The 72089-nt window shown below is 35.8% G+C and overlaps 2 non-coding genes across 2 annotated transcripts; both read right to left on the reverse strand.

Moving 5' to 3' along the window:
• Window positions 1-5394: 5394 nt before the first annotated feature.
• LOC121219705 (small nucleolar RNA R71) lies at window positions 5395-5501 on the reverse strand. Its single transcript, XR_005916596.1, has one exon. It is a non-coding gene; the product is annotated as a small nucleolar RNA R71 (small nucleolar RNA).
• Window positions 5502-26980: 21479 nt separating this feature from the next.
• On the reverse strand, window positions 26981-27087 carry LOC121219622 (small nucleolar RNA R71). Its single transcript, XR_005916512.1, has one exon. It is a non-coding gene; the product is annotated as a small nucleolar RNA R71 (small nucleolar RNA).
• Between the last annotated feature and the right edge of the window lie 45002 nt (window positions 27088-72089).

Consider the following 72089-nt stretch of genomic DNA (forward strand, 5'->3'; position numbering starts at 1 on the left):
AATGTCATTAAAAGCATGTAGCTTATCAATTTCAACATCAATATAATTAAGCACAACAAATGCCTTTGTTCATGAGTCTTAAACCAATCATAGCACATACATGAAGTGCTCAAAAGCCAATTGCAATAATACTCTTGTAAAATAAAAATATTTTTGCAAATCCAATACAATAACATGCGATTAAGTCATTAAAAACACTATTTAAAACTTCAATTTAACACAACCAGAAAAATTTACCAATAGCCTTAAAAATAACTCACCTCTACAAATTATTTTTTCAAACAAAAGTGTGTTCAAGTAAGTAAGTTTAAGCCTCAAATCCGATTAGCATCATCGTCATCTCAGTGAGAAGCTTTAATAGAGACAAAATATGCATTATAAACTAACAATAACATCAAGAAATTCAAAATTTCATAAACTATATAGATCAAAATCATTTCTCTAATCTACCTTACCGAAATTACACAATTAAGTCGAAACATAAAATTCATCAACTAAACGACCTTCTCAGATCCACAAACCACTTCTAAACTTCATTTCTAGTCTATTAACATGAAACCTAAGTGTTAATTTCATCTATTAAATCATTTTAAAATTTTCCAGAAAATCAACTCATCTTCTTGATTAAAAACGAATTTATCAAAATTGATCAACCAAACGAGTTTGATCTCTTGTTTAATAATTAAAAACCTCTTAATAAACATATTTTGAGCTTAGACATCCATTTAAACTTGGATTATAACTCAAAATCATGGATTCACCATTATTGAGTTCCATGTTCAAGAAAGAAGAAATCAAAACTTGAAAATCCATTTTAATCAATTTAAATAGCAAATAATGACAGAAAACAACTTAAAAATGAATTTAGAGTTGAGAATTACCTTCAATTGATCTCAAACCATCAATTTAGAAGATTGAATCAAGATCTTTGAAGAAATTTTGGATGACTTTTGATCAACTTTGGAAAACTCTTATGGAGATTTTGGAGAGAATTTTGAGAGAGTAAAAGTTTAAATCTATTCTTTGATATGTGGTATATGAAATTGAGTAAAAAAATGAGAGAAAAGCTCTTAATTCAGGTGAAAATGGTATGCAAAGTGAGGTAGTTGCAGTGTTTTTAAAATTGAAAACTCCTACCAGATTTTTAAAAATTAGGGAAATTGTCATCAAGCCACTCCCACATTTCCCTTGTTTTACAAAATACTCCTTTTCCTCCAAAATTTCTAAAATAAGGATAATTTGCTATAAAACCACTCTTATATTTCCCTTGTTTTGCAAAATGGTCCTATTTAGTAATTATATTTTAAGTTCTCTCAATTAAACCCAAAATATTTCTTTTACCCAAAAATTATTTAAAACCATAAAATTAATTTTTCTAAAAATATTTTTATTTTTGAAATACTATTTATCGATTTTTAAATGAAATTAAGGTAACTAAATTTAAAAAATCACTAATAAACTTGATTAACTCCTAATTTTCACTTGCAACCCGGTAAACTTACCCAAAACTACTAGATCTATTTTCAGGGCCTTACAATGCACCCCCTCTTAAAAGAAAATTTCATCCTCAAAATTTACCTAAATCGAACAAATATAGATACTGACGCCTCATGATATCTTCCAACTCTTCAGTGGCTTCCTCAATCTTGTGGTTGCGCCACAAAACTCTCACCAATGGAACCGTCTTGTTGTGTAGCACCTTAACCTCATGGTCTAAGATCGCAACCAGTTACTCCTCAAGGGAAAGATCAGATCGAACTTCAATCTCCTCAAAAGGAACAGATGAGAAAGATTTGATCTATACTTCTGAAGCATGGAAACATGGAAGACATTGTAAATGTTCTCAAGCTCAGACAATAAAAAAAGACGATAAGCAACCGGCCCAATCCGTTCAATCAAACTGTAAGGCCCAATAAACCTCGAACTAAGCTTACTCTACCGCCTGAACCTCAAAACCTTCTTTCAAGGTGGGACCTTCAAAAACGCATTATCACCAATATGATATTCAATATCTCGACATCTCAAGTTAACATAAGATTTCTGCCTATCTGAAGCAGCCTTCAACCGCTCACAAATAATTTTTTCCTTGTCCTCGATTTCACGAACCAAATTCAAACCAAAATTCCTCTTCTCCTCCATGTTAGACCAATATAGTGGAGTCCTACACTTTCTACCATAAAGTGCCTCAAACGGAGCCTTCTGAATACTCCTCTTGTAATTGTTGTTGTACGTGAACTCAACCAACAGCAAATGTTGATCCCAATTGCCACCAAAATCAATATCACAACTCTGAAGCATATCCTCGAGAATTTGGACCACCCTCTAAGACTGACCATCTGACTGTGGATGATATATTGTACTGAAGTGAAGCTTCAAACCTAAAGCCACATGCAACGCCTTCTAGAACCTCGACATAAACCGTCAATCTCTATCTGATAAGATACAAACTAGAACTCCATGTAACCTAACAATCTCTTTAACATAAAGCTTGGCCAACTGCTAAAAATTGTAAGTTGTATGCACATGCAAGAAATGTGCACACTTCGTAAATCGATGCAGTAACACCCAAATTGAGTCATTCCCAGATGGATTGAACGACAAATTCGAAAGAAAATCCATCATGATCCTCTCTTATTTCCACTCTAGAATCCTAATTGGCTGAAGCAACCTAGACGGACGTTGGTGATCAGCTTTACCCTCTTGCAAACTAAACATCTACCAACAAAATCAACTACGCCCTTCTTCAACACAGGCCACCAATACAAAACCCAAAGATCGGACACATCTTGTTCCCACCAGGATTCATAGCATATGGACTACTATGAGCCTCGGTAAGTGTAAACTCAAAATTATATCGGGTTTTTCTATATATTTTTACCACCTTTTTACTGAATCATTCTGTTTACCTTAAGTAATTATTATTGTAATAGGATAATTTTACTTAATTAGTAATTTTAGACATGAATTTGGAAAGTATGTGAAATTATGCTTAATTACATGATTTTCATGCATATTTTGTATGAATTCAAGTTAATTTATTAATGTATGTATATTTCATTACGTATGTAGGCTATTGGAGACATGATTTAAATAAATAAAAGATGGCCATGCATAAATTATCCATATGGATGGCAAGACCATGCAATTTTGGGCATGGGTTGACTGCTTGACCCAATAAAGAAAGGTGATAAAAGATGGACATGTCTGCTAAGTTATTGGACTGAAAAAACCATCCAACAAGGAGAATTAAAAGCCCAATTTCGGCACTTAATGATGCCTGCCCAAAATATGTTTCAAGATATTTAATTAAAGGTTCCTAAAGTTGGAAAATAATCAAAATTTAGCCTAACAACTTCTCTGTTGAAACCGTCCACTACATAGCTATTTTTAACATGAAAATCAAATTCAAATTGAGAAGACTTGGTCCTCCCTTTTCCTTGAAGCATGGTCGGCCACTTGAGAGAGGGAAGGAAGGGAATTTAAACCTAATTTTAGTAAATTTAAACCCTTACCTTCACCTATAAATACCTTGTCATCCTTCACTTCTAAATCATCCATCATTTCTCAACATTACTCACTCACTCACTCTAGTTTTCTCTCAATCTCTTTTCCCTTTTTTCCCTTGCATAGTCGTCCATCCCCTCTCTAATCTTTAGCCTCGAAAGTTTTTTAAAAACCACTCCTTAGTCGGTTTCCCTTAAACACTTAGCAAAAGAAGCTTCAATCAGAACGGAGGAATGCTTTAGTAAGAATAGATTCGAAAGGCTGTTGAACTAAGCAAAGTTGAGCACATCAGGCAGAATAGATCCAAAAGGCTGCTAAAATGAGTCTAATATTTCCTCTTGATTATTTATTTTAACATGTTTGCTTTGAGTTTTATGTTTTGACATCAAATATGAAGTTTTAAATCCTATTTGCTAGGATAATTATATTAAATTGATGAGATTTATTTAATTCATGTTAACATATCTTGTGCCTCAGTTGATTATGTTTTCAATTAATATCATGATGCATTTCATTCATACATGATTGGGTGCACTCAGATTAGCTGAGCAATCCTACCTAGATAATGGCTAGTAGACGCATAATTGAAAACTGCACAGCTTAACTTAGGTTATTAAAACCAACTAAGTTAAGGTTCATAATATCTTTAGTTAGCTCTATTATTTTGCATGCTTTTTAGATTTATGTAATTAAACTATTGCAAACGTAAATGTCCTAGTGACCTTGCATAAATTCTAAGAAACTTTTAGCCTAATATGATCAGTAACATGCATACTTAAGTAAGTAAAAAATCCGAAAGGACTTAATTTGGTTTCCAAACCCATAAGAGATTGAGTTGCCATGGAAATAATTTTGAACATGTTAGCATGATGAAAGTAAGTTGATTTGATTAATATAATTAACCTAGCCCATTTAATGTTGATTTTTTTTGTTGCTAAAGCATTTATTCATACATTTAGGTAAATTTCATTTAGACTAAAAATTGCATTAGGGATCACTCTTGCATTTAATTAATCTAATCATTACTATCCAATTTTATTAAGTTTTTTACATCAAATTGATTATTATAATTTTGCAACTAATTATTTAAGCTTATACAGTCTCTGTGGAGACGAAACTCATTTTTACATACTTATTACTTGAACGACTACGTACACTTGCGTAAACATGTCACAAATCGTCACAAGTTTTTGGTGTCATTGCCGGGGATTATTACCTTAATCATTTTTTTGTGAAATTATTTTTACAATTTGGTTTTTATTGTTCTTTTATTTAATTTTTAACATTAATAAATTATTCTTTATTCTTTATTTTTTGTGATTTATTCTCAGGTGTTTTATGAGCATATATCGAATCGTTGATCTATTACCTGTGGACCCTGAAATTGGGTGGACATTTAGACAAAGAAAACGTGAGAGATCTACTCAAAGACAAGCTGAGATAGACCTAGGAAATCAGAATGAGGAACAAGGTAATGGAGTCAATCAAGTGCACAACCCAATCGTAATTGCTGATGATAGGGATTGTGCCATCAGACAATACGTTATGCCACTATTCAATGAGCTAAATCCATGAATCAGAGGGCCAGATATCGAGGCACCCCAATTTGAATTGAAACCAGTGATGTTTCAAATGCTCCAAATAGTGGGTTAGTTCAGTGGTCTGCTTATAGAAGATCAACACTTACACATTCGTTTGTTCATGGAGGTAAGTGATTCATTCAAGATAGTTGGTGTGACTGAAGATGCATTGAGGTTGACACTGTTTCCATACTCATTGCGAGATTGAGCACGAGCATGGCTGAATTCATTGCAACCATGTTCAATATCTACATGGCAAGAATTAGCAGAAAGGTTTTTGGTAAAATATTTTCCACCGAGTAAGAATGCAAAGTTGCGAAATGAGATAATAACTTTCCAATAATTGGATGATGAATCTTTATATGAAGCGTGCGAAAGACTCAAGGAATTACATCGTAAGTGTCTGCATCATGTGATTCCGCATTGTATCCAATTGGAGATGTTTTATAATGGTATTAAAGCACACACAAGATTAATGGTAGATACTGCTACGAATGGTGCAATTTTGTGTAAGTCTTACAACGAGGCTTATGAGATCATTGAAAGGATCACAAGTAATAACTACCAATGGCCGATGAATCGAGCAATTTTAAGAAGACAGGTAGTCGGAGTGCATGAAGTTGACGTACTAAACTCACTCTCGGCTTAGGTGTTGATCGGTTGATAACATCACAGCAATAATGGGCAAGCGTACACTGTCGATGCAAGTATAGTAGACAGATGTGAGTCTGTCAGATATCGATCCCACAGGGATGGTTGTCTTTTGTCTATTAATGTCAGTGCAATAGCTAGATAGAAATGAGATCAAGTGTGAGGATAGTTTTCGGAGCAATATCATGAAAAAATGAAATAAAATATGATGATGATAAACTAGGATCCCCAACATGAATCTTTAGTAGAATACTAAGTGTTCACAAGGTATAAAAGATAGGTGACTATCGATGCAATAAAATTAATGTATATCGTACTAAATGCCACTCTTTGGTGTAATCTGAGACTTAACCATGCACATTAACCTCACCTTCCGATGATGGCAATGGGGCACTATTAAGAATAATTGGACTCAATTCCTTTAGTCCTTACTCAACTTTCACTAAAAAGCTTATTAGCTGAAACTGTCTCTGCACCTTCCAGTGCTAGTGACTACAATAACACTTCCGTGTTTAGAACATTCAAACCCCTAAGATTAAAAAACAACAATAAGATTTAATAAGATAACATTTAACAAAACATTCATTGTACTTCCATACAGTAGAAAACATATAGTAATCACCAGCGTTTTCAAGAAATGAGAAAGAATCAAACGGAGAATACTATTCCTAAGCTACTTGATTGAATCTATCCATTTCATATTGTTTTGCACTTAGATCCCCTCGTTAGGAGTAGATTTGCATCAGTGTTCACGTTGGCTCACCCAAGGTAGGCTCAAGCTTCCATAGCCGCAAGCTTCAAAATAGGGTAAGAGAATCATGGTCTACCAAAAATTCCTCCTCTCCTTATTCTTCTGACATTATCCTTTTATGTTTTCGTCAACAATACAGGTGTCATTCTCTCAAGATTCTTCTGTCCTTGTTCAAACGAGGTAGTTACACCAGACTCGACAGATCACTCATGGTTGGCTCTTATAAGGTAGCTGTCAACTACGGCGACAATTCTAAATGCCATCTTCAATTAACTCGTGTAACAACATTGCAGATAACTATCAACTGCAACGACAATTTCAGACACAATCTAGAATTAACTCATGTAGTGACATTAGTGCAGAAATATAGCAAAATTCAAGATAAAATAGGTTAGGATTCATTAAGTTATAAAATGCAATTTGCGAAACTGAACATGCGAAAATGTATGCTAAGGGTAACTAATATGGGAACAATTTAAACAATAAGTAGGGAGAAAACATATGTTCTTTCTACTACAATCAGGTATCTTCTATTTCTTCGATGTTAAAACAGATTACCATTAATGGTTTGCATAATTTTACAGCTCAATCACCAAGTCAATATGATGTAGTTTCCTGTGTATACTGTGGGGATGGTCATTCTTTCGAGAATTACCTATTGAATCCCGAATCAGTACACTATATAATGAACCAGTATCAAAATAGAAGTAGAGAAGGACCGCAGTCCATTCCTACAATCCATCATGGCAGGACCATCTGAAATTTTCCTAGAGTAACTAAGGAAATTGACCGAACAACAATCAAATGCAGCATAGAACCAACCAAGCCTAAGCATTTAACCAACAACCCCTAAAACCACCTCAAGATGAATCGTTAAATAGTTTGGAGAACTTGTCGAAGGTGTACATGGTGAAAAATGATGCCTTGATCCAAATTCAAGTAGCAACCTAAAAAATTTGGAGAACTAGATGGGTCAGTTAGCTACTAAGCTTCATAGTAGACCACAAGGAGCCCTGTCGAGTGACACAAAATTTGAGAAATTTGGGTAAGGAACATTGTAAAGTGGTAGAGTTACGAAGTGGTAAGATTTTGGAACCTAAAGAAGTTGTGGTTGAAGATGAGCCAACTAAAAAAGAGGAAAGTCAACCAATAGTTGAAGTTTGTACAATAGAAAAATGTGATGCTGAAAAATCTGATGAGGTAAACCCTAAACAAGTGAATTCTGAAAAACTAACACCCTTTTTTGCAGATTTACCTTTTCAAAAAAGTTATCCATATCAACCTAGAATTCCATATCCTTAAAGATATCAAGAGAACAAGCAGAAATAAGGGGTATAATTCAAGAATTTCTTAGATGTTTTAAAGCAATTACACATCAACATTCTATTGGTGGAGGCTTTAGAACAAATGCCTTATTACGTGAAGTTTATGAAGAATATCTTGTCCAAAAAGAAACGACTTAGTGAGTATGAGACTGTCGCTTTGACGAAGGAATGTAGTCCGTTCTTATAGAACAAACTACCTCTAAAACTAAAGGATCTTAGAAGCTTTACGATACCTTACACCATTGGTCAATCATATTGCGAATATGAGCCACTACTATTTTCAAGCTGTTGAGAATAGGTGAAGTAAGAGCCACTACTATAACCCTTCAACTTGCATATCAATCATTAGCATATCCTAAAGGAAAGATCGAGAATGTTTTCGTAAGAGTCGAGAAGAACGTTGATAGATGTACAAAAAGATCAAGGATGTTTTGGTAAAAATCAATCATTATTTTTTTATTTTGAAGTAGACAAGAAAGTTCCAATGATCCTAGGGAGACCTTTCCTAGCCACAAGAAGAACGTTGATAGATGTACAAAAAGATGAAAGCAGCATGCAAGTTCAAGATGATAAGGTAACATTTAACATTATGAAGGCAATGAAATTTCTCAATTCAATGGAAGAGTGTTTAGTAATGGAGGAATTAGAAACCTTAGTTTCTATGGGTAGCAATTCTGAAGAAGACCTGCTGAAAAACACCTTAGGGCCTGAACCATTCGAAGATGAAAAAGGTAATGAAGGTTTGGCTTTGACAAAATTCAATTCAAGGAGTTATATTCAACCACCGCGATTCTAATCGCTAGAGTTAGAATTTTGAGAATTTGTACAACCCAATTTATTAATCGAGGAACCGCCTAAACTCAAACTAAAGGTACTTTCATCTCAGTTAAAATATATTTATCTCAGTAATAGTTCTACTTTGCTTGTGATTACTTCAGCAGACTTGACAGAATATCAAGAGGAGCAATTGATTGTTGTTTTAAAGAAATTTAAAAAAGCATTTGCTTGGACAATAACTAGCATACGAGGTATAAGTCCTTCCTTTTGTATGCATAAAATTATTTTAGAGGAAGGTGAAAAAAGGTAAGATTGATGTGCAAAGGAGACTTAACCCTATCATGAAAGAAGTGGTTTGGAAGGATGTAATTAAGTGGTTAGATGGGAGAATTTTTTACCTTATTTTAGATAGTTCTTCGGTAATTTCGGTACAACATGTACCGAAGAAAAGTAGAGTCACGATTTTCAAAAATGAACGAAATGAGTTAATCCCGACAAGAACTGTCATGGGTTGGAGAATCTGTATTGACTACAGAAAGCTAAACAAAGCCACTCGTAAGGATCATTTTGCTTTACCTTTTATGGATCAAATGCTAGACGGACTGGTAGGTAATAAAATTTATTACTTTTTAGATGGATATTTGAGATGCAACAAAATAGTTATAGCCCCGGAAGACTAACATAAAACTACTTTTACTTGTCCTTATGGTACATTTGCTTTTAGGCAAATGCTTTTCGGCTTAGGTAATGCAGTTGCCACATTTCAACAATGTATGATGGCAATTTTCATTGATATGGTTGAAAATTTTGTTAAGGTTTTCATGGATGATTTCTTTGTCAATGGTAATACTTATGATGTTTTCTTGAATAATTTGACTAAGGTACTCAAAAGATGTGAGGAGACGAATCTTGTCCTTAACTGGGAGAAATGTCATTTTATGGTTAAGGAGGGAATTGTCTTAGGGCACAAAATTTCCAAGAAGGGGATCGAAAGGGATAGAGCAAAGTTGGATGTAATTGAAAGATTACCACCTCTAGATAGTGTGAAAGGAGTTAGAAGTTTCTTAGGCCATGCCAAATTTTATCGTAGATTTATTCAGGATTTTTCAAAAATTTCTAAACCTTTATGTATGCTTTTGTAAAAAGATATTGTTTTTTACTTTAAAAAAGCATGTTTGGAAGCTTTTGAGAAATTAAACTGCCGGTTAATCTCAACCCCTATAATTATTGCACCTGATTGAAACTCAAATGTTGAGTTGATGTGTGATGCAAGCGATTTCACTGTTGGAGCTGTGATGGGCCAGAAAAGGAATAAAGTGTTTCACCTTATCTACTATGCAACCAGAACTTTGACAGGAGCCCAGATCAATTATACGGTAATTGAAAAAGAACTCTTTGCTATAGTTTTTACTTTTGACAAATTCTGTTCATATCTTGTAGGTACCAAAGTTACACTATTTACCGATCATGCTATCATTAAGTACTTACTCGCGAAGAAAGATGCTAAACCAATGCTAATTCGATAGATACTTTTTCTCTAAGAATTTGACCTTGAGATCCAAGATAGAAGAGGTGTTGAAAATCAAGTAGTCGATCATCTGTCAATGTTGGAACAGAATGAGGTAACTTCTTCACTTGTTCCAATTAATGAAACTTTTCCTAATGAACATATGTTCAAGGTAAGACAAATATATGAAACACATTGGTTTGTTGATTTTTCCAATTACTTAGCATGTGGAATAATTCCTCGAGATATCATGTACCAACAAAGGAAAAAATTCCTTCATGATAGTCGGTACTAGTTCTAGGAGGACCTATTTTTGTTTAAATAATATGCAGATAACATAATCAGGAAATGCGAAGCTAGAAGTGAGATTGATGAGATTTTGTACCACTATCATTCATCTCCGAGTTGGGGGTAATTTCGTGGTTCACGAACAGCAGCAAAGATTTTACAAGCTGGATTCTTTTGGCCTACATTGTTTATGGATGCTTATGCATATGTGACGAACTGCGATAAGTGCCAAAGAACCGGAAACATATCAAGAAGGAACGAGATGCCCTTAACAAATATTTTGGAGATAGAACTTTTTAATGTATGGGGCGTTGATTTTCTAGGCCCATTTCCTTCTTCCTATGTTAACAAGTATATCTTGGTAGCTGTGGACTATGTGTCCAAGTGGGTTGAATTCGAGGCTTACCCAACTAATGATGCTAAGGTAGTCATACAATTCCTACATAAGCACGTGTTTACACGACTTGGGACTCTTAGAGCTATAATTAGCGATGAAGGATCTCACTTTGTAAATAAGTGGCTTAAGTGGTTGCTTGACAAGTATGATGTGAAACATAAGATTGCTACTGCCTATCACCCACAATCGAATGGGCAAGTTGAAAGGGTAAATCGTGAAATCAAAATATTCTTAAGAGGGTGGTGCACCCTAATAGAATAGATTGGTCTCAAAGGCTCGACAATGCAGTATGAGTCTATCGAACCGCTTTTAAAACACCATTAGGGATGACTCCCTATCAGTTAGTTTTTGGAGAGGCATGTCACTTCCCGCTCAAATTGGAGAGTAAAGCTCACTTGGCTTTAAAACAATTAAATTTTGATATTAAGCAAGCCGGTGAGAGAAGGATGTTACAACTCAATGAGTTGGAAGAGTTGAGGTTATTTTCATAAAAGAATGCCAAAACATGTAAGGAAAAATATAAGAGATGGCATGATAGTCAGATACAACCTCATGAGTTTAAAGAAGGTCAGAAAGTGTTGTTCTTTAATTCAAAGCTAAGGTTTTTTCCAGGAAAACTCAAATCCCAATGAAAAGGACCTTATACCATCTACAAAGTTTATACATATGGAGCTATAGAATTGTACGACAACCATAGAGGTATGTTTAAAGTTAATGGTCAATGTCTTAAGCACTATTGGGATGGTAAAGTTGAGTGAAGTAAAACCTCGTTGAAATTAAGATACCCTTAATCTTTCATAAACCTACTCTTTAATAAAAATTTAGAGATTATTTTCTTAATTTAGTACATTTAATTAATTCTGTCTAAGGAGATTGGAACTTAAGCAGGACCGTTGTGACCCCTCCAACATTTCTTGGGAATTAATTTAATGTAATCTTTTAAGAAGAAAATTTCTAATTCATTTTAATCTTTTCTTAGTTTTATTTTTATTTCTCATTTTTATCTTTGTCTTTTGTTTTGATTTAATTTTAATTTTAGTTTTAATCTTTAATCTTTAATTTTATTTATTTTAAGAAATGCGGTCAATTTGGCTTAAATACTAATAAGTTTATTTATTTTTAAGCAGTCAAATTTTTAATAAAATTTGGGCTCAAGGCCTTAAATAGCAAAGAGGAGAAGTTTAACCCATATTGTCATCCATAGGGTCCCCTAAAACCTTAATTTTTGCCACCATAACTTCCCTCCATCTTACTTACTGCCCAAGTAACTCAAAATTAGCTAAATTTTAGCTACAAGACTATCTTGCCGTCCAAGTCACTTAAATTAGCTAAATTTTAGCAACAAAATTGCCCTAATACATCACTATATAAACCCCTATTTACCTTCATAATTTTCACAACCCTTCAAGCTATTAGCGAAACCCTACATCACTCATTCTTTTTCCACTTAGCCGTTGGCCTAAATCCCAAAATTTCTCCTAAAAATTTCTTCCTTGTCGCAAGCCCCTAGTATTGATGTCGCACGACTTTTGCCGAAACAACCCCTTCGCCTTCGTAACCCCTGCACTGCCACATCCTATCGTTGTCACAACCTTAGTGCCACTACAAAACCATCGCTATCGTAAGTCAATCACTGCCACAACATCTTGCTCCCATAATTTGCCTACTTATTTTCTATCCTTTTGTCAAAATTTTGCTTACTTTTTGGTAAAAATGTCTACACCTCGTAAAAGGACTAGATCTTCCAAGACCTTTATCGGAAATCTCATTATGTTTCAAGATGAATAAGTGAAAGAAAGGTTTGATTCAATCTCCAAGAATCAACCTATGATGCCAAAAAAAGGTTCAACTTAGAGAGTAATGATAAGATGGTTTTGCCCTTACTGATTCGAAAGACAATTGATGCCCTCAATTGGAGGAGTTAGTTCGAGAGTTCTATGCTAATTTGACTAAGCTAGATGCAGCTGAAGTTCTTGTTTGCAAGAAGAAGTTACCCTTAATTTTTAAGTCCATTAATGATTTGTTTAACCTACCTGATATTGAAAAAGATAAATATTGTGCCATGATGACAAATATAAATTGAGATTTTCTTTAATAAGTGCTTAATGTTGTGACAGATTTGGGATCCCAATGGATTATAAGGAAGTATGGTAGTCATTCTTGCCGACGGGAATATCTAAAGCTATTGGCTAAGGTATTGTTTTACTTTGTTAGCATCTCGATGGAGCGAATACTTTTGTTGTATACAATTATGATAGACAGAACCATCAATGTTAGGAAGATTGTTTTTAAAAAGATTCATGATTGTGCCAGAAAAAAGACCAAAAATGCTTACTTTCCATTATTGATAACTTCACATTGCTTAAGGGTGCAAGTTAAGACAAAAGCGAACCTGAAGAGCCCATATATTCAAGGTTGCATTATATCCCATGATCTTGAAAGGTTAATGGAGAATGTCTACGAGCTAAACCTGTTTGAACTGAGTGAATCGATAGAACCAGAAACCGATGACTCATCGAACAAATCTAAAACTGAATCTAAGTCAGTTACTGAAATAGAAGAGGAAGAATTGGAGGAAGAACCGAATGAGCTTAAACTAAGAGAAAAATCGAATGCTGATGAGCCAGTTGAACCAAGTGTTGATCCTGAGTTGACTATTCCTAGGGCTACTTCTTCAAATATTATGAAGAAACCAGAATTGTCAATTATGATGGATATCATGAAATTTATGCATGACCAACCACAGGCTTATTGGAAATATGAAAAATTTAGATATGATTCTGTAAGAAATACTTTTAAAAATATCTTTGACAATTTCTTTCTTGAGTTCCCAGATTATATCTTTGAGCCATGGAAGGAATATGAGAATTCAAGCGAGGACGAAACATCAAAGAGGGAATACGAGGAGGATAAGCCAAATAAACAGAAAGGGGAATTCCTTCTCTTTAGTTTTTATTTCTTTTTACGTGTTTATTTTTATTTCTTTGTTAGAATTTTGCTTCCTCATAATAAAATAGCAAGCATGAACAAGATAAGCTCAATGCCTCTTCAATAGAAAGAAAATAAAATGATGTGCTAATGGGAATGAACATGTCTAGGATTGGATTGTTGAGAAACACTTGGTATTTAAGCAGTCTTTATGACTCACCTCTCTTTTCTTACAACCCTACTTGGTGTTTAGTTTTCATTCATTACTTTGTTTTTTTAATGAGAACATTACTTCTTTTTAAAGGGGGTAAGGCATTTTGCATGAATTTTTAATAAGGCATTGATAACTCTTGAAAGAGTTATATTTTAGGCCTCTAGAGGGAATTAATTGTTTGAAATTAAGTAAAAAAATTTACATTTTTAGGATAATTTTAGAACATTTCATAACAAAGCTTGGATTGCGCTACATTGGCCATTATTTGTTACTTTTATCACTTGGGGAGGAAAGGTGTGGTTCTGTGTGAACACAAGTGCAGGTAGAAGACGAGGATGAAGAGGATAAAAAAATAAGGGAAGAGAAACATTGTCGTGGCAATTGGTAAGATTGATTATCAACAGAATTGCCATTGCAATTCAGGGAAGATGACTCAGCTCTCTATCCACGTCACTCTCAACCAGCTAGACGTGTACCAGAAAAACCAACCTTGAAAGAGGAATGAAAAATGTGTGTTGAGGTGGGATGGATCTGCCTAATAAAAGAATGAGAGAGAAGAAGAATAAAATGAGAGAAGAATCATCGTGAGAAAGAGACTGGTGATAGCAATCCTCTCTCTCACTCTGCGTAAAGAAGAACTCCATTGGAGAATTCAATAGAAAGAAAGGGTAGCAGCTTAGAAGAGAGCAAAATACAGACGTGAGGAAGGGGAAGAGAAATCAATCCTAGATTCATGTACAACCAGAAGATAAAAGATAAGCTAGAGTGTGGAATTAACTTCCAGCAATTCTTTCTTTATTTTTCTAAATTAATTTTTATGTGATTCGAAATTAATTGAGAAATGTTTATGAATGATTCTACTTTGATGTTTACTTTTCTACCCATGAACTAAATCTTTTATGGGTTGGAGTTGTTTGGGTAAATATTTTATCATCTTTAATGCCTAGGATTTGATATTGTCTATATCATTGTTACATTCAATTCATGATTATTTTAAATACATGCATGAAAGCTTTAGACATAGTTGACTATATGTTGTGTTCTTAGGTGTTCTTAATTTTGAAAAGGTTAAAAATATTGGATCTTCAGTTGTTTGATGCAACCAAATACTTAATAGAATATTCGTAGCGCTCTAGACATAGATGTTGCAAGTTGTACAAAGAGCACGTTAATTGCAGTTATTAATCCTGTAGATGTACATGAACTTAGATTTTTAGCTTAAGATCTAGCTATCAAAAGAGGCAAGTCACCGTAGCAAATCTCTGAGCAATAGATTAGACAATATTTTGCCATGACATTATCTTGATATGAACATTTCTCCTAAATAATTCCAACCCTATTCATTCAACAACAGATATACTCTTGACAATTTTTGTGAATTGCCACATCATTTTATTTGCCATATCAATTATTTGTTCTTTATTATTTAATTTTAGTAATTTATTATTCTGGTTTCTTATTCACTTGGAGATTATTTCCTGATATTTTGGTATAATTAATAGTATTATAATAACATACTCAATTTCCTTAGAATTTCTGATCCCTATGGGGACGATACGTACTTATCACTTTATTAGTTCAATAATGTGTACACTTTCACAATTGCATTAGTTATTTAACACACAACAAGTTTTTGACGCCTTTGTCGGGGATCGAAAGCATTGGTGAAAAGTTGATTTGTTATTATTCTTGTTACAGTAGTTAATTAGTATTTTACTTGATTTTTTAGGTTTGTATTAGTGCGTGAGAAGAAGTATTCAAGAGGATACAAAACATTGTTTTGATTTTGAAATTGAAAGGACATTAAGGCGAAGAAGAAAAGAGTTAAGAGAAATGGAGAGAATTAAAAATGATCTAATCATAAAAGATTAGGTACTCTAGAATGAAAGGAATGTTGATATTTCTCAAATTATAGATGACAGAGATAGACCCATCAGTGAACATGTAGTGCCTATTTTGGATGACCTAAATCCAGGAATTGTTAGGCCACATATTCAAGCTCAACACTTAGAATTAAAACCAATAATGTTTCAGATGTTGCAGATGGTAGGGCAGTTTGGTGGTCTACCTACTGAAGATCCTAGATTGTACTTGAGGCTTTTTCTTAAAGTCTGTGATTCATTCCGACAGTAGGGTGTACCTGAAGATGCTATTAGATTAAAATCGTTCCCTTATTTATTATGAGATCGTGCCAGATCATGGTTGAATACATTATCATCAAGTATGATGGCATCTTGGAATAATCTTTGTCAGAGATTTCTGCTTAGGTACAATCCTCCCAACATGAATGCCAAGCTAAAGAATGACATTTCATCGTTTAGGCAATTTGAATATAAGACATTATATGAAACTTGGGAACGTTTCAATGAAATAATTGGAAAATGCCTGATAGATGGTTTGTAGCATTGGACACAGATGGAAATGTTCTACAATTGATTAAATGCTAGTACGCGAATAGTGGTGGATGCATCTACTAAAGGGACATTGCTTGACAAATCCTACAATGAAACATATCAAATTTTGGAACGAATAGCAAATAATGATTATCAATACCCCACAATTAGAGTTGGTACTGGTAGAAGAGTTGCTGGAACAATGGAACTTGATGTGTTCACATCGTTAACAGCTCAGGTATCATCTTTAACAAATATGATTAAAACTCTGAAAAGACCCTCTATATTGCAGGAGACGAAGGTTAAAGAACTATCATGCGTATACTGTGGAGAAGATCATGTTTTTGATGAATACCCATCCAATCCTGCCTCTGCGTATTACATGGGGAATTTTAATCGTTGCAACAACAATCCCTACTCCAACACATACAATCCAGGGTGGAAACAACATCCAAATTTCAACTGGAGTAATCAAGGAATGAGAAATGCCAGCAATGTTAATCGACAGAATGTGGCTAGTGTACCACTTAGATACAGTCAACCAATATCGTGACAAAATGTGCAACAAAGCTCGCCATCTTTAACATCAACTATGAAAGCTCTATTAAAGGAGTATATGGCTAAGAATGATGCAATTATTTAGAGCCAGGCAACTTCCTTAAGAGCTCTTGAAAGTAAAGTGGGACAAATTGCCACTACATTAAGTTCCAAACAACAAGGAGCATTGCCTAGTGACATAGAAAGTTCTCGATCTCAAGGTAAGGAAAAATGCAAGGCCATAACACTCCAGAGTGGCACTCAGCTAGTAGGAGTTGTGACTAATGCCTTAATTGAGGAGGAAAGTTCAAAATTTCCCGAAAGCACAACTTTCAAGGTAGTAGTGGAACAAACAAAGAAGATGGGAGTAAACAGAAGCATACAGAAGCAAATTCATCTTGCAAAGCCAATACAAATACCATAACAAAGCTACCTCAACAAATGGAAGGAAGGCCACTGCCACCTTTTCCCCAGCATTTCCAAAAGATGAAACAATATGATCAATTCAAGAAATTTCTGGAGGTCTTAAAGCAATTGCACATCGACATACCTTTGGTGGAAGTATTAGAACAAATGCCTAACTATGTGAAATTCATAAAAGATATCCTATCCAAGAAGAGAAGGTTAGGGGAGTTCAAAATCATTACACTTACTGAAGGGTGCATAGCAATGTTGAAGAACAGACGACAACAAAACCTAAAAGATCCAGGGAGTTTCACTATACCTTGCTCGATTGGAAATCATTATGTAACAACTTGTTTTCAGTGATATTAGAATAGTGGTTTCAAGACCACAATTCTAAAAATTAAATTATTATTTTATTATTTATTTAGTGTCTATGAGATTTTATTAAGGTCATATTAAAATTTCTTAAGAAAATTTAATGTTTAAATGGTTAATTAAATGAAAAGGACTAAATCATAAAAGGTGAACAAGTTGAGTTCTATTAGTTAAAAGGGCTAAATGGCTTTGGAAAGGGAAGTAAATGGACTTGAATGGTAATTATACCATTCATAAGGTTAGTGGAAAATTATGGACATGATTTAAGTGATTTTTAAAGTTAATAACTAAGGCTAAAATGGTAAATTAATAAATTAACTTAAAATTAAAACAAGTAAAAGTGTGGTATCATCTTCTCTAAAAGTTTATCCACCAAAATTAAGAAAGGAAGAAGCCATTTTTTAGCTTTGAGGTTTCAACTAGTTCAAGTCTTTGCATGGTATGTGGTTTTGGCCCATTTTTATTAATTTCTATGTTTTTGTAATCGTTTTAACTTAATCTAGCTAGCAAAGGGGTCAATTTGTAAAATTTTTAAAGGTTGAAGGGTTATGCCATGGATTTTCTGGAATGGTCTTTGATGTTAAATGATAGATTATGGATCGTTTTTGAAAAATAAACAAGTTTTGTAAAGTGATTTTTGAATAAATATGGAATTAGTGACTAATTTGTTAAAAGTATAAATTCTAGGGTATTATTGTGAAATGATGGTAAGTATGAGTTGTTTCAAGATCCCTTGCATGTTTTATTAATATGTATTTTGATTAAAATGATTAGATTTCAATTTAGGAGCTTAAGGACTAAATTGTGAAAAGTTAAAATGTTAGGGGTAGAATGGTAATTTTACATAAATCTAAGTATTAAATGGATTGAAATTGTCTATTTAGATCAAGATAAACCACATACGGACCTAGATTGAGGCAAAGCAAAAGTTTCAGATTAGTTTGATTTAACCTTCACGCCCCTAGTTGTCAAGGTAAGTTTGTATGAATGGTTATCGTATTAATGCTATTTAAATTGTATGTTATTATTTTATTTATACTGAGAATTGAATGATGAATAAACAAATCAATGCTATGACAATTATTGAGTCCTGGTTATACCTTAGGAATTTGTAGGATACAAATGACATGTCATTAGGGATTTCCTGTTCCGGGTGCTAGTCTTGACTGTCCTATCATGGCTGAGGTCCTGCATTTGTTATGAATACTCCACAGCTCGTGTGAGTAGCATTGTGTAGCTTAAATTTTGACCCACAGCTCATTTGAGCAAGCCCATTTCACAGCTTGTGCGAGCAATGATGTAAAGGAAAGGTTACGGTTATTTAAAGGTACACTTTGTGTGAGCTTTCTCGAGTATCCGATGAAATTCTAGATGGTTCAACGAGTATAAAAATGAAACAAAATGGTAAGTGTTCAAATGGACTGTATCATGAACTTGTGAAAAGAATTTGTGATCTAAATGATGTGAATACATATGTAAATTACTTGTTTATGGCTGAATTCATTTGAACCATGTACAAAAGTACTAACTTGTGAATTTGATGTTGTATAGGCATTATGCCAAGCTTATGGTTTTAGTCGGTATTACACTTATGCTATATGAGCTTACTAAGCATTAATTTCTTACGTAGTTTCTTTCCTATGTTTTATAGATTATTTGAAGCTCGATTCGATTAGAAGCTCGTCGGAGATCTATCACACTACCCAGCAAATATATCGGTAGCTTTTAAATGTTTTGGCCAAGGTTATAATGGCATGTATAGGTTGAATTGTATGGCATTTTTTTGGATATTTAGTTGGTATTTGGCTTGTATAAGTCGTGGAAGTTAACTTGGTTGGTACCATTAGATGTCACGAGAGTTTGTCATTTTGGTTATCTTATGATACATGTTTTGAATGACTTATATGGTATATTTGGAATGGTATGGTAATGGTCAAGTTTTTGGAATGTTTTGGTAAACTTTGAAATAGAATTTGATGTCTAAAGTTTTGAAAATTTGACATGTTTAGGTAAGTGTTGATTAAGGCATTTGAGGCGCCTTTGAATGGCATATTAGTTAGATGTGTTAGGACTTTGAAATGGTATTTTGATGTGTGTTTAGGTGATGCTTAGGTCCCTTTAATATGTGTATGAATGGTGTGAGAAGTTAAGCATATTATGGTATTGAAATGGTTTGATTCTAGGTGAATTTTTAGGTCCACACGGCTAGAGACATGGGCGTGTGACTCAGCTGTGTGAGCCACATGGCCATGTGTTACCTAATGAGTTTCATAGGTTACAAGTCAGTGCGTTACACGACCTAACACACGGCCTGGCACACAAGCATGTGGGGCAACTCAGAGAGTTACACGACCTGGCACATAGGCGTGTGACACGGTCATATGACCCTCCTCAAACAGTTACACGGGTGAGGACACGGGCTGGGACACGACCGTGTGTCCCTAGTTCAAAGGTTACACATCCTAAGACACGGGCATGTGTCTCAGCCGTGTGAGGCACACGGCCATGTGACCCCTGTTTCTAAAACAATTTTATGATTTTTCCTAGACTTTCCAAATTATTTCAAATTGGTCTCAATTCCTTTCTAAGGTATTTTTAGGCCTTGATGGCTCGATTTGGGGATAGCATGTATATATATCATTGGTTTATGATTTGTTTATGTTAATGAATGAAGTTAAGTTTAAATTTTTTCAATTGTACGGTAATGCTTTGTAACCCTAATCCGATGATAGATATAGGTTAGGGGTGTTACATTTAGTTGTATCAGAGCTACAGTTTAGTCGATTCTCAGACTGAACATAGCATGTAGAGAGTCTAGAAATAAATGTCATTATATAACCTATGATGGTGTGATAACTCCTGACTGAAATTGAATTATGTTTTCTTATAAATAATATGTCATCCAACCGAGCCGATTCTGATGAAGTAGAAAGTAATGCGCGAGCCTCTATTCATGGGGCTACTTCAAGCAGTAATAGGCCCGCTTCTAAGGGTCAGAGAGGAGAGGCTAAAGAAGCCTTCTTCTAGATGATGTCTGAGTGGTTTACAGAGTTCGTGAGAATGAACTTGTTGGCTCAACGACCTCCACCACCACCCCTACCTGTACCCCAATCGGTCCCCGTAGTTCCTCAGGGTTTGAAACCAATGCGAGTAAACAAGCCTCCTGTTGATAAAATCTGAATGTATGGGTCTGAAGAGTTTCGTGGTACAGCCGAAGATGATCTAGAGAGAGAGGAGTTCTGGTTAGAAAACACTGTGAGGGTTTTTGATGAATTATCTTGTACACTAGTTGAGTGCTTGAAATGTGTTGTTTCTTTATTGAAAGACTCAGCTTATCAGTGGTGGAACACCTTGATCGCGATAGTGCCTAAAGACCGTATAGATTGGGAATTCTTCTAGAGCGAGTTTAGAAATAAATTTGTAAGTTAGAGGTTCCTATACAAGAAATGCAAAGAGTTTCTAGAATTGAAACATGGTCGTATGACCGTGGCTGAGCTCGAATGAGAATTTGTGTGACTTAGCAAATATGCTTGGAAATGCATACCATTGGAAGTTTTTATGTGCACACGGTTTGAAGAGGGTCTAAATGAAGATAATTCTCATCTCCATCAAAGAAATCAAACAAATTCCATAGTTGTTCATCAGGTTCGGGAGGTTATTCTAGGAAAGATAAAGGAAAGCAACATTCAAGCTCGAAACCTCAGGCTATATTTGTAGAGTTTGTGGGTAGTGTCAGGAACAACAAGCCTGAACGTCAGCAATGTAATAGACGACACTTTGGAGAATGCAAATTGAAAGTTGGGTCGTGTTTCAAATGTGGTTCCTATGATCATTTCCTCAGAGATTACCGAGAAATGTCTGATAAAGAAAAGGCTCAGAATACTCTTTCGAGTAATATGGCTGTGAGAGGGAGACCACCATGAAAACTGGAAATGTGGGTAGCAGTCAAATTGGAACAAAAAATTCTACTGTTAGATTTGACGCATAGGCACCAGCTAGAGCTTATATGATTTGTGCTCAAGAGGAAGCTACAACACCTGACATGATCACTGGTACATTTTCTATTTTTGATACTAACGTCAATTCTTTGATTGACTCGGGCTCAATGCACTCATATATATGTACAACTTTAGTCTCGAATAAGCAAATATCTTTCGAGTCTACTGAATTTATGGTTAACGTAACGAGCCCTCCAGGTCAGTATGCATTATTTGATAAAGTCTATAAAAATTATCCTTTAATGATTCGGGGTTGCAACTTTCCTGCTAATTTGATGTTATTACTCTTTGATGAGTTTGATGTGATTCTGGGTATGAATTGGTTAAGCATACTGTGTTAAAATGTCAGAATGGTGAAAGGATCCATATTGAATAAGATAGATTGGATGGTACATCTAATGTTATTTTAGCTATGACGGGCCGTGAAGCGTATCTCGCTTATATATTCGATTCCTGGGTTTCAAAATTGAAATTACAATTGGTTTCAATTATATGTGAGTTCACCGATGTCTTTCCAAAAGAGTTATCAGGGTTACCGTTGATTAGAGAGGTTGAGTTGCTCTTGAATTAGTGTTAAAAACATCTCTGATATCAATAGCTCCTGTGTTGTTTTTCAAGAAAAAGGACGGGACAATGCGATTATGCATCGACTACCAATAGCTCAACAAAGTCACGATCAAGAACAAATATCCTTTGCCAAGTATTGATCATTTGTTTGATCAGCTGAAAGGTGTGACAATATTTTCAAAGATCGACCTCCGCTCTAAATATTATCAGCTACAGGTTAAAGACTTTGATGTGCCAATGACTATTTTCAAAACTAGGTACGGACATTATGAATTTCTTATTATGCCATTTGGTTTGACTAATGCACCTGTTGTGTTTATGTACTTGATGAATAGAATATTTAGATTGTACTTAGACAAATTTGTTGTTGTATTCATTGATGACATTCTGATCTATTCCTGAGATGAGACAAAGCATGCCCAGCATTTGAGAATTGTATTGTGGACTTTACGCGAAAAACAATTGTTTGTCAAGTTTAGAAAATGTGAGTTCTGGCTCTGAAAAGATGGATTTTTGGGACAAGTACTGTCGGCAGATGTATTAGAGTTGATTCGAGTAAAATCTAAGCTATAGTGGACTAGAAGCCTTCGAAAAATGTATCAGAAGTCAGAAGTTTTCTGGGTTTAGTCGAATATTATAGAAAATTTGTCAAGGGATTTTCAATGATTGCTACGCCGTTGACGAAACTGCTTCAAAAAGATGTCAAGTTCGAATGGTCTAAAAAGTTCAACAAAGTTTTAATCAGTTGAAAGCGTTGTTAACCAAGGCATCTGTGTTGGTTCAGCCAGAGTCCAGTAAAGAATTTGTAATTTATAGTGATGTTTCATTAAACGATTTAGGCTATGTTTTAATGCAAGAACGCAAAGTGATAGCGTATGCTTCACTACAGTTGAAACCACACGAAAAGAATTACCCGACTCACGTTTTAGTATAAATATTTGGCAAAATCATTTGTACGGAGAAAAATTTCATATTTTCACGGATCACAAAAGCCTGAAGTATTTGATGTCATAGATAGATTTGAACTTGAGACAACGTAGATGGCTTGAGTTGTTGAAAGATTACGATTTGATCATCAATTATCATTCAGGAAAAGCTAATGTCGTTACTGATGCTCTGAGTAGAAAATTACAACACCTACAGTCACCAGACTAGACTCTACCATTCAAACTAATTTGTGATGAAAGTGACTTTGCTGTTGGAGCAGTGCTGGGGCAAAGAAAAGCCAAGATGTTTCATGCTATATATTATGCCAGTCTCACGCTAATAGATTCACAACTCAATTACACCACCACGGAGAAAGAATTCTTAGCAATGGTGTTTGCTTTTGAAAAAATCAGAGCTTATTAAGTAGGCACCAAAGTTACGGTTTATACAAATCATTCTAGCATCAAATACTTGGTGACGAAAAAAGAGGTCAAACCTAGACTCATTAGATGGATATTGTTGCTACAAGAATTTGATTTGGAAATTAAAGATAGGAAAGGCACTGAAAATCAAGTGGTTGACCACTTGTCATGATTGGAAACAATGAATAATTATGGTGATAGTCAAATGATTAAAGACGAATTCACAGATGAGTAGTTATTGTTGGCTATAGCATTTTCATGGTATGCTAATATTGTTAATTTTCCAGTCAGTAGGTTGTTGCCACATGTGCTAAATCATCAAGGAAAAAGGAAATTCCATCACAATGTCAAGCAATTTTACTCGGACGAGCCATTCCTATTTAAGCAGTGTGTAGATCAAGTAATTTGGAGGTGTATTCCAAACGATGAAAGTCAATGTATCCTGTATCACTCTCATTCTGCACCTTATGGTGGAAATTTTGGAAGCATGCAAAATCATAATTTAACTTATAAACATACACTTATATTGGCATAATACATCCATGGAAATATTTAAACATGAGATCATACAGTGGATAAATGGATCTCTAAACTCCTACATATATGAAACAGTCCTGGGTTGAGCGGGCTGAAGCCACAAACTCCCTTATATCGTCTCACAGTCCTGTCGAGTGGAGACACAAGCTCAACACTCCTTTATTTACTCCAAAAATCATAACTTTTTGAGCCATATGCTCACAAATAACACATATAATGGTGAGTACTCACAAATCCTATGGCATGCCAACTATATCCAATAGATCCACTATGCAATATTGCCAATATAATCATACATACAAGGCATAAAATCTGATGTTTAAGCACTTAATTTAAGATGTAAAAATGCCATTAAAAGCATGCAGCTTATCAATTTCAACATTAATATAATTAAGTACAACAAATGCCTTTGTCCATGAGTCTTAAACCAATCACAACACCAACATCAAGTGCTCAAAAATTTAGTAACCCATGCTCCAATTAACAATCCATTCAATCCAAATTAATCATGCCAAAAGCTTAACACAATTTTCAAAAAGTCAATTGCAATACTGATCTTGTAAAATAAAATTAATTTTTGCAAATCCAACCAAATAATATGCGATTAAGTCATTAAAAACAATATTTAAAACTTCAATTTAACACATAACCAGGCAAATTTACCAATAGCCTTTAGAATCACTCACCTCCACACTTTGTTTTTTCAAACAAAAGTGTGTTCAAGTAGGTAAGTTTGAGCCTCAAATCCGATTAGCATCATCCTCATCTCGGTGAGAAGCTTTAATATAGACAAAATATGCATTACAAACTAACAATAACATCAAGAAAGTCGAAATTTCATAAACTATACGGATCTAAATCGTTTCTCTAATCCACCTTATCGAAATTGGACAATTAAGCCGAAACATAAAATTCATCAACTAAACGATCTTCTCAGCTCTACAAACCACTTCTAAACTTTATTCCTAGTCCATTAACATAAAACCTAAGTGTTAATTTCATCTACTAAATCGTTTTAAAAGTTTCCAGAAAATCAACTCATCTTCTTTATTAAAAACGACTTTATCAAAAATGATCAACCAAACAAGTTTGATCTCTTGTTTTATGATTAAAAACCTGTTAATAAACATATTTTAAGCTTAGACATCCATTATAACTTGGATTCCAACTCAAAATCATGGATTCACCATTGTTGAGTTTCATGTTCAAGAAAGAAGAAATCAAAACTTGAAAATTTATTTAAATCAATTTAAATAGCAAATAATGATTGAAAACAACTTAAAAATTAATTTAGAGTTGAGAATTACCTTCAATTGATATCAAATCATCAATTTAGAATATTAAATCAAGATCCTTGAAAAAATTTCAGATGACTTTTGCTCAACTTTGGAAAACTTTTATGAAAATTTTGGAGAGAATTTTGAGTGAGTAAAAGTTTAGATCTATTCTCTGCTATGTGGTATATGAAAATAAGCAAAAAAACGAGAGAAAAAGCTCTTAATTCAGGTGAAAATGCTATGCAAAATAAGGCAGTTGCGGTGTTTTTAAAATTGAAAACCCCCACCTGATTTTCAAAAATTGGGGAAATTGCCATCAGGCCACTCTCACATTTCCCCTTTTTTTTTTACAAAATACTCCTTTCCCTCCAAAATTTCAAAAATAAGGATAATTTGCTATAAAACCACTCTTACATTCCCATTGTTTTGCAAAATGGTTCTATTTCGTTCATATTTTAAATTCTCTCAATTAAACCCCTATTTTAATTTATTTTTCAATTCTAATTAGACCTAAAATATTTATTTTACCCAAAAATTATTTAAAACCATAAAATTAATGTTTCTAAAAATATTTTTATTTTCAAAAATATTATTTACCAATTTTCAAATGAAATTAAGCTAACTAAATTAAAAAAATCACTAATAAACCCGATTAACTCCTAATTTTCACTCTGAGCCTAATAAACTTACCTGAAACTACTAGACCTATTTTCAGGGCCTTACATGCGTTTAGGTTGACATTACTTTAGTACTCACCTCCCTTAGGTACGGTCCTCGGAGTAGTTACTTGTTTTTGTTGTAGCTATATTACAACCTAACCCGTATACTTGCGGACACCGCCTCAATTCCATATCTTCTAGTTACAGTATTCATACTTTGGACGTTGGTATGTCTAGAGGTGATTAAGTTGTTGACGCTATTGTCGGGGAGGCAACACTACTAGATTAATTTTAATTTTTGTGTTCAATAGAATAATTAGGAAATAAATAAATTATAGACACAAATTTTAATTTTCTTTTTACAAACGTTTTTATCTTTCTTTGTGGTCTTAGTGTATGACTCGCAGTAGGGGAACACCTATAGAGTCGGCCACTAATCTCGAAAGACTAATAAGTAAGAACCGTCAATAGTAACAGTGGATGCAGAACCAGCCACCTGCTGTAGGCAATCCACCATAAGAGAACCCACTATTCAAAGATATGAACGAAGTGAACCCACAATACCTATGACCACCACCACCACAGCTACCCGTAAACGCACCACCTATGGCGTCAAACCAAAGAACCCTAAGGGATTATGCGCTACCAAATCTGGAGATGGTTCAAGGAAGCATCACAAAGCCAACTATCACGGCTAACAATTTTGAAATAAAATCAGCTATGATCCAGACGATCCAGAACAATTTGTAGTTTAGAGGCACAATGACGGAGGACCCAAATCAACATTTAAAATGGTTCCTTTAGCTTTGTCATACATATAATGAGGTCACGGATAACGTTATTTGTCTTTGACTGTAACGCCTTTTCTTGGTTAGATTCCCAGGCACCAAGATCCATCACAACATGGGATGAACTTGCAGAAAAATTTCAACCAAATTTTTTCCCTATTAGTAAGACGATCCAACTAAGGAGAGAGATCCCAACGTTCAAACAATTAGAAGGAGAGAGCTTTCGCGAAGCTTGGGAGCATTTTAAAGCAATAATACATAAATGCTCCCATCATAGATTACCTGAATGACTGAGGCTACAAATGTTCTATAGTGGGCTGGATGCACACGCACGTTCAGGATTAGATAGAGCTGCAGGAGGAGCTTTAATGAACAAAACATACGAAGATGTGTATGAACTGATAGAAAACATTGCGATGAATTCCTGCCAATTGCCGACTGAACGCTATACATATGGCCAGAGACCATCGACAATAAAAGCTGTCTAGGAGGATGATAGATACCAACAAATAGTGGACAGAGTCAACCGCATAGAATCCTCATCTAGTGCATCATCTATATATGGAGAAGACAACCCGATCTTTCATTATATTAACAATCAAACTGACGATGTCAGTTATATCAAAAATAGGGGTGGAAACCCTTATTCAAACACTTATAATCCCGGTTGGAGAGATCACCCAAACCTAAGATAGGGCAGAAATCAAGGAGGAGGTACCAGTGTACAACCAATTAAAAATACTAATTATGAACCTCCTTATTTACAAAAGCCTTAGGAAAGGGCCAATTGAAATGATCATACTGTACGTGGTCAACGCTTGGATCGAATAGAGGGGGAGATGCAATCAATGAGAACTAAAGTAAGACAGGTGTAATCTAAGTGCACTAACACTACAAAAACATTAACTAAGTTGGAAGATCAAATGATCCAATTGATGAGCATGATGGGAGATATCAAAACACAATTGGCACAGGAATCCTACGGAACACAGAGAATAATCCTCGGAGAGAAGGGAATGAGCAAGTCAAAGCAATCGCACTCTATTCAGGTAAAGTACTGAGTATCCCAAAATAAACTAACTCATGAAGAAAATAAAGAGAATTCTAAGGATCTTCAAGAAAATCCCCAAGAAACTGAAACTGAACTAGAAACGGAGGAGGAAACAGAGCCGATAGTTGAATCATAGAACAAGCCAATCAAGGAACCTACACTAACAAGGGTACATTTTTTTCATGGTTAGAAGAGAAACAAAAATGGGTTGAGGTAGAATTTGTAAGTTTTCTAAACTTATTTAAATACTTGAATGTTAACTTGCCTCTAATTGATTTAATTGAAAAATTCCTAAATATGTCAAATATTTAAAATAAATTATGTCTAGGCAACGAAAAATAAAAATAGGAGAGCAAGTTAATGTAAGCGACTCATTTAGTGTGACTATATCCAAATAGATACCCCAAAACAAAAAGACACAGGAAGTTTTACAATACCTTCAAAGATAGGAGATAAACATTTTAGCAATGGTCTAGTGATTTAGGAACCAATATTAATTTAATGCCCTTATTTATATATTAAAAACTCAGGTTAGGGGAGCTTAAAAATACTCAGCTCACACTATAGCTAGTTGATAGGTCTTCAGTACGACCGAAAGGAGAACTTGAAGATGTGTTGGTTAAAGTAAGGAGCTTTATCATCCCGGGTGATTTTATTATCTTAGATTTTGAAGAGGACCGTGAGAAATTCATTCTGTTGGGTAGACAATTTTTAGCAACATCTAGGTCTACCATTGACTTGGAAAATAATGAATTAATTAACAGGATCAATGGTGAGACAGAAATTTTTAAATGTGATGACCAATAGAATGAGATAAATAAGGAAAAATTAGGGAAATAATATCTTGAAATATCTGTAAAAACGCTTGATTACCCTAGCCAGGGAAGCTACTTTCTGTAATCAATGTAGGTAGAAAAAGCAAGTTCAAAAAATGGGACAAGCAAAGGAAGGTGTAATGGTAGAATGCTTGCTGGACAAAACTGATAGAAACGAAACAAGAGGAGAATCCACGGGCAAAATGATTGAGCTTACGGATGAATCTGGCAGCAAAACCTGACATTTTTAATTAAATTTTAATTTATGTATATTATTGTAATTTTAACTAATCGGTAGTTTAGACTTTATTCTTTATTTTTTCAAATAGAAACCGAGACACTCTGAAAATAGGAAGCCTTCACTTAGTACTACACATTTGACCATTATTTATCGATACACGTAGTAGCCTTCACACAGTACTACACACGTGCTCATCGATATCCTTACTCAAATTTTTTACTATTACGACAGTTTCACAAAGATTCTTACTTTCCAAATATATTTACAATTTTTCCAAAACACATTATAATATCGATCCTTTCACGTATATTTTCATGAAATATAACAAAAATAATTATAACAATGTATTAATTACATACAACTTACCTCGATACAAAGTGTAAAGATTTTGCAATTTAATCCTCAATCTTCTCTTTTCCCCGATTAAGGTTGATTTCTCGTCTTTCTTGATCTATAACAGCAAATTGAGCTTGCTTAATATTCACATTTATTAAAACAAGCTTCGTCTCAACTTTTATAGAAATTACAATTTTGTCCCTAAACTTTTGTATAATTACATCTTTGTCCCCAAGCTCTAAAATTAAATTTCACACCTTATTCTTATGTTTTACAACATGCTGAACACTTTTCCCTTCTACGACAACATCAAATTCTCACTCTAACATACACTTATGAACAATAAATATTTTTACTGATTTTGTCGATTTACTCGTTTTTGCTTAAAATCACTTAGCAAAATTTGTTTAACATAAATTCTAGCTTCATATTCCACCATAAAACAGAAAAATAAACACATTTCACCTATGGGCATTTTTCCAAATATGAACCCTAACATGAATTATTGATAAAAAAAGCTAAACCGAGCTACAAGGATTCTAAAAATGCGAAGAACATTAAAAACAGGGCTTGGAATCTCTTACTATGGATCTTGGAAGCTTGAAAACCCTAAATATGGCTTCCCCCTTGCTGATTTCGTTCACTATGGAGAAGATGATGATTTTTGTCATCTTTTTCCCTTTTTATTCTTTTTATTACCAAATGACCAAAATACCCCCATTTAAAAAAATCTATTTCACCCATTTCTTATGTCTATTTTTGTCCATAAATTAACTAATAGTCTAATTACCACATAAGGACCCCCAATTTATAATTTTATAACAATTAGGCACTTCTAACATGTAAAACTCAACTTTTGCACTTTTTACAATTTAGTCCTTTTGACTAAATTGAATGCCCAAACGTCGAAATTTTCGAACGAAATTTTTACAAAATTTTTCCGTGAAATTGTAGACCATAAAAATATAATAATAATAATCATATTTTAGCTTGTCAGATTTGTGGTTCCGAAACCACTGTTCTGACTAGGCCCAGAATCGAGCTGTTACAATATCACATCTCATTGGTTCCTTGTTCTCGAGAGGAGATGGGCAAGGTTTTCAAGGTTTTCGTCACTTTCTCCAACCCGCATTGCTTCTATTCCTAACTGGTGGTGATCGAGGTTGATTGGCACATTGCCTGGGAACCAAGGGTGCAATGATCATTGATTTTCGGAATAAGAGTGTTCGAAACGAAAGGAATGTGCAAATCGCATCAGGTGTGTAACCACACGAGTGTGCGATCACTCGTGTGGAAAGCCAAACCTGTGGATCATGGGCGATAAACTGTAGGGGCCTCCATAAGCATTTCCATAGGCTTAAGCCGTAATGGACCACGTTGGGCCGAAATAGGCCATGTGGGCTCAATTGGCTTGTGGGCCTCCACCGATGAAATCCATAATTTAAGGCAAATACTGCACTGGGCTTTGTGGATTCCATAGCCGTGGAAAAATCTGTGCTGAGCGGGCCGCACTAGCGTGTGGGCCCACTTAGGTCGAGTACTGGGCCTTCGGCCCATTTACATTGTTATGACCATTTAGATTACCTAAGTCGCTCAAGGCGACTGCAAACCTTTCGAGAGGTTGATAAATGACTGAATTACTCTTACAGGGTAAAATGACCGAATTACCCCCATAAGGTAAAATGACTGAATTACCCCCACAGGGTAAAATGATCGAATTATCCCCTCAGGGTAAAATGACCGAATTACCCCCACAGGATAAAATGACCGAATTACCCCCACAGGGTAAAATGATCGAAATACCCCTATAGGGAAAAATGACCAAAATAACCCCATAGGGTAAAATGACCGAAATACCCCCATAGGGTAAAATGACTGTTATACCCCTAGAAGATAAAATGACTATTATGGCATTATGTTATGTATACTGATTTGCTCTATGATATGTATGACTATGATTGAGCATGACTTTTTGCATACAAGTATGATATTATGTCACGACATGTTGCATGGGGTTGGGTTGTTATATTTGGAGGAAGTGTACTGTACTGTTAAGGTCGCACGGGTCGCCCAAGACGACTGTGGACCTACTGGTGGCTTTGCGACATGTACTGTTACTGGCAGCTTTGCTACGATATTGGTGTATTGGCTGGGTGGGTCGATTTTATCCCCACATGGTGTGCTGGTGGTACGGAGTGGTGTGTTGGTTGGATTGGGATGGGTTGCATTATTGCACTACACTATTTCTATGTTGGGCTAAGGCCCACACTGTACTACTACTAAATAGGGCTCAGGCCCAGACTGTTACTGCATGTTGTATGCTGACTGTTTGGTAGAGGATTACACACTGAGTTTTCAGAAACTCACCCTCTCCTTTTAACTATGCAGTTAATCCTCAGCCATAGACGATTCGGTGCTGCGAGGGACTCAGAGGTGGCCACACTACTGTTGCTGTTACATTTGCTTTTATTTTAACTTAGTTTATATATTTGGGTTTTGTTTTCTAATAAGGCCTTTAATTTGGGTTTTAAATTTTAGTTGTGCTTTTGCTTACATATTTTATACTGCTAGTTAGGTGAAAACGATTTTTCAAAATAAATATTGTTTTCAAAGACACGAACTTTAAACGTTAGAGTTTTCAAATGCTTCCGCGTTTTTAGATCAACCTTTTATATCAAAAGCAGACAACAAGGCAAACATTTTGGCTAGATGATTTGTTAAATAATAATTACGGGGTTTTTAATCCTAGAAACAAACTTTTACCAATGAGTCCAATTTTTCGTTAAACACCTCAATGTTACACTGTCAGATTCAGCCATAACTCCTAGGTCGGGTTTAGGGTGTTACAGTAATAAATTCTTGTGTGATTCTCCTTAGTGCAGGGTCTAAGACAAAGCATTCATGGGACTACTTCAAAGCAACTTTACAAGGAATTCGACGCATTCCAGTCCAGGTTAAGGGTTCCTAACTTATTTCTACTGTTTCATTTGATAAATTGCTTGATATCTTGTTAATATTTAGATTATGATTACATTAACAATGCCTCCTAGAAAATCTAGAAAAATAAGCACACAATAACCACTGGTGGTTTCGAATCCTCTAAAGTTTCAAAATCACAATGCTAAAAAATACTTCCTCGAACTTCAAGGCAAAACCTTTATTCAAGAAAAGGGATTCAAACCATCGATGGTTCTTTGTAATGAAATTTGGTCTTTACTACAATATCATAGATGAGAGCGTCTCTACACAATCCCAAAAAAAAAAATGTTGTTATTCCTCTTGTGCAAGAATTTTATACTACTCTTAGAGATAAGGAAACTCGAACACCACATGCTGTCATATGAAAAATTGTAATAGTGAGAGGTAAGGATGAGCCGTTCTCCCCAAAAAGATTTGTAAATTTTACGATGCTCTATATTATGATTCTGACTATTTAGAAAACACTAATTTAATGGGATTCCAAGATGTCAATATGGAAAGCATTGTTAAATACTTAACTAAAAATTGAGATGAATGAAAACTCCTGTCAGACACCGGACTACCAACTAATTTCAATCAAGCTATAATGTTTCCAATAGCTAAAATGTGGATGCAATTTATTTGCACTAGAATTATACATGCTCTTAACATTTTTAATGTTAATACATTCCAAGCTATTTTATTATATGGAACTTTACAGAAGAAATAGATATGCATAGGGCAATGGATCCATCAAAGTATGAATCATTGCATTAATGGCTAGAAGGTTGGGATTTGCTTTCCCCATCTTGTGACGGCACTTTGCAAGAGTGTAGAGATTCCAATGGAAGAGAATAAGCAGTTCATGCACCCAACAAAGAGCTTAAAAGGTGATTCTATGTACACTCAGTACATAAAACTCAACCGAAAGTGGATCATAGATTGGAACCAAAGGAGAAAATAAAAGATGGGCATCCTCGTTTCGTTCAAAAGAACAGTAAAATCAACATCTAGAAAAGAAAGGAGCGAGAGTAGTAGTGCAAAAATTGACAGAATTATAACATGTATGAAAGAAATAGTCTCTATTCTTCAAGAATTTGCAAGGCGAAACAACATGAAAACACCTAATTACCTACCAAATATGTTTGGCCTGACACATCTAGAGTATGAGGAAAAGGAGCAAGAAGAAAGAAAGAAATAATAAGGGAATGAGGAGATTACTTCTGTGGACGAGGAGGATTGAACCAATTTTTATTTTTATTTTTAAATATTGTAATTAATTTTAGAATAATTTTTTTAGGAGTATGATTAACAATAGATTGTTTTTTTATTTTCCTAGTTTAAGTTTTCTATGTACGAACCCCATGTGAAAGGGACACAACGATTACGAGCTTTCAACAAAAATTGGAAGGGAGCACCCACCAATAGAAGTACAAAACTACCACAATCAATCGGGTAACTTCTTTTCTTATATTTACAGGCCTACACATTGAGAAAAATGTGTTATCTAAAGTATGAGGGTAACATAGGAAATTTGTTTTTAATTTTAATGTTTTTCTTTTAGTTTTTATTGTCAAATGTGTATTTGAGCTTGTATAAATACAAGAGATTGGTTAGGAGTAGGTAATAGGTTGATTGTGTTTCTATTAATTTGGCATGATAGTAAATAACTTTAACTTTTATAGTATTAGACTACTAAATTCTATACATTACACTGTAAATAGGTATTGAGCAATTAAAAATACCAAATGATATGGAGAATACAAGGAACTGAGCATGCTAGTATGTATGATAAATAGTTGAATTTGTGATTATTTGATTGATTAAATTTGTGAATATTGAGATACCTAGGGATAACCTAACGCATTGTTTGGTATATATCTAGAGCCAAAAAGCTAACGCTGATTATTCATCCTTAGTACCTATTTTGAGCCAGAAAACACTTCATGATGAACCTTCATACAAAACCCAAGCCAAAAATGTTAATTTGTATTTACTCTTTTTCTTTAGTCCTAAATTGCATGACTATAAACGTCTAGCCATACGTATTGAGGGTTAAGTAGATACATCACGATGAATTTTGTAAAAATAGAGTGAAATAGGAAGAATCAATGTGATAGTGATTATATGTTAGCTAATATTTGCAAAAAAATTTTAGAAAGAAAATCAAGGCGAGTAGGAAAAGTAGGTGAAAAAAAAGTATTGTGAATTAGAGGTATTGAAAAAGAACAAAATGTGACAAAGTCACAAAAGTAGAAAAACTCAGTCATTAGTGCTTAAAAACTCATGAGCTAGTCGTAGTTGTTGTATTATGTTGTGACTTCCTATGTGGAGAAATAAGGAAAGTGAGAGAAGGAGAAATAAGGCAGTGAGCAAGCAAGGGCTACAAAGGGGAAGAATAGGGAACATACAATGTGTCAAACTATTTTTGTGCTTGAAACTATTTTGACGCTTCTTGTTCTTAAATTCCATATATGTCCTAAGCTGAAAAACGTTACAAGCCGAAAAACCCTATGTGACCTAGGTAAATATATTCCTGAATTGACATTATATTGAGCAATTGAATTTACGACTATTTGTATTCTGTTAGGATAATCAAACTACCTAGATGATTTCTTGATGGATGCATATGTTTGAAAATCTTAATGCATGTGTACTTTGTAATATACTAAACTTAGGTGTTTGGTATTGAAAGTGGTGAGTTGTTTATATATCATGCCAGGATTATGTGTAAACATGAAAATGCCTAGTTATGTACTTCAACACCAATCTTTGTACCATACTTGCTCACGGGACGTCTTTTACTTTCTGTTTCTATTTTGCTTTACTTGAGGGAAAGAAATGACTTAAGTGTGGGATAGTTTGATTTGTCATAATTTGGTGTAGCAAATTAAACTAGTTTTTGTACTTGAGGAGCTTGAATACGAGCAATTTTAGTATATTTTACTTATGGTTTCTTAGTTTAGTTATATTCAATAAAAAGTGTATTTTGAGTCTTTTATTGACCTTAAGGGCCGACTGAGGCCTAAAGGCGAGCTAACGTACTTAGTAAGTGTGCAGGAGATCATTCAAAGGCATAAGAACTCAAATCTGGTCGCTATGTTGCAACACGAGGAGTTCGATGTCGCAGCATAAGGAGCAGAAAGCCAAGATTGCTATACTGCCTTGGGTGTCACGACATAGCCAATGGATGCCGTGACATACCCTTGAAGCTACCCCTAAACTATGCATACTACCTTTAATGTCGCGACACAAGGACTAAAGTGTCGTGACATCAATCTTGTACTAGAAACACTTACGAGCCAAGGGCATTTTGGCCCTTACAATGGAAATTAAAACACGAGAACGTCAACTAACCTAGGGTTGAGGATGAGAACAACCGTAACTCTATAATTACGCTCTTAGGACACTTGTTTAGACAGGTTTTATATTCTATATTTTTCTTTTAAATTTAGTATTTAGTTTTTCCTTTCTTTTAGGCTTTAGGTTTATTTCATTTTTTTTTTGTGTTCATCGAAGAACATGAGTTGTAACCATGATTAAACTATTGTGGATTTGGCGCTTCAATCAATACAATTCAAGATTCTCTTAAAATTTCTACTGATTTATTATTTATGCTTATCTTTATTATCAAGATTATTGTGTTCATGAGATCCACAAGGAACTAATCCTTTTATAGGGGATTAGTGAGTGGAGGTGTGATTAATTAATTGCTATGTAAGGTTTTCTTAGCAAGTTAGCTGTTTGGGAGAGGAAGAACTTATACCTAGTCCCAAACTGATCTAGACTGTGTGATCGAGGGATAATTAGTTCTTGTCTACTTGATATTTTAGTAGAAGATTGAGAGATCCTACTAGGGTAGTGACTAGTTGATTGAGTAGAAACCCAAAATAGGAATTAGCTATGATCACTAAAGTGAGTTAATCACCCATACTTAGATTTGATTAAGTTAGAATTTATATTTCCAAAGTTTACTTTCCTTTTGTTATTTTTATTTCATTATTCTTTTGTGCCATCTACCCTTTAAGCTTGGCCTTAAAATTTGGATAATTAATTGGCACATGTTCTATTAGGGAACATCAGGGAGTCCCCTTCTCATCAGCAAGGTATGAATTGTAATTTATGAAATTATGGTGGCATGTACTTAGGTAATAGAAGTTTTAGGAAGTTAGTGTAATGGTAGGAAGTTGAGTATTGAGTTAACCAAATGTGTTAGAGAACCATATGGCACATTGTCTACTGTTTAAATGAAGCATTCTTTGCTCAAGTTTAGATTTCGGCTCAGGTTTGGGGTGTTACCTTTGTTTTGGTATCATAGCTATGGTTTAGCCGATTCTTGAATAATGATCGAGTGTAGAAATACATGCTATATAGGAAAATCAATGTGATATGATGAGATGTGATCTAGAGATTCAAGCATTGATAAATTGATACCTAAATCTCTACTAAGAAAGTAAAAACTTTGAAGTGAAATGTCGTGGAATAAGATGTGAAATATAGATTCGAAAGAGATAGTAGTGATAATAGTGATGGAATATAAATGAGATAGCAGCTATAAAATAATTGAATGAAAGAATTATGACGGAAGTCGTGAAATAGATTAGGAAAGTATGAGAAGAGAACTATGAAAATGAGACAATTCAAGAAGTGACTAAGTCTCGATGAAATAAATAAGGAAAGGAAATAATTGAAGTGAAAGTTTAGAAAGAGATAAGTACGTAGTTAGTATTCTGAATGATATGGTTAAGTAAATTAAATAAAAAGTGAAAATGTAAAGAAATGATGGTATCTACGATTACTTGAGTTGAGCAAAATTTGAGGATGAAATTATTTTAAGAAGGGAGAAATGTAACATCCCTAAAACCACTATGGTATATAAGTGAAGAGTTATATCAAGAAGATGCATAGTGGAATTTCTCGATTAAAAGAAATGTAATATATTAGTTATAGTAAAGAAAGGTATTTGATGCTAGAGAAAGTTGAAATAAGTAGTATGTAATGGGACATTAATTTGAAGAACGAACTAAATTATAAAAAAGTAAAAAGTGAATGGTTAAATTGTAATTATTCAAAAGTTGAGGGTTTAAATTAAAAATATGAAAAATTGAATGACTATAGCTGCAATTATATCAAAAGTGGACATGACTCAAATGTAAATATTAAAAATTGTCAAGGCCAAAATGGTTATTTTGTTAGTGAAATATTTTCAAGTAAAATTACCAAAGTATCGTTATATATGTGTGTTGAATTTGAGCCATTGGACTTGCTTTTTGATGAAGGATTTAAAATGGCCACTAGATAAAATATTAATATAGTTATTATAATTATCAATTAATGAAATGTTGGGAGCCTTTGAATTTTGATGAAAGTGAGATCAAATCATGCCCCTTGGATTGAAATTATGATGTTAGGATATTTTAGTATTATTTTAAGATAATTATTAAAGGAAATCTTCATTCTTCATGCATTAAAAGTCTCATTCATGGAGAAAGAAAAGAAACTTTACTTTTCTTACAATTTGCTCGTCCCTCATCCAACAAGTTAATCTCCACTCAAAACCTTTAATTTCTAAGCAAATTTCCAAGTGAAATCAAGTGCCCAGTAACATCAAAAGCTTAGTTTTCATGTGTTCAAGAGAGGACGTAAGAGAGTTAAGAAAGTGTAGGAAATCAAGGTGACAAGGTAAGAATTCAAGTGATCTCTTGTGAGTTTTATATCTTGTTGAATTAGAAAGAAGAGATAGTGCTTTCTGGTACAAATCTTAATTATGTTATTGATATGTTCATGAAGAGGAAGAGAAAGAAAGTGATGAAAGTGTTACAAACAAAGGAAAAGAAGTGACAAAAGTGTGAAAAGGAAGAAAAGTGAAGCAAAGGAAGTGCAGTATAACAAAATAGGTAAGTATTCATATGAATTCTATTTATTTTTAAAAGGATTATTGTGAAATATGTGATAACTTAAGTGTATTGGTGTGTGTTAAAAAGCATGCACTAAAGTGTTAGCAACTAATACTTAGTTGTGGAATTTGATAAATCAAATTCTTTTAAGAATATTCAAGCTGTTTTAGGAAAAATAACAACAATGGCCCAACTTCAAAAATTTTTCAAATATTGTAAAGAGTGAAATAGAAATGTAGCTTTACATGCTCAAAAAGCTTAATGAGACTAGTTTCATACGAAACAAACAGAATCAGATTCCAGTTTTTTTCTAAGAGAAAATCAAAATTTAGTGAAGAAGACTCAAGTTGTTAAGTAGTAGCCCTTGACTTGACTTTAAAAACAAAATTGGTATTAGTTTACATCGAATTAAATTTTGAAAGTTTTTTATGGTAAAAAATAGTCTACTTTCAAGAGAAACAAATGGAAACATCATATGAATTATGTACTAAAAGATAAATATTTTTAAGTGAAGAATGGTCAAACCTACCTAGCAGTAGAATGATGACAACTTTAAAAATTATAGTATTGATTCACTCTTGGTAAAATTAAGAAAATATTTGTGGTGAATGGTTAGTAGTATAGTTTCTAAAACATCAAATATGTCCTGATTTTGAATTTTTTGGATTGAAAAATAAATAATTTTGTGACTAGAACTCAAGTAGACAACTCTACTATGTGTATATGTGAAAGCACTTGTTAGGTTTATATGTGAAGATAGTGAGAGATTATAAATATTATAAGTGGACTAAGTGACAAGTGATGTGAATTTAAAGAAATGCTTGTAAGTGAATGTGAACTTGTGTTATTGAATTGCCTATGTAGACGAGACTCGAAATTGTTGGAAATAGTTGGTATGTAAGAGGAATATTCAAGTGCTTCCCTATTATTTGCAATTCGATACCTATGTTATTCACACTCTGGTGCCCGTTGTACATGCCAGACTTTGCCCGGGTCTAAAAGACTCGCATTACAGACAGGCCCATATGGCCCAATTAATAAAACAAATGAGGGCCCAAACTACGGTGGCCCAAATTACAGATAGAAACCCTAGGGTTTCAACAGGGCCGCAATCCAAGCTTCGAATCTCCGTGGATCTTCATCTGCGCATCAAGGAAAAACGAAAATGGAAAGCGAATCAAAAGATTTGTAAATCAAATCAAGAAACAAATTTGTTTCCTCTTTAGATTTATTTCATACGGCTATAAAATAGCCATTGTAATATTGTAAGGGGGATCCGGGAGGGGCAATCAATAAAAACAACTATATTCTACAACCGAAAACTGCAAACACCAAGGCAATACAATCGATTCGAAGGTTGATATTTACTGTTTTTATTTATTTTACTTTTATACGAATAAGAAAACAAAGAAAAGGAAAGAGGTAACCTTTTTGAAGGTGCCTAGATCACCGTGAAACAGCCGAGGGAGCCACCCCGAGGATCGGTGGCCGAAAACCGAAAGGTTTTGTGATTTTTTGAGCTTTTTTGCTGTTATTTTCAAGGATTTTAGCCTAGATTTGGGCATAAAGGGGTTTAAAAGGCCGAATAGGGGATTTTCCCCTTTACCGGCTACCGCGTACGGCAGTGCCGTTGCCAGAGGTTGGCGACCGTCACGGTGGCCGACGACCGACCGATGACCAAACTGGAGGCCGGTGCCCGGAGGTTGAGAGCTCTTTTTTGAAGGGATTTTCGTTTTTTAAGGAATGAAGAAATGAAAGTTTTTTTTATAATTTTGGCTTAAATAGCCGATTGAAATCGATGCCGTTTTGAAGGGAGGATCCGTGCGTCGACCCGAACCGTACCCAGGATCTGCGCGTTTCTTAGCGGATGGGTAAATTGCATTTTTAGCCCCTCCGCCTTTTAATATATTTCCAATTAGGTTTTTTTTAAATTTGACCCTAATTTATTTTAAATTTCAATTTAACCCTTTTGAACAGTACCATTTTAGAGGAGAAGGGAAACTTTCCCTTCCAGCCCCTCTATGTAATTCGCGCGTTCAATTTAGTCCTCTAGACTTTGTTTATTTGCGGATTTACCCCAGATTTTTTTACTTGCAATCCAATTTTGTCCTTTTTTTATATTTTTCTTAAAAATTAGTTAATTTTAATAATATAATTTTTGTTTTATAATTTTCATATGTAATTATTATTATTTTATTTATATATATGTATTTTTTTATGTAAGCATTCACACCCTTTTAAAAAAAACTAATATTTTTTCGCATATTTATGTATACACATATTTTATCTATTTAATTAATTTTGATAATGTGGATATTATTTAACTCTTTTAAACCTATATATATTTTTATGTGTACATGTATACATCCTTTTTTGATTTTTTTAATCCCTGGTTTACCAATTTATGATTGCATATTTTTTATTATCTTGTCCATTTATTTGATATTTTACATGTTATTATTTTTATTTATTTATTTATTTATTTATTCCTATTATTTCTATACAATTATTGTATTTATTATTAATATTTGTTTAAGGGGAATTTATTCATACATTCAACATAACATTACGACATTTTTTCAAATTTTAAAATAAAACTTTTCAAAATAGGGATAATACTCGTATTTAGGATTTTGCAAGAAAATTGAGCCCTAACGTATTGGGTTTTGATTTTTTTTGTAAAATCTAACAATCGGGGATTGTTCTTTAAATCAAACAAAATAAAAATTTATCGTCGGGAATTCAATATGTTGTGTCCTAACGTATTGGATGTGACACGTTGATTTCTCGAGATAAAGATTTTTTAAAACAAAATAAAGGAAATATTGAATGTTTGGGATTTTAAGAAATTGTGCCCTAACGTATTGGGCCGCGATTTCTTCATAAATTTTAAACAATTAGATATTTTCTTGAACTTTATTACACAAGTTTTTTACTAACTCATTGTGGAGAGAATAAAAATGTTGTGCCCTAACACATTGGGTGTGATATTTTTCTTTTCAAAATGAGAAGGTCTTAATAAATAATTTAATTTAATTAAGAATCGAATTTTTTAAACTCTCGACTTCAAGACATTAATTAATAAATTTGGTACCAATTTTGGGCGTTACGAGGGTACTAATCCTTCCTCGTATGAAACTGACTCCCGAACCTGTTTATTTAAAACTCGTAGACCAAAGTCATTTTTAGGTGATCCAATCACACCCTAATAAAAGATCGGTGGCGACTCCCCAATTTCATTTTTTAAAGTCGACAACCTAAATTTTTTGTTTTTAAAAAATGGTTTTGACAGCTTGGCGACTCCACTGGGGACGTTTTTTTAAGAAAAGAGAGTCGAGCCACAAAGTTGATTAATTCCTGTCTTATGGTCGAGAAAAATTATTTAAAAAAAATTTATGATATCCTTTGCATTCATTATTTTCTTACTTGATTTAAATATTGCTTGCATTGCACATTACATGTATTGGATAATTTTACCCTTCTAAGTGGGAGTGAGAAACTATGCCTTCGTGAGGTTTTCACCTCCGTGTAGGGTAGTGGACTGCTTTCGGGATACATCCGTACCTATATCTTCGTGAGATTTTCATCTCCGTGCAGCCATAGGGAAATGTATTCCCCTGAACCGAACTCGATCCATATGAGCCTATAATGGGTGAGGATTGAGGAATCTGCTGGTTCGGGTACCATTGCCCTAGAAATCGAACTTCATATAGTGAACCTTAGGAATCCATCTTAGGTAGAATTATACTAAACCCTAGTAGATATCCAATTAGGGATTTTACTATTTCCTGATTATATCTTATGTTTTTATGTGATACTAACTTTTTGTGTTTTATTTTGATTGCATGACATGGCATTTCATTTCATCATAAAAGGCGTCAGTCCATATTCAGTTGCTAGATAGAAGGCTTATCATGGAAAGAGGGTTTCTTGATAAAGGAGAGAACAATGCGACTGTCCGAACTTGGTCTGTAACAATGCAGCAAGAAAAGGGTGATAGTTTGGCTGACGGGCATGTATATGAGTTATGGGACTTTACGCATATCAGTGTAACTCAAAACAATTTGCAAGAATTGAAGGAAATCTGGGGTCAGTGGAGTGATGAGGTTAGACAGCTATTTTATAATAATTATGGGGATCTGCCTTATTTGCTTGATGTAAAGGTCGACAAGCATTTGTTTCAAGCCCTCGCCCAGTTCTGGAATCCTTCTTACAGTTGTTTTACATTTGGGAAGGTCGATTTGGTGCCTACGATAGAGGAATATATGGCTTTACTTCGATGTTCAAAGTTTCAAGTGGACAGGGTCTATTTGAGAGCAGTAAATGTGCCAACCTTTTCAAAGAAGCTGATGAGTGTAACAGGAATGAGTGAGCAGTGGGTTGTAAAAACAATTAAGTAAAAGGGGGATAGTAAGTGCGTTCCTTGGAGAAGCTTGAAAGATGCAATTCTCACGCACCCAGATGTAAGAAAAAGGTTAGATGTCTTTGCTTTAAGTATATACGGTTTGGTTATCTTCCCTAAAGCCTTGGGGTTTGTGGATGAAGCAATCACTGATTTATTCGACCGGCTTGATAAGAAGGTCACACCGATTCCAGCAATTTTAGCAGAAACTTTCAGGTCATTGAGTGCATGCCGAAAGACGGGCGAAGGTAGATTTATTGGATGTGCACAGCTTCTACTCGCATGGTTTCACAGTCGCTTTTGGAAGGTGGATAAAGTTTCGTATCAGATTTTCTCTGAAAATTATTCACCACTAAAAGAGATTGTAGCTACGCCAATGAGAGACGACATTTCGAAGGAGAAGTGGATGGCAATTCTTCAAAATCTTCAAGAGGAGGATGTTGAGTGGAGAGCTCCTTGGTTACTTCCAGATGAGATCCTGTATAGGTGTGGTAGTTTTGATTGGGTTCCTTTGCTTGGTGTTTGGGGAGCTGTTGGATATGCCCCATTATTGGTGCTAAGGCAATATAGGTCAAGGAAATTTATACCTGAGACCCAAGGGATAGCTGATTGTGAATTTTCGTACAAGGATGATGGTTATAGAAAGAAGATTAAAGAGATGTCTAGTGCGTGGAAACAGACTCGTCGAATGAAGAGGTTAGCTATGGGTCCAATGACAACTCCTGAGTATCATGAATGGTGGGCTAGAAGGATTAACAATAATACACCTAAGTTAAATCAAGAAGATAACCAGTCAATAGAAGAGCATTTGCGAGTCATTCCTTCTGAGTTGGAAATCATAAGGCAAGATTTTGAGAGAAGAAATGCGGATTTAGAGAAAAAGATAAAGCAAATGGAGACGGAAAAGACAAACTTGAGATTGGATATAGACGTTCAGAAGCTTGAAAATGAAAAGTTAAAGAAAGAGAAAAACAAGGCTGATGAGGAGCTGGGTAGTCTGAATACGGATTATAAAAAATTACGTTTGTCAATGAAAACAGCTGGGCTGGGAAAGACTTCAGAACAGTGGCGAGCAGAAATCCGAGAAGAAAATGACAAAGCCGATAGATGGGAACAGAAATTCCAAGAGATGCAGAGACGAAACGAAGCTTTAGAAAAGAGTTTGTTAGAAAGCCAAAAAGAAAAAGGTGAGTTAAAGGATAGGGTGATCGTGTTGGAGGGATGTCTTCGTCAGTATCGAAATCGAAATTTGGCGATGGAGTTGAAAGCAAGCTTGAGCAAGATTGAAGAAATGAATAAAAGAATCGAAGAGCTAGAAACGATGCTGCAAAATTGTGAGATCCAGATCAAGCACTTAAAAGAAAACGAGAGTCATAATAATGAACATCTTCACTACTTTCAGAGTCAAGTTAGAAGCAGAGATCATCTTATAGAGGAAACTGTGGTCTAGATTCGAGAAGTAGCTGATCATATACAGACTTTAGCAGTACAGGCTGACACGCTGAATGTGAAGTATGAATTAGAATCGGATCGGGGGCAAGAATTAGCTTTGTTACTTAGAAAGATTAGAGTTCTGGGTACTAGGGTGAAGTCTTATTTGTAATTCACTTTATGTAAAGGAATTTAATTTCTAGTAAAGTTTTCTTATATGGAATTGAATCAAAATTGATGCCTTTCTGCATTCATTTCATGCATTGCATTGTTTCGTATGCATTAAAAAATACATCAAGGGATTTTAATTAATTTAAATCACTCCTTAGTTAATCTGGAAACCAATCAACCTACCAAACACTGCTACGGTACTCGATCGAAAACTAAAGACATGGATCAAAGGCTAAAACAGTTCCAGAAGGAAATGCAAGAACAAATGAATGAGCAGTTGGAGAATATTCAACAAAAGATGATGGATAAAATGATGGAATCTCAGAGGAGTATGATGGCTAAAATAACTCAATTGTTGACTGGTGGAGTTGATAAAAGGCAAGGGCTCTGTGCTCAATATTGAAGAAGGAGACAACAAGGGACCTATTTATTCCCCAGAACTTACCTCTCAGCAAGTGGAGGTATATCCGTGAAAATCCTCCATCACTATCAAGCCTCAGGGCGGTGCTGTAACACCAATGAACTTTCAAGCTAGATCAGGCTCTAACCCTGGAGATAACCTTGCTAATCCCGCTATCCATGACTTCGACGAGACAGTTGAGAAAATGAATGGTGAATTGCCGAAACAGCTCGAAGAAAAGTATAAATGGCTGGAGGAAAAACTTAGAGCGATGGAAAGTACTGAGAGCTACCATGGAATTGATGCTAGAGAATTGAGCTTGGTTCCAGGTTTGGTACTTCCCCACAAATTCAAAATGCCAGAGTTCGAGAAGTACAACGGAACTAGTAGCCCTGAGGCCCATATTACTATGTTCTGTAGGAGGATGACTGGATTAATAATGACCAGTTGCTAATACATTGCTTCTAGGATAGCCTCGCGGGGGCTGTATCCAAATGGTACAACCAATTGAGCCGTACCCAGATTAACTCATGGAGAGATCTAACACAGGCGTTTTTAAAATAGTACAGCCTTGTGACTGACATGGTACCTGATAGAATTACTCTGCAGAACATAGAGAAGAATCCTGGTAAAGGTTTCAGACAATACGCATAGAGAACATAGGGAAGTTTCCATCCAAGTTCAGCCGTCTCTTCTAGAAAGAGAGATGACGATACTTTTCGTTAATACATTGAAGGCCCCATTTATTACACATATGTTAGGGAGTGCTTCCAAAAGCTTTCCTGGCATAATCATGAATGGTGAAATGATAGAAAATGCTATTAGAAGTGGGAAAATAGATGCTGGAGAAAGTAGCAGAAGGTTGTCCTCGAAGAAGAAAGAGAATGAGGTTAACAATACAAGTTCATATTCAAAGACGATTACGGTGAATCAACCGGGAAAAGGGGCTATTAACCAGCAAGGATCATCAAAGCAGAGATCTGATACAAGACAAAATACAGAGATGATTCAATTTACGCCAATTCCAATGTCGTATAGGGAGTTATATCAGAATCTATTCAATGCACACGTGGTTTCCCCTTACCACTTGTGTGACAGCCCAAAGTTGACCCTAGTCGAAAAGTGGTTTCGGGACCACGAAACCGAGTCTTATAAATAATTAAAAGTTATATTCTGTGTTTATGATGTGAGTAAATGCATGTGTGAAAGTTTCATGCATTAATTTGATCATCTTTATGTGAATTTATTAATATGGACTTATATGAAACTTTGTTGGAAAGTGAGAGGTTAATCTTACAATGGTCTAATAGTACATGCATTGAAAAGAGTGGTTTTGCATGTCAATTTACCCTTGATAAACATAGTGGCCGGCCAAGGAAAGAATATGCTCCACTAATTCAAAATTAAAATAATTTTGTATTAACAAATGATTTAATAATTGTAATAAAAGGAATTAAATAAAAGAGAAGAAGGAGGATGGTGTTCATCTTCTTCTCATACCTCCCTCAAGCCGAAACAAGGATGAAAAAGAAGGGAAAACCTACCTAGAGCAATTCGGCATTCATCTTTAGCTATTAGGAGGTAAGCTTTGAATTTGTTGATTTGGCTTTATAATATGCTAAGTTAAATTGTGGATGCACTCTTGGTAATGTCAAGAAAGTTGAGATTTCTTATGGTGATTTGAGCAATATGCCGAATGATTAAGTGTTGGAATTAGGGGTTATTTCATGTTGTATGGAACAATGGGGGAATGACTAGAATGGGGTAAAGATTTTTGGATGAGTGGCTTAGAGGCGCCTTGTACATTCGGTCAAAGATTGAGTCTATTTAGAATGTAAATTTCTTCCTCTATGATTATTTTCCTTGCATGTTAAATGGTTCTTGATAAGACCAAAGGAATGATCAATAGGCATTAAAAGGCTAAATGTGTGAATTTAAGGTATAAGAACCTATAGGTAATTACATAGGTAATGTTGAAAATTAATGTAGTATATTCGGCCATGTAGAGTATATCCTAGAGATATTATGTTTAATTCTCTATAATCGGCTAAATGAGTGATAATGGTTTATAATGTTGAATTGAATTATATGTATAAGTAGTTAGCAAAGTGATTAAACTGCCGAATTTAATTATTAAATGTGTTCTAAGCTTGCTGAATTTTGAGATGTGATTGGGAGTAAATTTGACATGAGCATATTTTGTTAATGATAAATATGATAAATGTATATATAGCTGAATGTGATATGTGTGAATTATATGTTAAATTAAGGCTTGGTAAGCTAGCTATTAAGGTGAAATGCTAATGTTAGTATTTGATTTGGTAATAATCTGTTTGGGGACAGCAGCAGTAAGGTGATTTTGGAAAATCGCCATAATTTGTAGGAGTTGAATTAGAAGCTGAGTGAATTATGTCATTAAAGCTTGAAGAGTCTATTTTCTTACAAAAGAAACTATAAAAACAAAAGAGTTACCGATCTAGAGATATTTGAAGTATTGTGGGGCTGAGTCAAAATGACTGCTGGATTCCCTGTTCTGTTTTTAGAAAATCATTATAAATTGTACAAAAATGATTATAAGATAAAATTTATATGCTTAGACTCCTTAATGAGTCTAGTTTCAAATGAGATCAAATACAACACATTTTGAATTCTGTAAAATGAGAAATTGGATTCGTAGTGAAGAGTGGTCAGAATAGTCAAACAGTGAAACAAGGGAAACTTTAAGAAAAATCTGGTATTGATTGGCCAAGCCTAAAATTCTGAAAATTTTATGGATGGAAGATATACGAGTCTATATTCAGGGAAAATTAACGGCAAGTGAATTGGAGTTTAGTAGCTCCAGTTATAAATAATTTAGTAACTACTGCTGAGGAAAACAGCTCGTAGTGAATATGTGATTTTGTTGTAAACATTAATGAAAGTTTGCCAATGAATTATTTATTGATTATTATAAAGCTTACTATAATCTATGTGTGTGAAAGTCGGATCAATATATATATTATTCTGAAAGTAATACTTGAATAGTCGATTAATGACTATTTTAAATTTTGTTGAACTTAAGCTCAAGAGCAAAGGGGAACTAGATCCGATAAAGGGAAGGAAAAAGTAATTGAATAGCCGTTGAAGTCGTTCGACGACATTTGAGGTAAGTCTTCGAGTAATGACCCTACTTGAATTATATTGAAATGAATAGTCATACTATGACGGATAGTCGAATGTGCTTAGAGACTATGTTATAAAGCCAATTGAAATCATGCTCTTTGTGTGTGGCTACTGAGCTGAAATTTGAAAGGTTTAATAAATGTTTTGTGTTTGAGCCTTAGTAACGAAGAAATGATATGGATGTGTTATGATTATTGATATATGTGTGCATGAGCATTGGAATATATCCGGGCTAAGACCCGAAGGCAATTATGCGAGTTGATATATCCGGGCTAAGACCCGAAGGCAATTATGCGAGTTGATATATATCCGGGCTATGACCCGAAGGCAATTATGCGAGATGATATATCCGGGCTAAGACCCGAAGGCAATTACGTGAGTTGATATATCCGGGCTATGACCCGAAGGCAATTATGCAAGTTGATATATCCGGGCTAAGACCCGAAGGCAATTATGCAAGTTGATATGTCCGGGTTAAGACCCGAAGGCAAATGTGTTTGCGGCTATATCCGGTTAAATACCGAAGAAACTTGGGTTTGAATGTGAGCGTTTTGTGCTGTAACTAATTCAATAAATATGCTCGACCAACCCGAACGATAAGGTATGTTTGCATGTGCTTTGGAAAAGTCGATTCGTTTTAAATAGTATTCGTGCGATCGGCTTACGAATTTTCGGCTTTTAGAAAGGTTGATACCTTGTGTATATATGTTGATGAAGTGTGAAGTAAGTATGATTATGAGAATCTGTGTTAATAAAGTGACTTAGTTAGCTATGTGAATGTAATACTGTAGTCAAAGCCGATTTCATTACTTGAGACTTACCAAGCTTAAAATGCTTACCCGGTTGCTTTGGCTCTCTGTTTTATAGATTTTGTTCGTTAGCTATCGGATTCGGGATCAGCGAAGTCGAAGTCATCTACACTATCAAAGCTCTTTTGGTACTCTTTTAGTTGAACTCTGGATATGGCATGCATAGGACTACCCCCTGTTGTTTAAGTACTTTTTGTGATGTATGTGTGTAAAGCCATGCGAAAATGGCTCGTAGAAGTGGAGTATGGCATTAGACCATTTGTGTTTATGTATGTATATATGGTTTCACGATGTGACAATGGTTTGGAATGGAAGTGTTGGGCTAATGATCAGCCATTGGAATGGCTAAATATGATCACATGTGGACCTATGTATGGCAAAACCCTAGTTGGTCCATGGTAACCACAAAATAGGTAAAGTTTACCTTGAAAACAGATGCTGACAGCAGCAGTGGTGTAGATTTGAAAAATCACAAAAATTTGTAGGAATGGAATTAAATAGTGAATAAATTATGTAATCGAACCTTGATGAATCTATTTTCATATGAAAGTAACGAAACAATCATATGAACAGTATACTAAGAGATATTAAAGTTCTCGTGAAACAGGGCCAGAACGGTTTCTGGATCTCCTGTTTCGACTTTGAAAATTCACCATAAATTAACCAGAGATAATTAGGAGCCATACCATATATGTGTAGATTCTTCTCTGAGTCTAGTTTCTATAGAAACAAACAGCATCAGTATTGGAGCCCTGTATAAGGAGATATCTAAGTCGTAATGCGCAAAGGTCAGGGTAGTCGATCCCTGTAACATGGGAGACTTTGACTAATAAACTGTACTAATTGGCCCGACCAAAAATTCTAAAAAAAAATTTTTAGATGGGTATGTGAGTCTAGTTTTAGGGAAAAATCACGAAACTTATTTTCGAGTTGTGAAACTCAAGATATGATTTTTAAAGCGACTATTATGCAGATTGGCAGCGTCTGGAAAATTTTTAAAAGTCTGTCAACACCTCGTGTTCGACTCCGGTGACGGTCTCGGGTTCGGGGTGTTACAATTGATTGGTATCAGAGCTCGGTTTAGTCGATTCTAGGACTACCGTAATGTGTTGGGGTCTAGCTATACATGCCATTTTATGTGATTAATTGATAGTGTGGTGATTTCTGACATTTGCAAATGTGTTTATTTATAGTAATGGATCCCAATCCCGACCGAGCGGTAGCTGATGATCTTGAGAGTGTAGCGCCTGCTCCCGCACAAGGGACAGCGCCGGTGGACTCTCAACCTAATGCTAGTAACCCGAATGATGAAGCTAGACAAGCTTTCTATAGCGTGATGAATGATTGGTTCAACCAATACATTCGAACTAATACGACTGTTCCACAACCTCCATTCCCGACAAACACCACCCCCGCACCTACAATACCTCCGGTAACTGACCAAATAAGGTCAAATAAGCCCCCAGTTGACCGAATCCGAAAACATGGGGCTACTGAATTTAAAGCTACGGATAGCGACGATGCCGAGCAAGCTGAATTTTGGTTGGACAACACTATCCGGGTACTCGATGAGCTATCTTGTACACCCGATGAATGCCTAAAGTGTGCTATCTCCTTGCTACGTGATTCTGCCTACTATTGGTGGAGTACTCTGACTTCTGTTGTGCCCCGGGAGCAAGTAACTTGGGAGTTTTTCCAAACTGAGTTTCGGAAAAAGTATATCAGTCAGAGATTTGTTGATCAAAAACGGAAGGAATTTCTTGAGCTTAAGCAAGGTTCTATGTCAGTTACTGATTACGAGCGAAAATTTGTTAGACTTAGTAGATACGCTCGGGAATGTGTTTCGTCCAAGGCTGTCATGTGTAAACGCTTCGAAGATGGGCTGAATGAAGATATAAAAATGTTCGTTGGCATTCTTGAAATACGAGAGTTCGTAGTACTTGTCGAGCGAGCTTGTAAAGCCGAAGAGCTTAGAAAGGAAAAACAAAAAGTTGATGTGGGAACTGGGGAGTTTCGTAAAAGATCCTCGGGAAAGTCTCTTCAACAGGCATCGAAGAAATTTGAGATGATGTGGGCCGGTCTAGAGGCACTTCGGGCCTTTTTAGACGAGATCGTGATCGACCCCCTGTGGGTACACGAGGCACTTCGGTCGCCAGTGTTGGGAATGAACGTCGAGGCCGAACGGAATGTCGACATTGCGGTAAATGGCATTTGGGGAGTTGTAGATTCCATGACCGCTCCTGTTACAAGTGCGGATCAGTGGACCACTTCATTAAAGATTGCCCGAGGCTGTCTGAACAGAATGTAAATCAGAGTGGGAAACCGGGTGCTACCACTGCTCGAGGTAGACCATCTAGAAATATGGGCAATGCTAGTGGTGGTCAGAGAGGATCTAGAGATGCTACGACCAGATCCGAGGCTCGTGCACCTGCTAGAGCATATGCTATACGTGCCCGCGAGGATGCTTCTTCGCCTGATGTTATTACCGGTACTTTTACTCTCTTTGATACTAATGTAATTGCTTTGATTGACCCCGGTTCTACTCATTCTTACATATGTGAAACCTTAGCATCCAGTAAGACTTTACCTATTGAGTCTACTGAGTTTGTAATTCGGGTGTCAAATCCCTTGGGTCGTTACGTGCTTGTCGACAAAGTGTGTAAGAAATGTCCCCTAGCAATTCGAGGTTCCTGTTTTCCGGCGGACTTGATGCTTTTGCCGTTTGATGAATTTGATGTTATCCTTGGGTTGGATTGGTTGACCGTGCATGATGCGGTTGTGAATTACAAAAGCAAGACTATTGATTTGAGGTGCGCAAATAACGAAGTAATCCGAGTTGAGTCTACGGACTTGGATGGGTTGCCAGCTGTAATATCCTCAATGTTGGCCCAGAAATATGTAAGAAAAGGGTGCGAAGCATACCTTGCGTATGTACTGGATGACCAAGAATTTGAAAGGAAACCTGAATCTGTGCCGGTGGTTTGTGAATACCCGGATGTTTTTCCGGAAGAATTACCGGGTTTACCACCTGTTCAGGAGGTAGAGTTTGGTATTGAGCTTGTACCTGGGACTACGCCGATTTCGATAGCTCCGTATCGTATGGCACCAACCGAGTTAAAGGAGTTGAAAGCTCAGTTGCAAGAACTGACGGATAGAGGTTTCGCTCGACCAAGTTTCTCACCTTGGGGTGCACCAGTATTGTTCGTGAAAAAGAAGGACGGAACCATGAGGTTGTGCATTGACTATCGTCAGCTGAATAAAGTGACGATAAAGAACAAATATCCGTTGCCGCGCATCGATGATTTGTTCGACCAACTGAAGGGAGCCTCAGTGTTCTCAAAAATAGATTTGAGATCGGGCTATTATCAGTTGCGAATTCGAGATTCAGATATTCCTAAAACTGCCTTCAGAACGAGATATGGTCACTACGAATTCTTAGTGATGCCGTTTGGGCTCACTAATGCCCCTGCAGTATTTATGGATTTGATTAATCGGATCTTCAGACCGTATTTGGATCGGTTCGTAGTTGTGTTCATTGATGACATTTTGGTCTATTCAAGAGATGAGACCGAACATGCTGAGCATCTGAGGCTAGTGCTGCAAATTTTGCGGGATAAGCAGTTATATGCTAAGTTCAGTAAGTGTGAGTTCTGGTTAAGAGAGGTTAGCTTCTTGGGTCATGTGGTATCCGCGTCGGGTATTCGAGTTGACCCGAACAAAATTTCAGCCATACTTGACTGGAAACCTCCGAGAAATATTACTGAAGTTCGGAGCTTTTTGGGGCTCGCCGGTTATTACCGATGATTTGTGAAAGGTTTCTCGATGATAGCCACACCAATGACGAAGCTACTTCAAAAGGACGTTAAGTTCGAATGGACGGAGAAGTGTCAGAAAAGTTTTGATCAACTGAAAACTCACTTGACTGAAGCTCCAATTTTAGTGCAACCCGAATCAGGTAAAGAGTTTGTCATTTATAGTGACGCATCCCTACTTGGGTTGGGTTGCGTATTGATGCAAGAAGGTCGAGTCGTGGCCTATGCGTCGAGACAATTGAAGCCACACGAGAGGAACTATCCGACCCATGATCTCGAACTAGCTGCCATCGTGTTTGCTTTAAAAATATGGCGACATTATCTGTTTGGTGAGAAGTGCCATGTATTTTCGGATCACAAAAGTCTCAAATATTTGATGACTCAACGAGACTTGAATCTGCGACAAAGACGTTGGCTTGAGTTGTTGAAAGATTACGAGCTTGTCATTGATTACCACCCGGGAAAGGCTAACGTGGTTGCGGACGCCTTAAGCCGGAAGTCATTGTTTGCTTTACGAGCGATGAACGTGCATTTGTCTGTTCTACCAGACAATGTGTTAGTAGCTGAATTAAAAGCTAAACCATTATTGACTCACCAAATTCGTGAAGCTCAGAAAGTCGATGATGAATTGGTTGCAAAACGGGCTAAGTGTTTTCCGAACGAGGAATCGGAGTTTCAAATTGATGATGATGATTGTTTGAGGTTTAGAAATCGTTTGTGTGTTCCAAGGAATTCGGAACTCATTTCGATGATTCTGAACGAAGCCCATTGTAGCCGAATGTCAATTCACCCGGGGAGTACGAAAATGTACAACGATTTGAAACGTCAATTTTGGTGGCATGGTATGAAACGGGACATCTCCGACTTTGTTTCGAGATGTTTAATATGTCAACAAGTGAAAGCGGAACATCAAGTGCCTTCAGGATTACTCCAGCCGATCATGATACCCGAGTGGAAATGGGATCGAGTCACAATGGACTTTGTGTCCGGACTGCCCTTGTCAGCAAGTAAGAAGGATGCGATATGGGTTGTTGTTGATAGACTGACTAAGTCGGCTCATTTCATCCCCGTACGTACGGATTTTTCATTGGATAAACTAGCTGAATTGTACGTTTATCAAATTGTGAGATTACACGGGGTACCTATTTCTATCGTGTCGGATAGAGATCCGAGATTCACCTCACGATTTTGGAAGAAATTGCAAGAAGCTCTGGGTACCAAGCTGCATTTTAGCACTGCTTTTCACCCCCAAACCGATGGTCAATCCGAGCGGATAATTCAGATACTTGAGGATATGTTGAGATGTTGCATCCTCGAGTTCAGTAGTTCATGGGAACGGTATTTACCTTTGATTGAATTCGCTTACAACAATAGTTTTCAATCAAGTATTAAGATGGAACCTTACGAGGCTTTGTACGGTCGTAAATGTCGTACACCACTGTTTTGGACCGAGCTCGGTGAAAGTAAAATTTTCGGAGTTGATTTGATTAAAGATGCTGAACAGAAAGTAAAGGTAATCCGTGAAAGTCTGAAGGTAGCCACGGATCGTCAGAAGTCGTACGCAGATTTGAAACGAAAAGACATCGAGTATCAGGTGGGAGACAAAGTGTTCCTTAAGGTTTCACCTTGGAAAAAGATACTCAGGTTCGGCCGTAAGGGCAAGTTGAGCCCAAGATTCATTGGGCCGTACGAAATCTCCGAACGAGTTGGTCCGGTTGCGTATAGATTGATTTTGCCCCCGGAGCTTGAAAAGATTCATGACGTCTTTCATGTTTCGATGCTTTGACGCTATCGATCTGATCCATTGCATATAGTTAGCCCATCAGAGGTTGAAATTCAAGTCGACATGAGCTATGAAGAAGAACCGATGCGTATCCTAGCTCGTGAAGTGAAGGAGTTGCGAAACAAAAGAGTTCCGCTAGTAAAGGTGTTATGGCTCAAACACGGGATCGAGGAAGCTACTTGGGAGACCGAGAGCTCGATGAAAGAACGATACCCAAACCTATTTACCGGTAAGATTTTCGGGGACGAAAATTTCTTAAGTGGGGGAGAGTTGTGACAACCCAAAGTTGACCCTAGTCGAAAAGTGGTTTCGGGACCACGAAACCGAGTCTTATAAATAATTAAAAGTTATATTCTGTGTTTATGATGTGAGTAAATGCATGTGTGAAAGTTTCATGCATTAATTTGATCATCTTTATGTGAATTTATTAATATGGACTTATATGAAACTTTGTTGGAAAGTGAGAGGTTAATCTTACAATGGTCTAATAGTACATGCATTGAAAAGAGTGGTTTTGCATGTCAATTTACCCTTGATAAACATAGTGGCCGGCCAAGGAAAGAATATGCTCCACTAATTCAAAATTAAAATAATTTTGTATTAACAAATGATTTAATAATTGTAATAAAAGGAATTAAATAAAAGAGAAGAAGGAGGATGGTGTTCATCTTCTTCTCATACCTCCCTCAAGCCGAAACAAGGATGAAAAAGAAGGGAAAACCTACCTAGAGCAATTCGGCATTCATCTTTAGCTATTAGGAGGTAAGCTTTGAATTTGTTGATTTGGCTTTATAATATGCTAAGTTAAATTGTGGATGCACTCTTGGTAATGTCAAGAAAGTTGAGATTTCTTATGGTGATTTGAGCAATATGCCGAATGATTAAGTGTTGGAATTAGGGGTTATTTCATGTTGTATGGAACAATGGGGGAATGACTAGAATGGGGTAAAGATTTTTGGATGAGTGGCTTAGAGGCGCCTTGTACATTCGGTCAAAGATTGAGTCTATTTAGAATGTAAATTTCTTCCTCTATGATTATTTTCCTTGCATGTTAAATGGTTCTTGATAAGACCAAAGGAATGATCAATAGGCATTAAAAGGCTAAATGTGTGAATTTAAGGTATAAGAACCTATAGGTAATTACATAGGTAATGTTGAAAATTAATGTAGTATATTCGGCCATGTAGAGTATATCCTAGAGATATTATGTTTAATTCTCTATAATCGGCTAAATGAGTGATAATGGTTTATAATGTTGAATTGAATTATATGTATAAGTAGTTAGCAAAGTGATTAAACTACCGAATTTAATTATTAAATGTGTTCTAAGCTTGCTGAATTTTGAGATGTGATTGGGAGTAAATTTGACATGAGCATATTTTGTTAATGATAAATATGATAAATGTATATATAGCTGAATGTGATATGTGTGAATTATATGTTAAATTAAGGCTTGGTAAGCTAGCTATTAAGGTGAAATGCTAATGTTAGTATTTGATTTGGTAATAATCTGTTTGGGGACAGCAGCAGTAAGGTGATTTTGGAAAATCGCCATAATTTGTAGGAGTTGAATTAGAAGCTGAGTGAATTATTTCATTAAAGCTTGAAGAGTCTATTTTCTTACAAAAGAAACTATAAAAACAAAAGAGTTACCAATCTAGAGATATTTGAAGTATTGTGGGGCTGAGTCAAAATGACTGCTAGATTCCCTGTTCTGTTTTTAGAAAATCAGTATAAATTGTACAAAAATGATTATAAGATAAAATTTATATGCTTAGACTCCTTAATGAGTCTAGTTTCAAATGAGATCAAATACAACACATTTTGAATTCTGTAAAATGAGAAATTGGATTCGTAGTGAAGAGTGGTCAGAATAGTCAAACAGTGAAACAAGGGAAACTTTAAGAAAAATCTGGTATTGATTGGCCAAACCTAAAATTCTGAAAATTTTATGGATGGAAGATATACGAGTCTATATTCAGGGAAAATTAATGGCAAGTGAATTGGAGTTTAGTAGCTCCAGTTATAAATAATTTAGTAACTACTGCTGAGGAAAACAGCTCGTAGTGAATATGTGATTTTGTTGTAAACATTAATGAAAGTTTGCCAATGAATTATTTATTGATTATTATAAAGCTTACTATAATCTATGTGTGTGAAAGTCGGATCAATATATATATTATTCTGAAAGTAATACTTGAATAGTCGATTAATGACTATTTTAAATTTTGTTGAACTTAAGCTCAAGAGCAAAGGGGGACTAGATCCGATAAAGGGAAGGAAAAAATAATTGAATAGCCGTTGAAGTCGTTCGACGACATTTGAGGTAAGTCTTCGAGTAATGACCCTACTTGAATTATATTGAAATGAATAGTCATACTATGACGGATAGTCGAATGTGCTTAGAGACTATGTTATAAAGCCAATTGAAATCATGCTCTTTGTGTGTGGCTACTGAGCCGAAATTTGAAAGGTTTAATAAATGTTTTGTGTTTGAGCCTTAGTAACGAAGAAATGATATGGATGTGTTATGATTATTGATATATGTGTGCATGAGCATTGGAATATATCCGGGCTAAGACCCGAAGGCAATTATGCGAGTTGATATATCCGGGCTAAGACCCGAAGGCAATTATGCGAGTTGATATATATCCGGGCTATGACCCGAAGGCAATTATGCGAGATGATATATCCGGGCTAAGACCCGAAGGCAATTACGCGAGTTGATATATCCGGGCTATGACCCGAAGGCAATTATGCAAGTTGATATATCCGGGCTAAGACCCGAAGGCAATTATGCAAGTTGATATGTCCGGGTTAAGACCCGAAGGCAAATGTGTTTGCGGCTATATCCGGTTAAATACCGAAGAAACTTGGGTTTGAATGTGAGCGTTTTGTGCTGTAACTAATTCAATAAATATGCTCGACCAACCCGAACGATAAGGTATGTTTGCATGTGCTTTGGAAAAGTCGATTCGTTTTAAATAGTATTCGTGCGATCGGCTTACGAATTTTCGGCTTTTAGAAAGGTTGATACCTTGTGTATATATGTTGATGAAGTGTGAAGTAAGTATGATTATGAGAATGTGTGTTAATAAAGTGACTTAGTTAGCTATGTGAATGTAATACTGTAGTCAAAGCCGATTTCATTACTTGAGACTTACTAAGCTTAAAATGCTTACCCGGTTGCTTTGGCTCTCTGTTTTATAGATTTTGTTCGTTAGCTATCGGATTCGGGATCAGCGAAGTCGAAGTCATCTACACTATCAAAGCTCTTTTGGTACTCTTTTAGTTGAACTCTGGATATGGCATGTATAGGACTACCCCCTGTTGTTTAAGTACTTTTTGTGATGTATGTGTGTAAAGCCATGCGAAAATGGCTCGTAGAAGTGGAGTATGGCATTAGACCATTTGTGTTTATGTATGTATATATGGTTTCACGATGTGACTATGGTTTGGAATGGAAGTGTTGGGCTAATGATCAGCCATTGGAATGGCTAAATATGATCACATGTGGACCTATGTATGGCAAAACCCTAGTTGGTCCATGGTAACCACAAAATAGGTAAAGTTTACCTTGAAAACAGATGCTGACAGCAGCAGTGGTGTAGATTTGAAAAATCACAAAAATTTGTAGGAATGGAATTAAATAGTGAATAAATTATGTAATCGAACCTTGATGAATCTATTTTCATATGAAAGTAACGAAACAATCATATGAACAGTATACTAAGAGATATTAAAGTTCTCGTGAAACAGGGCCAGAACGGTTTCTGGATCTCCTGTTTCGACTTTGAAAATTCACCATAAATTAACCAGAGATAATTAGGAGTCATACCATATATGTGTAGATTCCTCTCTGAGTCTAGTTTCTATAGAAACAAACAGCATCAGTATTGGAGCCCTGTATAAAGAGATATCTAAGTCGTAATGCGCAAAGGTCAGGGTAGTCGATCCCTGTAACATGGGAGACTTTGACTAATAAACTGTACTAATTGGCCCGACCAAAAATTCTAAAAAAAAATTTTTAGAGTGGTATGTGAGTCTAGTTTTAGGGAAAAATCACGAAACTTATTTTCGAGTTGTGAAACTCAAGATATGATTTTTAAAGCGACTATTATGCAGATTGGCAGCGTCTGGAAAATTTTTAAAAGTCTGTCAACACCTCGTGTTCGACTCCGGTGACGGTCTTGGGTTCGGGGTGTTACAACTTGAAACCTCTGCAGCCTTCATACCCCAAGTGGTACGATGCAAACGCACAGTACGACTATCACGCGAGAATTGAGGGGCATTCTATAGAACATTGTACGGCGTTCAAGAAGCTGGTAGAAAGACTTATAAGCATGGGTGTGGTTAAATTGGATGATTCACCCAATACGGAGAATCCGTTATCATAATGATAATAGAGTGAACATGATAGGTGAGAGCATGGGTAAAAAAATCAAGGAAGATATAGCAGAAGTGAAAATCCCTTTGAGGTGGGTCTGGAGAAATATGGTAAAAAGGGGATTGATTGTTCTGAATTCAGAGAGAAGCTTCGAAAGGGTGGAAAACTACTACGAGTTCCATCACGAGGAGGGACATGAAATCTAGGAATATGCAGAATTCAGAGCCCTGGTTCAAGGCTTGATGGATAATAAGGAAATGGAATTTTATGAAGAAGTTAAAGAGGAAGGGAGCATTTGCACATTCGAATCCTCGAAGGTTCCAAGAGTAGCGCAGCCTGTGGTCATTATCTCGCGACCAAAGAAGGATGAAGTGAGAATGCCAATAATGCCAAGAATCATAATAAAGAAACCTGCAACCTTTTCTTACCAGGACAGTAGGAAGGTTCCATGGAGCTACGAGTGCAATACAACTGTCCCTGGAAAAGAGACTACAAAAGACCAATGTGTGAGTGCCAATCCAGAACCTATGAAAGGGGCCATAATAGGGGAGCAAAAAGGGAAAATAGTTGAGCCAGTGAAGGAGGAAGAAGCAGTGGAATTCCTCAAATTTTTGAAGCATAGTGAGTATAATGTCGTTGAGCAGTTGCATAAACAACCGGCTCGCATATCTGTACTAGCCTTACTCTTGAATTCAGAACTACATCGAAATGCACTGATGAAGATGCTAAATGAGACCTATGTGTCCAAGGATATTTCTGTCAGCAAACTAGATCGGTTGGTCAATAATATTAGTGCTGATAATTTCATATTTTTCTATGATGATGAAATACCTCCTGGGGGCATGGGATCTACGAAAGTTTTGCCTATCACTGCACAATGCAAGGGGCATATTTTGCCAGGAGTATTGATTGACAATGGATCGGCTTTGAACATATTGCCATATTCACACTCAACAGGCTACCCATAGACAGGTCGCACATGAAAATATGTCAAAATGTAGTGAGGGCGTTTGACGGTATAGAAAGGAAGGTCATGGGAAGATTTGAGATACCTCTACTGATTGGCCCAACAGTTTATGAGATAGATTTTATTGTGATGGACATCAAACCTTCCTATAATTGTTTATTAGGAAGACCATGGATACATTCAGCGGGGGCAGTACCGTCATCATTACATCAGATGTTGAAGTTAGTGTCAGATGGTCAGCTAGTGACAATAAATACCGAAGAGGATATAATAGCATTTGTATCCAATGAGACGCCATACGTGGAGACCAATGACGAGTCAGTAGAATACTCATTTCGATCTTTGGAGTTTGTAAATGCGGCATTTGTTCCTGAAGGGAGCAAAATTTTGGTGCCAAAATTATCCAAAACTACAGATGTAACAGCCCCGAACCCGAGACCGTCGCCGGAGTCGAACACGAGGTGTTAACAGACTTCAAACCACTTATTAAAATTTTTCCGGACAAGCTGCCAATCTGCGTACTAGTCACTTTAAAAATCATATCTTGAGCTCTGGAACTCGAAATCCAGTTCCGTGAATTTTCCCTGAAACTAGACTCATATGCCCTTCTACATATTTTTTTCTAGAATTTTTGGTTGGGCATTTTATTAGTCAAAGTCTCCCATGTTACTGGGGTCGACTACACTGACCTTTGCGCATTACGACCTAGATATCTCCTTGTACAGAGCTTCAATACTGATTTCGTTTGTTTCTATAGAAACTAGACTCAGAGAGGAATCCATACATATAAGGTATGACTTCTAATTATCTCTGGATAATTTATGGTGAATTATCAACGTCGAAACAGGAGATCCAGAAACCGTTCTGGCCCTGTTTCACGAGAACTTTAATATCTCTTAATATACTGTTCATATGATTGTTTCGTTACTTTCATATGAAAATAGATTCATCAAGGTTCGATTACATAATTTATTCACTATTTAATTCCATTCCTACAAATTTTTGTGATTTTTCAAATCCACACCACTGCTGCTGTCAGCATCTGTTTTCAAGGTAAACTTTACCTATTTCGTGGTTACCATGGACCAACTAGGGTTTTGTCATACATAGGTCCGCATATGATCATATTTAGCCATTCCAATGGCTGATCATTTGCTCAACACTTCCATTCCAAACCATAGTCACATCATGAAACCATATATACATACATAAACACAAATGGTCTAATGCCATACTCCACTTCTACAAGCCATTTTCGCATGGCTGTACACACATACATCACAGAAAGTACTTGAACAACAACAATGGGTAGTCCTATACATGCCATATCCAGAGTTCAACTAGAAGAGTACCAAAAGGGCTTTGATAGTGTGGATGACTTCGACTTCGATGATCCCGAATCTGATATCTAACGAACAAAATCTATAAAACAGAGAGCCAAAGCAACGGGGTAAGCATTTTAAAGCTTAGTAAGTTTCAAGTAATGAAATCGACTTTGACTAAAGTATTACATTCACATAGCTAAATGAATCACTTTATTAATACACATTCTCATAATCATGCTTACTTCACACTTCATCAACATATATACACACTAGCACAAATGCCTTCGGGACTTAGCCCGGATCAAATCACTAGCACAAATGCCTTCGGGACTTAGCCCAGATCAAATCACTAGCACAAATGCCTTCGGGACTTAGCCCGGATCTCATTCAAATGCTCATGCACACATAAATCAACAGTCTTGGCACATCCATATTTCATTTTCATTACTAAGGCTCAAACACAAAACATTTATTAAACCTTTCCAATTTCGGCTCAATAGCCACACACAAAGAGCATGATTTCAATTGGCTTTATAACATAGTCTCTATGCACATTCGGCTATCCGTCATAGTATGACTAATCATTTCAATATAATTCAAGTAGGGTCATTACTCGAAGACTTACCTCGGATATTTTGAATAGTTGTGGATAGACTACTCGATCGCTTTTTCTTTTCCTTTATCAGATTTTGACCCTCTTGGCTCTTGAGCTTGATTCAATAAATAGATTTTATTAAATAACTTATCAATTTAGCGATTCGATTTAATACATGTATACCATACAATTAAGTACAAATGATGTTATTAACTAGATATTAAACATCATACATATGCTCTACTCATGTACTAAAGAACATAATACTAGCTTAATACCATGCATAATCGAATTTATTTAGCATCATTTAGTTTTATAAAAATACACATATCATCCCAACTCGACACAAGAGTCAAATTCATCACTCAAACATTCACACCAATTTATTTTAATATTTTGGCCGAAACCCTCAATTGGCTAATATAGCCTTAATATTTCAATATAAACACGTATACATCAAAGGCAATTTAAAACACTTAACCCTTATACTCAATAATGAAACCAAACCGTATACCTAATTATTAAACACATCACCTCCAAATGCATGTATTAACTAACATATATCCAATCCACATGCCAAGTTACCATGAATAAATTAAACTTATATATATATGTATATATAACATAGCTGAATATTCCTTAACATAAAGGCATTTAGTGACATTTAAAAAAAATATATAATAACCATTTCCATAAGTATATTTTCATGCAAAGATCGTACCTAAATCACCAACATTTTAACTCCCAACTACTTAGACTTAACCTTTCATACCCTTATATCTAATGTCATAAGAATAGCCGAATGTCCAAATTAACCAAGCTTAAAGATTTAACCTTCAACACTTTAATATTCCACAACCTATTCTTCAAGGCTTCAAATATAAAGTAATTAACATTTATACTCTTATGCCGAATTAGCTAACACTTATAATCCATAGCCGAATGTCATTAAACCTAAACCACCATGAAAATTTTACTTATCACCTCATACCTTATTATCAAATTGAACTAATTATGTTTATAAAAATAATATCAAAACCGAAACCTTTTAATAATTAAGCCTTTAATTATTTATTTCAATTACCCAAACGAAATTTTCTCACATTTAACACTTATATACCCATCAATTGTTGAAGACAAACAAAATCTCATTTCCTCCCTTGACAACCACAACCGAAAGCTCAAACCAACATCTAAAATTCCAAGTTTTCAAATGGGCTAATATGGAACTAGCTAATTGACTTAAACTAAGCTTAAAATTTCAAAAACTAACAAAATTTTTACTAACCTTCTCAAGCTTCAAGTGACCGAATGTTCTTGCCCCAATTCTTTCTTTCAACTCGGCCAAGAAGACAAAGATGAAGCTTTGTCTTCATTACTTTTCTTTTTATTCTTTCTTTAATTTATTTCCTTTCTTTTGCATAAAATAATGGCCATTTAATTAAGATTTAGTACATATTATATATATATGACCATCATGGCCGGCCACCACTTAAAATAAAAGGGGTATTTGACATGCAAGTCCCCCCTTTTTCCACATGCTCTAATAGGTCCTTACGCATTGACCTATCACATTTTAAAATTTTCTCACATAAGTCCTATTCGATGAAATTCACTTACAATTAAAAAAATTCAAACACGAAATTTTTACACATGCACATGTACATATAATGAGCATCAATTATGACGGTTAATAATTTTTACGACTCGGTTTAGCGGTCCCGAAACCACTTCCCGACTAGGGTCAATTTTGGGCTGTCACAACAGAGATGGGTTTACAGTTGTTGGTAGGAAAAGGAGCTTTACTCGGAAGAGGGCTAGGGAGATATCTTCAAGGGAGGACTGAGGTTCCAGTGCTGAAAGAAAAGCAAGATCACTTTGGCTTAGGATACAAGCCAGATAGAGGACAGAGAAAGAAGGAGATAGAAAAAAGGCAGGAAAGGAGAAGGGCGTGCCTAAATGTAGAGGAAGCTAAGTGGGAGCCAATGATAATTCCCCACATATCCAAAACTTTCATATCTGAAGGAGTTATTCATCATGAGAGAAAGAAATCAGTTGAGGAAAGTATCAAAGAGACATTAGGAAATATGCACATCAATGTCATTCATGAGCATGTGAGTGAAGAGAGGAGCTGGTTAGACATTCGTCCTTATGAGCCCGGGAGTGCCCTAGACAATTGGACTACAGAAGAAATACTGAAAGTCTTTAGAGCTGTCTCAGAGTAATGTTCAGAACAAACTTGTTGTTTTAGCCTAGAAATAACAAGAACTCTTTTGTGAAATAGGCTTATGTTTAACATCATTATTTTAATAAAATACGTCTTTGCAATTGTTTCGAGTAAACATTCTTTCATTCTTTCCATAAAAGTAAATATATTCTTTCATTGCACAAATAATTGTACATAAATTCATACATTCTTTTGTAACCATATTAGGTCCCTATGTATCAATGACGTGAATGACGCCGCTACAAGCTCAAAGTGCCCTTTTGAACGAAACATGTGTTTAGAGGGATCACACGGCTTTGAAAGTGATGAAGATAGTGGTTTATCTTTGGACTTGCTGAGGATGGTAGAATAAGAGGAAAAACAAATCCTACCTTACAAAGAATCAGTAGAAATTGTGAGCTTGGAAGAAGGAAAAGAGGTGAAAATTGGAACTAGATTTCCACAAAGACAACACGAAACCTCATTGAATTACTCCAAGAATTCAAAGTTGTCTTCGCATGGTCATACCAAGATATGCTTGGATTGAGTGCTGACATTGTAGTGCATCACTTACCTAGAAAGGAGGATTGCAAACCAGTTCAACAGAAGCTCAGAAAAATGATGCCTGACATTGTGCTCAAAATAAAAGAGGAGGTTAGGAAACAGTTTGATGCTGGTTTTTTACAGGAGGTCAAATATTGTGAATGGGTAGCCAACATCATTCCAGTCCCTAAAAAAGATGGAAAAGTATGAATGTGCGTGGATTACAGGGATTTGAATAAAGCAAGTCCAAAGGACAATTTTCCATTGCCTCATATTGATACTCTGGTGGATAATACGGCGGGATTTTCGTTGTTTTCTTTTATGGATGGGTTCTCGGGATATAATCAGATAAAGATGCATTCGAAAGATATGGGAAAGACTACATTCATCACTTTGTGGGGAACATTTTGCTATAAGGTGATGCCATTCGGATTAAAGAATGCGGGAGCAATATATCAGAGAGCCATGGTAGCCTTGATTCATGATATGATGCACAAAGAAATTGAAGTATATGTTGATGATATGATTGCAAAATCCAGAACAGAGGAGGAACATGTGCAGGTCTTAAGGAAATTGTTCTTAAGATTAAGGAAGTTCCAGCTCAAGCTTAATCCGAAAAAATGTACTTTTGGAGCCAGGTCAGGGAAGTTGTTAGGCTTCGTAGTTAGTGAAAAAGGAATCAAGATAGATCCAGATAAATTCAAGGTAATACGAGATTTATCGCCACCACGTACTCAGAAAGAATTTGAGGTTTCTTAGGAAGATTAAATTACATTGCTCGGTTCATTTCACAGTTGACTGAGAAATATGATCCTATATTTCGCCTTTTGAAGAAACATAATCCTGATGTCTGGAATGAAGAATGCCAGAAAGCCTTTGAAAAGATAAAGCAATACTTATCCAGTACTCCAGTGCTGTCACCACCTAGTCCAGATAGACCCTTGATTTTGTATTTAACGGTGTTCGACAACTCTATGGGATGCGTGTTGGGTCAACATGATGTGACTGGAAAGAAAGAAAGGGTGATATGCTATCTCAGTAAGAAATTCACTGATTGTGAAATGAGATATTCGCCTATCGAAAAATTACGTTGCGCCTTGATTTGGACAACCAAGAGATTGAGGCAATACTTACTCTATCATACGACTTGGCTAATTTCAAAATTAGACCCTTTAAAGTATATGATGGAGTCAATGGCGTTGAATGGGAGAATGGCTAGATGGCAAATCTTGCTCTCCGAGTTTGATATAGTATATGTGAGTCAGAAGGTCATCAAAGGGAGTGCGATAGCAGATTTCTTGGCTAGCAGAGCTTTGGAGGATTATGAACGTCTGGACTTTGTTTTCCCAAATGAAGATTTGATGTATGTGGCAAATGCTGAAGAGGATCCCCAAGAAAATCATTCTTGGAGACTAAACTTTGACAGAGCATCGAATGCACTAGGCAATGGGATTGGGGTAGTCCTGGTGTCTCCGAATGGAGATTATCATCCTTTCACCAGTAAATTAGACTTTGATTGCACTAATAACATGGCTGAGTATGAAGCTTGCATCATGGGTATACGGGCAGCCATAGAGCAGAAAATCAAGAAATTAGAAGTGTACGGAGACTCAGCATTGGTAATATACCAACTAAGAGGGGAATGGGAGACAAGAGACCCTAAGTTGATCCGTTGTCGGAGATTGGTTCTGGAATTGATTGAAGAGTTTGAATACATTACCTTCTGTTATCTCCCACGGGAAGAAAATCAGATGGCTGACGCTCTTGCTACTTTAGCTTCCATGATTAAAGTGAATCAATTGGAGGACATGAAGCCCATTCAAATTAGTATTTATGAGATCCCTGCCCACTGTTACAACATTGAAGAAATAGAGAGTGATAATCGTCCCTGGTACCAAGACATATTACTATATGTGAAAAATCACGAATATCCTGATCAGGCAACGGAGAATGATAAGAGGACATTGAGGAGACTAGCTATTGACTGTGTCTTAGATGGAGTCATCCTATACAAAAGGGGAAAAGATCGAGTACTGTTGAGGTGCGTGGATGCTATAGAAGCTAAGGAAATTTTAGAAGAAGTCCATGAAGGTGTTTGTGGTACGCACGCTAATGGATTTACAATGGCTAGACAGATCATGAGATTTGGATATTATTGGGCCACCGTGGAAAGAGATTGCATCAATCATGCCAAGAAATGTCATAAATGCCAAATTTACGGGGATAAATGCACACGCCTCCTTCACCTTTTCATGTTATGACTTCTCCATGGCCTTTCTCCAAGTAGGGTATGGACGTCATTGGACCAATATCACCGAAGGCTTCTAATAGACATTGTTTCATTTTTGTGGTTATTGACTATTTCACTAAGTGGGTAGAAGTAGCCTCATATGCTAATGTCGCGAAGTCAGCAGTCATTAAGTTTTTGAAGAAAGAGATCATATGTCGATATGGAATGCCTGAAAGGATTATATCTGACAATGTATTGAATTTGAACAACAGCACAATAGCAGAAGTCTGTAATCAGTTCAATATCAGACACCATAATTCGTCACCGTATCGTCCAAAAATGAATGGTGTAGTAGAGGCAGCCAACAAAAACATTAAGAAGATTGTGGCAAAAATGGCTGAAACTTACAAGGATTGGCATGAGAAGTTACCATTCGCTCTTTTGGCTTACCGAACATCTGTCAGGACTTCTACTGGGGCAACACCTTTTTCTTTGGTTTATGGAATGGAGGCAGTGCTACCTATTGATGTGGAAATTCCTTCTCTCCGGGTATTGGCTGAGTTAAAATTGGATGAGGCCGAATAGATCCAATCTCGGTATGATTAGTTGAACCTGATTGAAGAGAAAAGATTAAAAGCTATTCGTCATGGTCAAATGTATCAAAAGTGAATGATGCGAGCTTATAATAAGAAGGTTCGTCCCCGAGAATTTCATGAAGGGGATTTGGTTTTGAAAAAGATCCTCCCTTTACAAAAGGATTTCAGAGGAAAATGGATGCCAAACTGGGAAGGACCTTATGTTGTGGAAAAGGCTTTTTCTGGAGGCGCTTTGATTTTGAGTGAAATGGATGGTAAAAATCTTCCGAATCCTGTAAATTCAGATCCGGTCAAGAAATATTTCACTTGAAGGAAGGGAGGAATCAAAGTGAAAACCCACAAAGGGCGCTCTGATTTCCTACAAAAAACAGGAGAGGCCAAGGTGAAAACCCGAAAAGGGCGCATTGAGACCAAAATGGGTTTGAGTTGAAAACCCGAAAATGGCGGCTCAAACATTGTCAGATTGGGGCATATAGTGATCTTGCTTCACTTAAGTCAAGAAATAAAAGATACGACGTCTTGGGGCATTGACAGAGTACTGTAGATCCCCTAAACACATGTTAAATTCAGAATGGTTCTTAGCTTGCACGGAGAAGTTCAAGCGGCGATATCCAAAGAACCTAGTCTTCATATTATTTGTACAAAGTTTGTTGGTTCTTGTAAATACTTCATTCTTTGCTGTTCTGGAATACTTTTTTCTTTTTAGGACACTTACTATCAATAAATTCCTGAATTAATTCATCTCTTACTCAGTATTTTTGATCTTTGCGCAAGCATGTCGCATTAGAATAATGATTGATGGACTAATAAACTTTCACAAAAGAAGTTTTGTGTATTACTCTGGGAATTTCTAAATAATTTAATAACTTGAAACAGGACTATTGTTTAGAACACCCCAAGTTCAAAACTTAAAGAGCCTAAGAAGAAAAAGTCTAAATTAAGACTGCTTTTTCGAATTTGGTTGTCTAAATAGCGAATGACACAGCAAGAAGTCTTGATGGGGTAGGAAGAAATCCGCTATGGAAAGAAGGCTCCTCATTTGGGCATGAGCATTTGGTAGGACACCCTTAGAGTGGTGTAAACAAACTTCATAATTTGTATCCTTGAATTACGATAGGAGAAGATTGAGAAGAGTTAAATTTTCCTACTCTTAAGTCACGGTGGAAGGAATGTAGTACAAATTCTGCGTCCTAGAGGGTTGTGCTTTAAAGTGCACAATGGGAGGCAATTTGATTAAGTGTTTCTTTGGAGATATCAGCCAAGCAAAAGGCGTCAACGACAAAGCCTTAATAAACTTGAAGAAATGATAATTCTTGAAAAATGACATTCTACATGCATTCAAATGTCATTCATACACGTCTAGTTAGGAGCATTTGATTTATTCTGATTATGACATCCTAATCTCTAGGCATAATTAGGTTCATAAAATGCATTATACAGGTCATGTTCCTCAGAGAGCAGATCAGTGAAGATAACAAATTTTGCCTTCCTGCACTGACAGCGAAGCAGGTCGAAGACACCAAGCCTTGTCTCCTTGAGCAGCAGCAGAGTAGGTTGAAAATTGTAGACCTTATCTCCTTAAGCAGTAGTGGAGCAGATCGAAGACAGAAAATCTTATCTTTCCTAGATAGTGGGAAGCAGATTTAAGCCACCAAGCCTTGTCTCCCTGAGTAGCAGCGGAGTAGGTTGAAAATTGTAGATCTTATCTCCCTAAGCAGTAGTGGAGCAGATCAAAGACGGCAAATCTTATCTTTCCAAGATAGTGGGAAGCAGATTTAAGCCACCAAGCCTTGTCTCCCTGAGCAGCAGCGGAGTAGGTTGAAAATTGTAGATCTTATCTCCCTAGGCAGTAGTGGAGCAGATCGAAGACGGAAAATCTTATCTTTCCAAGATAGTGGGAAGCAGATTTAAGTCACCAAGCCTTATCTCCCTGAGCAGCAGTGTAGTGGGTTGAAAATGGTAGATCTTATCTCCCTAAGCAGTAGTGGAGCAGATCAAAGATAGCAAATCTTATCTTTCCAAGATAGTGGGAAGCAGATTTACGCAACCAAGCCTTGTCTCCCTGAGCAGCAGCGGAGTAGGTTGAAAATTGTAGATCTTATCTCCCTAAGCAGTAGTGGAGCAGATCGAAGATGGCAACTCTTATCTTTCCAAGGTAGTGGGAAGCAGATTTAAGCCACCAAGCCTTGTCTCCCTGAGCAGCAGCGGAGTAGGTTGAAAATTGTAAATCTTATCTCCCTAAGCAGTAGTGGAGCAGATCGAAGACGGCAAGTCTTATCTTTCCAAGATAGTGGGAAACAGATTTAAGCCACCAAGCCTTGTCTCCCTGAGCAGCAGTGGAGTAGGTTGAAAATTGTAGATCTTATTTCCCTAAGCAGTAGTGGAGCAGATCAAAGACGGCAAATCTTATCTTTCCAAGATAGTGGGAAGCAGATTTAAGCCACCAAGCCTTATCTCCCTGAAGTTGCAGTGGAGCAAGTTAAAGTCGATAATCCTATCTCCCTGAAGTTGCAGTAGAGCGGATTAAAACCTTAGATCTTATCTCTCTGAAGTTGCAGAGAATAGATCGCATCTAGTTTTATCTCCTTGAAGTGACAGTGGAGCAGACTCAAGTTGAAGTTATAAGTCTTATCTCCTTGAAAGTTGCAGTGGAGTAGATCAAAGCACTAGTTTCGTATACTTCTGAAGATGTAGTATGAAGGTATGAGGCTACTTGAAAAAGAATAGTACCAAAGGCCAGCATGACTGGGCAAAATTAGGCATTTTGAAGTCTTTGCTTCGTTCCTGTTACAGGATAACGAGCAAAGAGGGGCAGCTGTACATGCCAGATTTTGCCCGGGTCTAAAAGACCCGCATTACAGACAAGCCCATATGGCCCAATTAATAAAACAAACGAGGGCCCAAACTACGGTGGCCCAAATTACAGACAGAAACCCTAGGGTTTCAACAACGCTGCAAGCCAAGCTTCGAATCTCCGTGGATCATCACCTGCGCATCAAGGAAAAACGAAAATGGAAAGCGAATCAAAAGATTTGTAAACCAAATCAAGAAACAGATTTGTTTCCTCTTTAGATTTATTTCATACAGCTATAAAATAGCCATTGTAATATTGTAAGGGGGATCAGAGAGGGGCAATCAATAAAAACAACTATATTCTACAATCGAAAACAGCAAACACCAAGAGCAATACAATCGATTCGAAGGTTGATATTTACTGTTTTTATTTATTTTACTTTTATACGAATAAGAAAATAAAGAAAAGGAAAGAGGTAACCTTTTTTACGGTGCCTAGATCACCGTGAAATGGCCAAGGGAGCCACCATTGAGGATCGGTGGCCGGAAACCAAAAGGTTTCGTGATTTTTCGAGCTTTTTTACTGTTATTTTCAAGGATTTGAGCCTAGATTTGGGCATAAAGGGGTTTAAAAGGCTGAATATGGGATTTCCCCTCTACCGGCCACCGCGTACGGCCGCGCTGTCACCGGAGGTTGGCGGCCGGCACAGTGGCCGACGATCGACCGATGACCAAACTGGAGGCTGGTGCCCGGAGGTTGAGAGCTTTTTTTTGAAGGGATTTTCGGTTTTTTTTTTAAAGAATGAAGAAATGAAAGTGTTTTTTATAATTTTGGCTTAAATAGCTGATTGAAAACGGCGCCGTTTTGGAGGGAGGATCTGCGCGTCGACCCGACCCGGACCCAGGATCCGCGCGTTTCTTAGCGGAAGGGTAAATTGCATTTTTAGCCCCTCCGCCTTTTAATATATTTCCAATTAGGTTTTTTTTTTAAAATTTGGCCCTTAATTTATTTTAAATTTCAATTTAACCCTTTTGAACGGCGCCGTTTTAGAGGAGAATGGAAAATTTCCCTTCCAGCCCCTCTATGTAATTCGCGCGTTCAATTTAGTCCTCCAAACTTTATTTATTTGCAGATTTACCCCAAATTTTTTTACTTGCAATCCAATTTAGCCCTTTTCTATATTTTTCTTAAAAATTAGTTAATTTTAATAATATAATTTTTGTTTTATAATTTTCATATGTAATTATTATTATTTTATTTATATATATGTATTTTTTATGTAAGCATTCATACCCTTTTAAAAAAAACTAATATTTTTTCGCAAATTTATGTATACACATATTTTATCTATTTAATTAATTTTGATAATGTGGATATTATTTAATTATTTTAAACCTATATATATTTTTATGTGTACATGTATACATCCTTTTTTGATTTTTTTTAATCCATGGTTTACCAATTTATGTTTGCATATTTTTTATTATCTTGTCCATTTATTTGATATTTTACATGTTATTATTATTTTTATTTACTCCTATTATTTCTATACAATTGTTGTATTTATTATTAATATTTGTTTAAGGGGCATTTATTCATACATTCAACATAACATTACGACATTTTTTCGAATTTTAAAATAAAACTTTTCAAAATAGGGATAATACTCGTATTTAGGATTTTGCAAGAAAATTGAGCCCTAACGTATTGGGTTCCGATATTTTTTGTAAAATCTAACAATCGGGGATTTTTCTTTAAATCAAACAAAATAAAAATTTATTGTCGGATATTCAATATGTTGTGTACTAACGTATTGGATGTGACATGTTTATTTCTCGAGATAAAGATTTTTTAAAACAAAATAAAGGAAATATTGAATGTTTGGAATTTTAAGAAATTGTGCCCTAACGTATTGGGCCGCGATTTCTTCATAAATTTTAAACAATTAGATATTTTCTTGAATTTTATTACACAAGTTTTTTACTAACTCATTGTGGAGAGAATAAAACGTTGTGCCCTAACGCATTATGTGTGATATTTTTCTTTTCAAAATGAGAAGGTCTTAATAAATAATTTAATTTAATTAAGAATCAAATTTTTTAAACTCTCGACTTCAAGACATTAATTAATCAATTTGGTACCAATTTTGGGCATTACGAGGGTGCTAATCCTTCCTCGTACGAAATTGACTCCCGAACCCGTTTATTTAAAACTCTTAGACCAAAGCCGTTTTTAGGTGATCCAATCACACCCTAATAAAAGATTGGTGGCGACTCCCAATTTTCATTTTTTAAAGTCGACAACCTAAATTTTTTGTTTTTAAAAAATGGTTTCGACACCCGTGTTTGTTCCAAGTATCCATCTTGTTCAT

The sequence above is a fragment of the Gossypium hirsutum genome, chromosome D07 (genome assembly GCF_007990345.1).
Source record: "Gossypium hirsutum isolate 1008001.06 chromosome D07, Gossypium_hirsutum_v2.1, whole genome shotgun sequence".
Taxonomy (NCBI): Eukaryota; Viridiplantae; Streptophyta; class Magnoliopsida; order Malvales; family Malvaceae; genus Gossypium; species Gossypium hirsutum.